General features: G+C 35.8%; 2 protein-coding genes across 9 annotated transcripts in view; both read right to left on the bottom strand.

The window, feature by feature from the left end:
• The window catches only part of LOC113769582 (S-type anion channel SLAH3-like), a 5,981-nt gene extending 3,460 nt beyond the window's left edge, over positions 1-2,521 (bottom strand). For 3 of the 8 annotated variants that reach the window (XM_027314072.1, XM_027314080.1, XM_027314076.1), the window contains exons 1-2: positions 2,235-2,521; positions 1-89 (exon numbers count right to left, since the gene is read on the bottom strand). The exon at positions 1-89 is cut by the window's left edge and continues 104 nt beyond it. In XM_027314072.1, coding sequence (XP_027169873.1) covers positions 1-73 — 73 coding nt within the window. In that variant the 5' untranslated portion in view covers positions 74-89; positions 2,235-2,521. Of the gene's footprint in view, positions 90-1,199; positions 1,996-2,234 lie in introns of those variants that run through there. The other 5 variants (XM_027314073.1, XM_027314074.1, XM_027314075.1 and 2 more) reach the window with 5 other exon arrangements.
• A 23,362-nt stretch (positions 2,522-25,883) lies between these two features.
• LOC113769276 lies at positions 25,884-50,986 on the bottom strand. Its single transcript, XM_027313739.1, has 11 exons — positions 50,400-50,986; positions 50,141-50,219; positions 49,392-49,445; positions 49,167-49,283; positions 46,937-46,990; positions 46,712-46,828; positions 44,482-44,535; positions 44,257-44,373; positions 26,577-26,852; positions 26,102-26,191; positions 25,884-26,045 (listed from the first exon to the last, which is right to left on the bottom strand). The coding sequence occupies exons 1-11, from the start codon at positions 50,984-50,986 to the stop codon at positions 25,884-25,886; spliced, it is 1,707 nt and encodes a 568-aa protein (XP_027169540.1).
• Positions 50,987-72,089: the final 21,103 nt, after the last annotated feature.

Below are 72,089 nucleotides of genomic sequence, written 5' to 3'. Positions count from 1 at the left end.
TATGTTCAATCAGTGAAGGAAGTCTTTCTGAAGAATCTCTCTCCGTGAGGTTAATTCCTTCGCTCTTATCCATGTCAAAGAAGCAGCACCTATATGGTAAATAATCAGGTCAGGCAGCTCTTAACATAAGGAAGTAGAAAGTTACAATATTGGGAGTCCCATATATTGGCCTTTGGGGAGAACCAGAGATGGGTGCCTATTTACTAGAGTAAGGTAGCTGCCTGCCATATTTCCTGAGATTTAACTATTGTTATACTCCTAACTTCAAGTAGAAGCCTTGAAATTAAATGGCAGTCCCTTCAACTATACTGCGAAACTGAATTTGGACATAAATACCCTATTGCCTTAAAACATCAGAAAGAACGTTGAATTACAGAGATATGCAGCAAAGGAAAAAAAAAGATATCTATTGTCTGACGCAAGTATATCAAAGAAACAATCGTTCAGTAGTCAACAAATAAGAACGATAAAGTTGTATACAGTAAAAAATATAATTTTTTTTCGAAAACGATAATTATTGTATAATTTAATCTATCTTACACTAAAAAGAAGGGACGGACCTAAGAAGGTCCAGACATAATTCAAAGATGACTGAACCATCATCGGACTAGATAGATACACTTCGTATCATCCTAAATTTTTTTTTTTGAAGTCAAGCCATTTTAAATGTGACATTTCATCCCATTAAGCCTTAGTTACCAGGTGATGGCCACCGACCCAAAGGCCGGTGGTTTCAGTAATAAATATATTCGCTTCTGGCACTTTAAGACAAGCACAGGAGATGGGACCAAATGTTTCCTGTTTTTTATGCCATAGAATACGGAGGAGATGAAGCCAAAGGAAGAGAGAGAAGTACAAGTTCCCTAACAGATAGTATACATGGCTGTCATTCAAGAATTGACAAGTAATGTTTAGTCAAATCAATTTTTAGGACAATAGAAATTTTCGGCCAAATCAAAATCAATGTGGATAACTATTGCACTTGTTCGGCAATTCTTGGATTCTACGGCTTCATTAGTAGACCGGCCCAATGGTTCCGGACACTTCTCGACAAAAAAAAAAATCAGTAAATCGGGTGGTCCAAAATCTACTACATTAAAGAAGTTGATCCTAAAAAATCCACAACCCTTTCCTCTTTCAATCCAAAAAATGTCAAGGGGAAAACAACTAGAAAAGTCTTAGGATATTTATGAACGCACTAGTTAAATTCATCATTCACATAATCATGAAATTCTTTCATCTCATGGTGGGCTGTAAACTTGGGAGTGGGACGGGATTAGTGCCGAGAAGTCTTGATGCTAAAGCTCAAAATAAACAAACTGTTGGCCTGCTGCTCGGATCCATCCATGTGATGAGGAAACAACAAACAATCAAGATGACGATGTTGTGCATGTGCTAATTAGAAGCTTCTTTCCACTTGTGGACATTACCGCACCATCTGCCTGGATCTGTTCACTGAAATGCAGCAGTAGGTGCCGATTTTGGAAAAAGAGAGAGGAAAAGGAACGACCGTCGATATGGGGAGTGGGGGAGAAGGAGTGACAAGGAAGTGTGATAATGGTGGTGGTGGAAACCGATTTACTGAGGTCTTGAGGATGGCGGAGTGGAGCCAATAAATGTAAGGATAAGACTGATCTGCTGTTGAGGGATCATTTTGAACTAAAAAATTAACTTCAGTGCTGTGGCATATTTTCCACCTCTCGGTCTACATGTAAATCTGGGTCTACCCGTCCTAAACTTTTCCTAGTGGTTTCTGAGTCAATTTCACTGGGAAGGACTAACCAGAAGCCATCATGCTTAAATCAACTGCCTCGTATTTCCCAGGTCTATTTCTACCATAACTTAGAGAAGCAAATAGATTTGCAGATGCATTGGCCAAGCAAGGAGGAAACTGCAGCAACCAATCCCAGTCTTTTGATTCATGCCCTGATTTTGTATTCCCCTATGTTTTGGATGATTTCAGGGGAGTTGCACTTCCCAGGATGACTGTATTAAACTAAGTACTTGAACCTACTATCTTTTACTTTTATTTCAATGCATCAAAAAAAAAAAAAAAAACTGTCTCGGATTTCTTGGATATGAAGAGTTCAGATATATATGGACTAAATGTAAACAAAAATCCGCGCTTAAGCCGTGGCTTGTCAAAGAAGAAGATGTATCCTAAAAGTGCAATACAACATCAAACAGCAAAATTTTCGTCATAATGTTAACAAAATGCAAACTCAAAGTCTAACCTTCAGATATGCACTTTTGAAAAATGACAACTATGCAAAAAAACTCTTGACCTTCAATGTGGAAAGCAGTCAACCCACCAAAAAGCTCTAGCAATGAACGCAGCGAAGGTCTAAATCCAACCAAAGCTGGTAAAGTAGCTCTTTTTCCTGTGGTAGTAGCTGTGGAGGAAAATCCCAAGCAGACTTATTATTCTGGGAAACAAATCTTGGTCTGCAGAAGGGGAACTGGAACATGTTTTTCAGCCACCGAAAGCAGTATAAATGGGATCAAGCATGCAAGGTTCTTCAAAAAAGTACGTGATTGTAACATATTCTTAAGAGATACAGCTGTTTTCTATGATGACATATCCTTTACCAAGCTCGGGAGCCATCAAATTTAGGGATAATTTTAGAAACCTCCCCTAAGGTTTCTAATAGTTTCATTTGGCACCTTCAAACTTTGAAAAATCTCACTTGGCTCTCCTACTTTAAACTTTTTTATAACATTTGAAACACCTTTTAAAATATAATATTAAAAACTCATTTTGAAAGAGAGAATACAATTTCATTCCAAATTTACCCTTTTCTAGCGATTTCTTAATTATCATAATACACTAAATTCATCTCTTAATTTTTGGTTAATTGATCGATATAGTTTTTTTAATGAAAATTTAAAAGTTGATAATAAGATTGAAAAAACTCTTTAATAGTTTTTGTGTCATTAGTTCAAACAAGAAATGTTAGATAAAAAAAAGAAAGGAATGTTAAATAACTTAAAATTACGATTGACTTACAATAATCAAATAACTTGCAATAATTTACAACCATGAGAATACCTTTTTGCATGAGATTGAAAACAATACAAACAAGTTTATGTATAATTTTTAGCATGTTGTATCATTTTACTTTCAAGCCATCTATTTGGAAAAAAATTGGAAAACTCAAAAATATGTAAAAGATTTATAAGAATTATTAAATTAACTCAAAACACTTTACAGTAAAGAAAATATTATCTTTGTAACTTACAAAAAACATTCATACTTTTTGTTTTTGCTTTTCATTTGTTATTAATATACTCAACATTTTGGTAATAAAAAGTAAGACAACAATAGGGAAAATTTAGAATGAGGTTATATTTACTCTCTCAAAATGAATTTTTTAATATTATATTTTAAAATTGGTTATAAATGATACAAAAAATCCAAAATAAGGGAAGCAAGTGAGATTTTTTAAAGTTTGAGAGGGTCAAGTGAAGCTGTCCAAAACCTCAAGGGAGGTTTTCCGAAATTATCCCTTAAATTTAACTATTAAATGGGTTGGTGAGAAAAGCAGCTACTGGCTGGAATTTTTAGTCGTTGCCATTAGCTTTGTTCAGTTTGTACACTTACACTTCAAGTCAAATAAGTAGGTTTGACAATCAATAGCAGACAACTAATAAGCACGACAACATATCTGGACGGTATTTTATTACGGATAATGAGGACAAATCTCATATTAGAATCCAGATTCTCCCCCCCACCTTGTTTGGATTGTGTTTTTTCATAAAAAAAAATTTACCTTTTTTTAAATAATTTTTTAATTATTATTTTATTTTTCGTATATCAAATCGTTATAACATTTTTTTTATAAAATTCTAAAAATAACAATCAAGATAGGGTAATTGCAAAAAAAAGAGAGCTAATACGTCCCTCAAAATGCCGATATTTCATTGAAAATCAGATGACAAACTCTAGTGTTTCGGCTGAGATGGAATTTTGTCATTCAAACAAAAAGACACATATGATTGAACTCTTTCACACATTAAAGTTAAATTCCAAGTTAATAATCAAAGCTGTAAATTGCACTTCAAATCTGGCAGAAAGGAGTATTGAGGAATCATTCCATGTGTTTGGTAATATTCCACCAATCACCTTAATTAAATAAAACGGTAGAGGTTCTGGACAAATATTTGTTATTCTTCCAGAGTTTCAGCATACAACTGTGCTTAGAACACACGAGTAATAAACAACCAAGAGTCAAACCATTGCAACTTGTATAATACAAGTACACGGTTTAGGAAGCTGCCAACAAACACAGGGCTGGGGACAATTTCAATTCCAGGTGTTCCAAAGCTGTAGATTAAGAAAACTCATATAAAGAAAGAAACTCCACCACGCAATTCAAGTCCAAAATGTATAAAAATTGAAGGATATGTCTTCAGCATTACCTCAGACAAAATACTGAAATAGACAGGCTATGGAGAGGACCCCCCCCCCCCCCCCCAAAAAAAAAAAGCAGTAAACACGATAACGAAAAGAACCACAACTCTGACTCAAGTTCATTGCATATAAATATGTAATTCGATACACATTTATGCTACTGCCTGCATGGTGAAGTTCTGTGAGTCCTCTCTTAGATCGAGTGAGACTGTCTTTGGTGTGGCCTGAATGTAATTTAACTTTTCCCTTATAAATGCCTATCGTCGAAAAAAAAAGATACACATTTATGCTATGCAAAGATTAGATGAATACAGCGAAGAAGAGGGCCCTCATGGACAGCGAATATTAAATTTCATAACACAGCAGCAAGAGGGTCCCTGAATGCGCAATTTCTTTGACATAACAAAACCGATTGTCTGGGGATCCAAAACTGACCAGAAAAATCAGCATCTGGGATAACCAAAAAAAAAAAAGAAAAGAAAAAGGTACCACCATAATTCCCTGCAACTTTGCCATTGTCTGGTTAAGCAGCTGAGGTGAAATCCTATCTTATGTAGTGGAATTTTGTGGGAGGGATTAAAGTTGAATGAACGTTGAACAGGTTAAATACAGTAATCCCAAGAAATTAAACACGTCAATTTAGCCAAGACTATCTCACTTATCCAAATTAATTAATAAAGATCTTGAGTCTCTCAACTCATTGCAAATTGATTTGGAAAAGAAAACTCATCTTCTTTTAACCTTTAATCATAGGTAATCAATCAATCAATACGTGATTTTAATTCCCGTGCTTTCATACACCGGAGATCAATTGATTTTGAGAAGAAAGTCCATTTTTTTAAAACTTTTTAGTCATGCCAATCTACACATGATTCGGACTCTTTGCTTCCACTGGAAGCTCACATTCTTTAATAAGTGGTAACAACTAGCGTGCAAGCGCACCAGATGCTGCTGCATTAAATCATAAACTATTTTTACCACAAAAAAATAAATAATAGAAAAATAAAAACTATTAAATAGTTTGCCCGAGTTGTTATACACTCTGAGTCTATCTCAGAGTGCCCGAGTTGTTACAGTTGTTGTAGGTTGCCTAGTATATGAACACAAAATATTAGTACTGCGTACGCAATTAGATCTCAGCCGCTAATTAGATCTCAGCCGCTAATTGCTTAATTAAGCAGCAAATGCTCTCAGTGACGCGATAGAAACTAGTTTATTATTATTACTGTCGTTGTTAATTGAGTTTGTATTGTATTAAGATTATCTAGAAAAATGTTTTGGAATATGTCTGTAACAATTTTTGTAATGTAATGTGTGTGAAATAAAAAAATATAATTTTAAAAAATAAAAAAGAAAGAATTGATAAACATATTTATATTGCAAGGCCATCTCATTGATCCAAATTAATTAATAAAGATATTTAATCTCTCCACTCATTATAAATTGATTTCAAGAAGAAAACTCATCTTCTTTCAACCTTTAGTCGTAGCCAATCAATCTTCCCGCTCCGTGTTTGTCTATGCTCGTGGCCAATTAAGGCCTTATTTGGTAAGCAAGTTTTTGACCCAATTTGTCTGATACAAGTTTTTAAATAACTTTAATTATAGTAACATTAAAAAACTTCTCAAAAATTTTGAACTATACACTTCATAATATCCAAAAATTTATACACTTTAAATTTTTTTTTATAACTTCTACAATAAACTACAGTAAATTTTAGATAAATATTCAAAAAATTCACTTGTCAAACGGAGCCTAATTTTGAGAAGAAAGCCCATAATTTTTTTTCTCAACGTTTAGTCATTGCCAAGCCACACATCATTTGGAATCTTTGCTTCCACTGGAAGCTTGAATTCTTTAATAAGCGGTAACACCTAGGGTGCAAATGCATCAGTTGCTGCTGCATTAAATCATAAACTACTTTTACAACAAAAAAAATAGAAAAATAAAAAATAAAAAGTAAATAGTTTGCCTAAGTTGTAAATGGGAATTCCACTGTCCTCTGTTTGGCTGCTCTCTGTTTGGCTGCTGCTGAGGACTTCCAAGTTAGGACACTTGCCGCTAGTGTGCACACAGTTACAGTAGGTGTGTTTTCTTGATGTGAAAAAAAAAGGTACCTTCTGCCTCATACACAATCCTCTATCCGGACATACACCTTTGTCCATGTGAACACAAAATTCAGCCATCTAAGAGATGGGTTCGAACCTCCCACTAACACTATTTAAAAAAAAAAAAAAAAAACTAAGCAGCAAAGGCGTTTAGGGATAAAGTTGAAGCTAGTTTATTATTGTTACAGTTATCATTTGACTATGTTTAGATACATGATTATTTGGAAAAATATTTTGAGATAAATCTGTAACTTTTTTTGCGATGTAATATATATGACACAAAAAATATGATTAGGAAAACAAAAAAAAAAGTGGTTTATACACATGTTAGGAGTGTAAGCAAAAATTTGTTTGCAAAAGATAAGATATTTAAATAAAGAGAAAATCAGCAAAATGGTCCCTCACATTTACTAAAAGTTCTTTTTTGATTCCTGACATATGAAAAGATAGAAATGATTCCTCACATTTGCATAAAGTCTTGTTTAGTCCCTCACATTATCAGTATTTGTTACAAATATATTTTATTAAATCTTTAGATACATAATTTTATTTTAAATAATCAAATCATATTTATGACGTTATTGTTACATCATCTGGTTCGTCAATTTTTAGACCCTGGCTCAACTAGTAAAACCTATTGTTGCCTAATGCATGATTTTAGTCGAGTTACCGTCCAGTCTGAGTTTCAAAATGCAATTTGGATTCAAAATTGGATTTTGTTTGAGGAAAGAGGTATAAGTGTAGGCATGTGACATTTTATTTGGAGCAAAATGATGTGTTGTTCCTATATTACCACTAAAATTTTTTGATACATAGTTAAAGTATGCGTTATTTAGATGACAAACTAACCAGAGATGATGTAATTAATGACATAATAAATATTTCTTAATTATGTAAAATCATATATATAATTAAATTTTATTCAAAGTATATTCATTTTGAATTCTAATAATGTGGGGGACCAAAGGAGGACTTTTTTGCAAATGTGAGGTCTCATTTTTCATCTTTTCGTATATGAAGGACCAAAAATGGACTATTTGCATGTGTGAGGGACTAAAAAATGACTTTTTATAAATATGAGGGATCATTTTACATATTTTAGACCAAAAAAAACTTTTTTCAAATGTGAGGGACCATTTCGATGATTTTCCATTAAATAAATTTAATTTGGATAATAATAGAACAAAAACTAGTTTCGTGTTCATCAATCTGGTATTCGCATATGAGGTAAATTTGGAGAGAACTCTTACTGTCTCATTCAAGGTTTGATACTTTCTATCCTTTAAAGATCCCTCAAAAATATCCTTCAAAGATCAAAAAGACTGTTTTAGACCACTGAGATGAAACTCCTAAATTCAACATTTCTGGCCATAGTCCAAGCTAGTCTAACCTACAAGTGCACAATTAATGTATAATAATATCTACATATAAATCGTGAGCGGGATTTGATATTATAAAAAAAAAATGTCATTTTTGGATTGCTAATTTTACCCATATCATTAAGGGTAAAATGGTCACAATCGAGTTACAATTAAAAACTTTTTTTGTTTGTTACAAGTTACAATTAAAAACTTGAAACCATATTTTGTATAATGATACACGAAAAGCATGTGTAAGTCAACTATGATGATGCAAATAAATTAATGTATAATTGGATAGACCACAACGTTTACAAGTGGTACGATGAACGAAGTCTACACCAATGTTTTTCGCAACTCTATTATCCTATTAGAAGTCTACACTAATGTTTTTCCCAACTCTGTTATCCTATTAATAATTAATAAACCTATCATATCCATCGTATTCTTTAATATGACTTGCGAGAGTTGAAACTTTAGGTCGTCAGCCGGACAAATCGGCTTGACTTCGTTGGTTTTCCAAATTTTTTCCCCTTATCCAAATCGCTTGATTATTTGCTCTTGTTTGGTTCAAGCCACATTTAAACAGAGTCGTTAAAAGAGAAAATCACCTATATAGTCCCTCAACATTTTTTAAAGCCAAACTAATTATTCAACTTTATTTTTAATCAACTTAGTCCTTCAAGTATTTTGTTGTACCAATTAGGTCCTTATTTTGCGAAACCATCCAAATAGTAAAATTTATCCACTAATAACTAGTCAAATAGGAAAATCGTCCATAACAGTTCTTAAAATTGACAACCAGATTTAGTCCAGCCAAATTGCAAAGAAATTGGAAATGATCAAAAGCTAAAATTGGGGGGGGGGGGTGCTTTTAGTATTTTTTTTAAATAAAAATGCCAATTTTATACTGTTGGCTTGGGTTAGATGATGAATTTTTTGAGTATTTGTATAAAAATTTTACTATAACATACTGTAAAATTTGTCAAAAAAAAAAATTACTAAGAAATTGAAAAAAAATTTATTTTTATTTTTCTTTTCTTTGTTTTTGCCCTTTCTTTCCTCTTTTTCTTCTTCCTCCCCTCCACCACTCCTACTCCAACCACCACTAGCTGGCACTTGTCCCCAGTATTGGTCTCTCTCTCTCTCTTCTCCCGCTACCCCATCTGCTCCGCCCCTCCCTCCCCTTTTCCTTTCCCATCTTTCGCGACCCACCTCTCCTACTAGATCTGATCAAAATGGGGGTCATGAAGAATGGACTAGGGAAAGGGAGAGGGAGGTGAGGAGGAAAACAAGGGGAGAAGAAAGGGTGGCAGGGAAAGGAGGAAGAGAGAAGAAGAGAGGAAGAGGGAAAGAGGAAGGAGGTAGAGAGAGAGACATTTTTGACAACATGAACAGATATAGTCAGACAATTGATGGCCATAGATGTATCACAGGAGCGGTCATGCAGAAACATACCAAAATTTGGTAACTGGTCAGCCGTCGATCAATTGCCTTGGCACTGTCTTTCGACCACAACACTCGACTGATATGGAGATAGTTGTTTGCTCCCATGCCTTGATGGCCCCTTTGTCGTACCACCTGTTATCCCAAGTCTTTCAACCACATTGTTGGATAGTGTTGTAACTAATAGGTGTATTTCAAAAGACTTTGTCCCACATTGAAAAACTAAAGGGATTTCTCAACATTTATAATGCTTAATCTTTTATTGGGCTTGTCTTAAGTTAGTAATAAGTGTGAGCTCGGACGCATGAGAGGGAAGTTGAGTTGGGCCGTTTCAGTACAAATTGACAGATTTACCTCTCTGCGCGTGGGATAAACACGACCCAAGTTGGTTTTGCTGCGAGTAAGAAATAAGAAATAAATTTTACTTTTACATTTTACAAATCAAAGTTTGACTCTTTTCCGAGAAAATAAATTTTTATCTCATCGGTTACGAAAGTCAAGGTATGTTCTCAACGTTCTCTTATTAACGTTATTTTCTGTTACACAAAAAAATAGGCACGTTTCTTTTATGTTACCAGATGTTAGTTTTTCCTCTCCAACGTACACTTTCTGATGTCTATAAATAGCAACTATTCCCACTTTAGAATGTACACCAAAAAGATGATAGTAGAGACCTTCCTGCCAACTTTCTTCTTGTTCTACTGCTATCTTCATCTTCTTCTTCCTCTTTCACTCTCTGCTAGATTTACGCAACATTTGGTAGTTCTGATCCTTCTTGTTTATAACAAGAAGAAAGCTTGTTTAATCTTGGGGAAACATTTCAACCTCTTGAAATAGTTTCTTAAGACAATGCTATTAAGCATGACTCAAGCTACATTTTAATCAGCTGTAGTTAACGTTGTTTATTGGTTATTTTTACAACAATCTAAGAAACTATGGCCTCCAGCAATGTTAACACCTTAGAACCTGCATCCGTATCAGTTGTAGTCGCACTATCTTTGGTTAAACCTTTTCCGGGCATCTCCAAAATTGAAGTTTTTGTTAATGAAAACTTCAAAAGGTGGCAAGAACACGTACACTCTCTGCTCGATATTCATGGAGTGGCCTATGCACTGACAGAAGCACAACTAACTGCAACTATGGATATCAAGACGCAAGAATCCTAACAATATGCCAATAAGGCATATCGGCATACTATTTTACAAATACTTTCAAATGAACTATTTAACGTGTACTGTAGCTGCAAGAAAGCTAAGACAATTTGAGAAACCTTGATAACAAAATTTACCGCCAAAACACCACTAAACAAAACTTCATCGTGGAAAAGTACAACTAATAGCAGATAACAAAAGATAAAGAAATGAAAGTACAAATCACAAAGTACCAAATGCTATTTGAAGATCTCAAAAATGAAGACATAAATTTGCTCGAAAAATTTGCTGCTGGCATGCTAATTGAAAAGCTGCCTGAATCATGGACTGACTACAATAATAATCTAAAGCACAAGCAAAAAAATTACACCATTGATGAGCTCATAAAACATCTTTTGATTAAAGACTCCAACAGGAAAGAGTTAAGGACTATCAAAACTAAGGAAATGGCTCTGAAAGCTAACCTAGTTCAAAACAATAATAAAAGGTGCACCAATAAATCTTAGAATTACAAACCCAATAATCCCAACTTTAAAAAGAAGAAAGGCATTTGCCATGTTTGTGAAAAGTCAGGACACCATGTTGCTCAATGCAGGCACAAAAAGAAAGGTGACAAAGCAAATGACAATCCTCCTAAAGTTAATTTAGCCGAAAGGGATGATATAATTGCTGCAATCATCTCTCAAGTCAACATTGCAGCCAATGTAAGAGAGTGAGTAGTAGAGCCTGGGTCTACTCGGCACATATGTGTGCATCAAGAAGCATTTTCCTCATATACTCTAATAGGGGATGATGAAAAGGTGATCTATCTTGGAGACTCACGAACTGCTAAAGTTTTGGGTAAGGGCAAAGTTCTTTTGAAACTCATTTCAGGAAAAACTTTGGCCCTCAATGATGTGCTGCATGTGCTGAATATTCGGGCAAATTTGGTTTATGTAGCATTGCTAGGAAAAGTTAGGGTGAAAGTGTCATTCGAATCTGACAAGATTGTAATGGCCAAAAATAATGTATTTGTGGGTAAGGGCTTGTGAGATCTCGAAATTTTACTTGTTTTTATAACTCTTATTTGAACTTACTTGCCTTAGATTCTTCGTTGAATGTGAGCCAAGGGAGTGAATTTTGTTAAGAAAAGTTTCATAATCTCAAGTTGTTAGAAAATCTAGAAATTTTCGCAGGAGGCTCTGCGCAGCTTTGGAAAATTGACTATAACTTCGTATAGGAAAGTCGGAATTGAGTTCCGTTTGTTGCGTTTGAAACTAGACTCATAGGATTCCTAGGGTGAAAAATTTAGAGTTTGATTCAATCTCTATAAATTCCAGAAAATTGGCAAAGTTGACTGAAAATTCTGCCCTGCACAAGTAAACATAGGAATGTTATAGTAGCTTATGGCTCAATTTGGACTAACTTATGAACTGAATCTCTTTGAGGTGTCTTCTAAAGATTATTAGTATTTGAAGTCTAGTTTTTAACAGGCCAAGTTGTATGAATTTTTGATATCTATAACTCAAGTTATGATTTTTCTAAAGGAAGGGCATAAGTTAGGGTTTTTTGTGCATACTAGGGTTTTTTGTGTGTTTTTGGTGCATTTTGGTAGTGTGATCACTTTGTGAGGTGTGTATACTAAATTTGGTGGATAAGAATGAGTATTAGGTAAGAAAAAGTATGTGATTAGAAGTGTTAATAATAAGTGAGTGAACCATAAGTTAAAATACTAGTACGCTCGAGTTAAGGAAAAACGGCTTGAACCGACGTGCACCGTTTGTTACCGATCAAGTACCCCACTTGACCCCTACTTTCTTACCCTAATCTCTTTGTTTTTATTTCATTTAATTTCTCCTATATTACCCTTAAGTCAGCCACCATTTTTTACTAAAGAAAAGGAAGAAAAGAAAAAAAATAAGAAACCATCTTATTGTGATAAGTATCGCCCATCCAAAGGATGTTGACCAAGCTTATTTCTTTCCTTCTTATCTTCCATTTTGGCTCATTTTCTTCTTCCTTTCTTCATGCTTGGCCGAAACTCTTGGAAAGAAAACATAAGAGAGGAGAAACCTTCCATTTCATTCTTGATTAACCTTGTTTGAGTTGAAATCTCAAAACTAAACCGATTAAACTTCTCTTTTGGTTGTTGGAAAGCTTTGTATGGTAAAAGTTTTGGAAGAAAGGGGTGTGATTTTCACTTAAAAGCAATTATTGGAAGGTTTCATGATTTCCTTTCCTTTTCCCTTCCTTAATCTTGTTTGAATTTTGATAGAAGCTTATGTTCTTGGCTTATTATGGTTAATGATTCAGTTTTGGATGATATAATGGAAGGGTTAGCTAGGGTTTACATTTTCAGCCTTGATTATGGTTTTCTATCTAGTAATTGATGGTATTGAGCAGTAATTGATGGTTTTGATGATATAGTACTTGATAGTAATGAGCTAGAAGATGAATTTTTAGAGTGGAAGTGAATTTTCAGCTTTGATGGTGAATCTGCCCTGTTTCTGACCTGCATATTCGTTCATGATAGAGGCTGAATCAGGTCTTGCTCAAAACATAAAAGTTGTAGGGAATGGTGTTAACTATCAGCCTGTAAATTTTCAGCTCAATCGAGCACTGTAGCATGTGAAATAACTAAAATACCCCTGACTGCCAAAAACCCTATTTCACAGGCAACTTTCTGTTTTCTCTGAGATTTCACATTTTAACCTTGAAAATGCACGAACTGGGTGTTGATATCTTCATAAGAAATGTAGCTCTCTGTCTTAGCTTCGAAACGCCATAAAGTGTACCCCAATCCGATAAGCTTAGCTTCAACTGTGACCAAAACTCCAGAAGGTGTCAAACCTGTTACTTAGTTATTCTTCTTTAATACTAGTTTCCAACTTTGATTTTATGGTTGCATTGCTAGAATTGCCTTGTATTTGGATGACATTGAGCCTAGTTGAGGGGCTATTGTGTTAAGATTGCTTATGTGTGAATTTGGGCTGAGTTGAGGAAAATAATGAAGCTATATATGGCTGAAAAATAGCAAAATACAAAGGGCATGCTTCCCAAATTTCTATTACTTGCTTTTATGAATATTAGTGAGATGTAAGGTTTGAGTTTAGGGTTAGTTGGATCTTAAGTTACATATGTATCCTTGAATGCATTTCAATATTAGTATATGAGTTGTTTTGACCAAGATTTGACATCAACTAAGACGAAAAGTGTTTGTTTTCTCTCGAAAACTTTGAATTACCTTTGCTCACTTCAATTTGGGATTGGTTATTCTCAGGGTTTGTCGGTGATCAAGTGCATAATCTGGAAGGAAACTTTTGACGTTATTTGCTTAAATTGGTGAGTGTTCTTTGTAGGTTATGCTTCAAATGACTATGTGGATTGTTGTGAATGTTGGATTAAATGTTAAATGTTTTCAATGATTGCTAAAATGAATTTTTGCTAGGTGAGTGTATACTTTATCACACTCGACCTAAATGAACATGAAATTTTCAATGATTAAATGCTACTTGTGCATGAATGTAAGCCTTTTGGCTGAACTGGACCCTTGTCCTTCATTGCTAGTCGACTCGAGCCAGAAGCGGACTCGATCGGGCGACTGGTGACCCTGGGATAATATTTGGTATACTTGAGTATGACCACGAAGATTGGTGGAAACTGGCCAGTGAATTGGCTAGTGGCGGGAAATGAAATGAATGAATGAATATCAAGAACATTGGAGGAGTTTTCACTTGCAAATGTTTTCTAATATTGGAGGAATAAGGAAAACAGTTGGCGAACGAATGAACGAATGGTTCCACGTGAGCATGTATCCTTTTAATGAGTGGGTTATTATTGCTTTTATATGTTAAATGTTTTCTAGATTATTTGCTATTAAATGATTAATGTCCTGGATTTAATTGCTCGATTATATGTATGGAACCTCACTAGGTTTTTAACTCATTCCTTTAGTTTTGTTTTCCTTACAGGGGATACGAGCGAGACGTGAGACTTGTACAGGCTAGCGTAGTCTAGTTTTTTTAAATTTTGCAATTGTACTCGCGCTAGTGCTCGACTAGGATTGGTTGCACTTGGATTGTAAACACCTTGATATATTTGGGTGTGTATAAGCCTTGTAACTGGATTTGAGCATCAATGTATATGTTAAGCTTGGAATCGTTGTTTTATTTCTTTTCTATGGTTGTAAGTTCTTTTCTCGAGTTAAATGTGAGTGAGTCCTGGCGAGAGTTGGGCAGGCAACTCGCTAAACTCTAGGATACGCCCTACGGGGAGGTGGGGTCGTCACAGGGCTACTGTAATCAGGGACTCTTTGTACTCAATATTTTAAATGTGATCAATGAAAATGCATCTTCTTCTGCTTATATTGTTGATTTGATTTCTTTATGGCATGCTAGATTAGGACATGTTAATGTTAGCTACATAAAGAAAATGCAATCACTTGAATTATTTTCTAGTGTTAATAATAATAACATGAAAAAATGTGAAATATGTGCAGAAACTAAAATAACAAAGAAAAGTTGTATAACTGTCCAAAAAAAATTGAATTATTAAATCTAATTTACACAGATTTAGGTGACTTAAAACAAACTATGACTAGAGGAGAAAAACATATTATGTTACTTTTACAGATGATTATTCTAGATATACTAAACTTTATTTACTTAGAAATAAAGATGATACTCATAATGCCTTTTTATCTTATAAGTATGAGGTGTAAAATCAACTTAGTAAGAAGATAAAAAGAATTAGATCAGATAGAGGAGGTGAATATTTAGCTTTAGATAAGTTTTGTGAACATGATGACATAATATATGAAATAACACCTCCTTACTCACCAGAATCTAATGGAGTAATTGAAAAAAAAATATGACACTAAAAGAAATGATATGTTAGTTAGTTCTCATACTCCAGATAACTTATGGGGAGAATGTGACAGCCCCACCTTCTCTTAGGGCGTACCCCAAAGGTTAGCGAACTGTCTGCCCAATTCTCGTCAAAACTAACTAATCCAAAAGTACCACAGGTACTAAAATGTACAACACCACTTAAAAATATCGCAACCCAAAGTCATATATACAATTCAAGTTTAAAGTACAAGTCAAAGGATTCAAACTTATATAAATACATATAAGGTTAACTAATACATAGGAGTTTAAACAAAAAAAAAGATCTACAGTCTAGAACTAGCTCAACCTTCCCAAACTCACGCTCCCAAAACATCGTCCTCTGTAAAGAAAACAAAGGTGACAGAGTGAGCTTTCGCCCAATGAGGTACCATAAGGTCACGCAATCAAAGAATCACATAATTCAAACTTTAAACAATTAAATATAAGTATCAAATAAAGAAATAAGTAAACACCACAATTAACACAGGGTGCTTCAAGTAAAAGGATACAGATGGCTCTCATGAGCCAAATTCACAGTCGCATTAGCTTGATCCAAGCTCGTTGACACTCCGTTAACGTTTAAAGAAACAAAAATATTGACCGTAGATCCCCGCTTTACACTAGTTTCCATCCACCAAATATACCCTTTACAGGGCCCGAACACCAAACAGAAACAGTGGTGGTAATACTCGAGTATACCAAATATCAGAAGGATTCAGTATTCCGTGAATCAGTATCAATTTTCTTATGGTTCGTCAATCTATCTCGACCAAACCCTTGCTGGCTTGATCCGATTGACTACCAATGAGGTTTGAACTCAAATTCACAATATGGTCGTCGGAAATTAAGCTCCAAACGACATCAAATTCATGCACAAATAACAGATTTCAAATAAACTGTAGGCCAGTCAAACAGTCAAGTGGAATCGAGTGTGATAATGTATACACCCTTTCAGTCCAGATTAAACCAAATCACAATCATATATTTCCAGTCACAGGTAGTTCATTTGAACAACTAGTCATGCGAGTGGTACACTCACCTTTTTAAAGTAGAGTAACACTAAACGTTCGATTCAGGGTTGTGCTCGTTTCCACCGTCAAATCCTAAAAGTAACCAAGACAAGATGTCATGGTCCGGCCGTTCAAAACTAAAGTTAATGAAGTGCTTACATTAGACTCAATTATGAGTCATACGCCTATCTAAGTTCGGCCTCTCAAAATACAAAATTCATAGACAAACTTGAAAGCCAATCGAAAAATATCCAAGTGCCTTCTAGGTTATGGTTCAAGTAGGTTATTAGTGTGAAAAGTAAAACACTTAGACTCACAAGATGTAAGAAACCAAAAGAGAAAAATTATATATGTATAACTCATGAAGCTTAGCAAGACATACGTAAGAGATAAGCACCTGCTATTAGAAGAAAACAATCAACCGCGAGTCTAAAGTTGGGCAAAGGAAACTAAAGAGCATGATAAAGGAAGCCATTACTTTTCCTCTTGCTTTACACATGATTTTTGACAAAATTTCAGCTTACACGCTACCACCAAAGTGAACTCAAGCAATCATATGTAACCTAAGTGCAAACCAACCCAGAATCACCACTCTAACATCACTTATATCACAAGAAAGGAAGTAACAAAAATTTCACCAGTACTTCCCCTTATTTTCTTAACGTTTCCAACCAAACTCAACACCTATATTCATAGCAATCCAACCTCAATTACAACCACAAGTTATATGCTATAAAGTATACTTGTTTAAGGCCACAAAACCGTCCAAAATAGTCAATTATCTAGCTCAAAATCAACCATAATAAAGCTGGAAATTTGTAACCCTAAGCTGAAATTTACAACTACAAGCTGAAATTTTCTATAATCAAGCAAAATAATATACAAAAGTTAGAAAATTCATATGGCAAAACTACTAGATCATGGCCAAGCTCAAATCATCATATCAAAACAGAAAATTCTCATTCAAAGCTGAAATTTTTCAACCACCACACAAATCATGAAATTTCCCATGAAAACTACCAAAATCAAGCCTTAAATCTACCCATATGCAAGTAATAAAAGAGAAGATGGTTTCTTCATATAGTTACCTTGAAACCCTAAAAAGAAATGGAAACCAAGAGCTTCTTTCTCTCAAATCTTTCCACCAAAATCTTTAATCCTTCTTAAAGGTCACCTTTTATGGAGCAAATTGCAAGTTTATGGTGAAAACTAGGGGTGGGCACGGGTCGGGTACCCACCCCGAACGTCAAATGGCTGACCCGACCCTAACATGTCGGGTCACTACTTTTTTGACCCTAATCCGCTCCGCTTGCCCTCGGGTACCCGATCCTTGGATACCCGAAAAATAGGGGCGGGTCATAGGGTACCCGCCCCTATTAAAGAATGCAAATTCCTGTATGAATGCAAAGACAAAGACAATAGCAAAGACAAACGAATTTGCAATTTCATCTTAGAAGATGAACCTGCCGTACTTCCAGCCCAAGATAGAGACAAAGACAATTGCAGTATTCAAACTAGACAAAGACAAACAATATTCAATTCTCAAAAGTGATCAGTAGTAGACTAGCAGTAGTACTAGTTCCACACCAAGCCATAAAGTTAGAAATACAATAAAATTTCCCAATTCCAGCTACAATCACCTTAACCTTCTACAACACATTAAAGAGCACAATCTTCAAGAATCATCAATCTTCAATATTAATAATAGAATGCTCCTCTGTCAAACCTAAAAAAAAAATTTCAAAAATAAAAACAACCAAGAAACATATTAGCACAAGTTGAAGCTCAAATGAATAAGAAAATTTTGAATGCAATGATAACAAGATATGAATAGTATTACCCGATTCCATTTCCTCAAGCTCAGTTATACTTTCTTCCAAATCAATTGGTTGAATACCCTTGCGAAGCCAATCTTGGCCACAAATTATAGCCTCCACCATTCTTGGAGTTAAAGAGCTTCGAAAAGAATCCAACACACGGCCTCCCGTACTAAAAGCAGACTCCGAGGCAACAGTAGACACCGGAATAGCTAATACATCTCTAGCAATTGCAGCAAGAACTTGGAACCTATGAGCATTATCTCTCCACCAATCCAATATATGAAAGTTTGGACAGTGAAAACCTTCCTTCATTTCCATCAAATAGATGTCCAATTCCGTTTTATTGTGAGTGCTATCCAATGTATCAGCTTTTTGAGAATATTTTGCATGCATGTAATCTGATGCCCCTTTAACTGTAATTGTATCAACATCCATTTTATCCATTTCCCTAAACTGATTTTGACTTATCACTTCCCTATGAGGTGATTTTTCAGCAGAATAAAAGTCAAATAGGGAATGTAACACCTTTTCCACCTTAACTTTTAAAATTTCAGCATTCTTAGGATCATATGCCTCATCAATAGCCCATTGAACATAACTTAGTTTATGCTGGGGATCAAGAACAACAGCAATCAGAATCAATATGTTAATCCTTTCAACATTACCCCAATATTTGTCATATTTTTTCTTCATATTTCCAGCCATAGTTGACAAACCAAAGTCATCACTTTCTTGAAATGAATTGAGAAGACCACCAATGCCAAAAATTTCATTCATATATACATTTCCTGTCACATATCGTGAGCCCGACATTTTCACAGTAGAATCATAAAAAATTTGAAGAAAAGGCAACAAATTTTTTGCATACTCCCAATCCATCTCAGTTGGCACACCCCTCATCTTAGAACTCTTACGAGTATCATTCTCACTTTGGGGAGTCAACTCTTCGACATATTTGCTATCCACAGTTTCTAGCAACTCAAATGCCTTTTGAAATTTTAGAGCAGCCTCTAACATTAAAAATATGGAATTCCACCTAGTTTCAACATCAATGCATACAAGGCTTTTACTTTCGATTCTTTTTTTTTCTATGCAAGATTTGAATCTTTGAGCTCTAGCAGGTGAAGACCTAACATATCTCACAGCTGATCGAATCCTAACAATAGAGTCTTCCAAGTCTTTCAATCCCTCCCTAACCGTCAAATTCAAAACATGGGCAGCACATCTCATATGCAAGTATTCTCCATTTAAGACAGTACCTTTCCAATGAATAAGCCTTCTTCTCAAATATTGCAAACAAGTGTCATTTGAGCTAGCATTGTCTACCGTAACAGTCAAAACTTTACTAATTTTCCAATCAAGCAAGCATTTTTCTACTGTCCGACCAATAACTTCACCCGCATGACTTGTAATAGGACAGAAACTTAAAATCTTTTTGTGCAATTTCCATTTATCATCAATGAAGTGAGCTGTCAAACACAAATAATTCAGATTTTGAATAGATGTCCAAGTATCAGTGGTGAGACAAATGCGGGAGGATAAAGTTTCAAAGTATGCCTTCAAACTTTTCTTCTCATCTAAAAAAAGCTTATGGCAGTCTCTAGTTATAGTTCTACGTGATGGCATTTCAAACCGTGGCTGCATAACTAGACAAAAATCCAGAAATCCCTCCCTTTCCACAAATTTAAATGGCAGTTCATCTATAATCACCATCCTAGCCAACATTCTCCTACATGATTCTTGATCAAACATATGGGTTGTTAATGCTTTTCCCCCTCCCTCTTTTGGTTTAAACTCCAGCGTCTTTTGCCTCTTATCCGTGTTATTATACGGATATTTTTTACACCTATGAAGGTGATTACTCAAAGAAGTAGTACCATTTTTGCTTGCACAGGCAATTAGTTGTTCACAATATTTACAAGTAGCTTTCTTGTCCTTTGTTTCCATACCTGTAACAACTATGTAATGCTCCCAAACCCAAGATCTATTGCTCTTGCTAGACACTTTTGTCTCGGATGTTGGAAGAGGTGGTACTTGACATGTATCAGTTTCATAGGCTTTAGCAACAATTTTGGATCTGATGATGAATGATCAACACTTGGGCTTGCAGCTGTAGTAGCTGTATTATCCCCTGTACTTGACATCTGAAAAATTCAAGAAAAGCAAGCAGAAGTCAAAGTCTCAAATAATGGCTTGAGAAGCTAAAGCAAGATTGGTCAATGCCATGCATCCACCCCTGATTCTTGAACTAAAATTGCAAGCCCATATTTTTAAAGCAAATTAAAAGCAATCCAATCAAATCCCAACTAAAAAGATTTTCTAGTGAGTTGCAGAGCTATGCATAATAATAATACTCCTACATTTGTTTAGTGCATATCAGCACTGATGCTCCATCAAATTGTAGCCATTCAACGCAAAAACCAATTCCAATTCGGCACTAGGTTGATTCTTAAGCGTACAAAAACTAAAACATGAATTGAGCTGAATATCCTTTTCCCTCCATTATTTTATTTTTATTTTTTTCCACAAGGACACAACTACCAATTGATTCCCGGCATACCAAATGGAACTGGACGCATACCTTCAATGTATAATAATAGTACTCATCATCATACTAATAATGCTAGTTAATTTTTTTTAAAAAAAAAAAAAGAGAAGAGGAATAAAATCAAACCAAAACCCAAAAAGAAAAAAATATGGAGGAGACGATAGTATAAAATAAAGATTGGAAAAAATAAAGACAAAATCAGAAGGTCGGCGTATGGATATCTCACTACAAACAAGTGAGATACTCTCAAAGAAAACTTTTACCAAGTTGGAAGGACCGGTAAAAGAAAACATTTTATCCATCACAGCTACTATGAAAGAGTCATGAGCAGCAAAAGAATCATGCATTATATTCCCAACCCCCCCAACCAGCAATACTGTGAGATATCCATACTTCCAACTAGTGAGATATCTAATACTTTCATGAACAAATTTAACATATGTTTCTAATGTTATTGGTAAGATCAATTATTGTACTTGCTGTTGCATGAGTGCATCTGGGTTCATCAAATCATCGACACAAAAAAACTAATTTGGGACTGAGAAATTACCTTTGTATGATGGTCGGCGTTGGCGTTGCACTTGTACAACTTGAGTGTTTGGGACTTGAGAAATTGAAGGTCCAGAAGCCCAGAACTAGGACTGAAGAGCGAAGTCTGAACTGAAGGTGAAGAAGTTGCGGCGACGCTGAAGTGAAGACTGAAGGCTGGAGTGTCGACTGAGATATGTTAGGAACTTAGGGTTAATAACTCTAAAATATTATAAATTTGCCCCTATATTTTTTAATATTTGTAAAATATACCCCCGGGTCGGGTACCCGCGGGTTTTAGATTTTGTGATCCGTATCCGTATCCGAATTTTATGGGTACCCGACCCTATCTGCTCTGCTGATAAAAATAGGGTCGGATACCCTAATTTTAGGGGTGGGTCGGAGCGGGTCGATCGGGTTTTCGGGTTTTCGGATTTTTTTGCCCACCCCTAGTGAAAACTCAAGGATTTAAGCAAGAATTGGTGGTTAAATATGAAGTTTTTCTCTCTTCTTTTCTCTCAAGAGGGTCGCCCAAAGGAAAGGGAAAAATGATGGTTTTTTGGTCAAATTTTTTGTAAATTAAAGGTTAAGAAAGGTCTTAGTCAAAGTCAAAACTCTATGGCTTTGGTGACACTTGGCTTTCTAAGGTTAATTCTCATCCTATTGTCTTCCAAATACTAAAATATCTAGTTAACCTCTAATTATCCCTTAACACCTTATAAAATAATATCCCTTTGCACAAAACTCCTTCTAATTTTCAAAAATTTATCGCACACACCACACTAGTGGGTCCCACTTCTATAATGTACTACGAACTTAATATGTACTAACTTAGAAAAGAAAAATGATTTAAAAACTTGATTCACTTATAAAAATATCTAAAAATTTAAGGCAATAAAGTAAAGTAAAGAAAATATATTTGAAAAAATAAAATAAAGAAATTTTTCGGGTCCTCACAGAGAAGCTATATTATCTGCATGTCATCTACAAAATAAAATTTCACATAAAAAATCTAACAAAGCACCTTATGAGTTATGAAAAAATAATAAATCAAATTTAAAATATTTAAAAATACGGGGTGTCTTGCTAAAGTGTTATTACCTAAACCTAAGAAAAGAAAATTAGATTCTAAAACTTCTAATTGTATGTTCATTGGATATGCTGAACATAGTACTGCATATAGGTTTCTTGTTTTAAGAAGTGATATACTTAATTGTAATACAATTATTGAGACATAGAATGCTGAGTTTTTTGAACATATTTTTCCACTGTCCAATAAAATTTCTCATGCACCTGTTGAAAAGAATAAAGAAATAACCTGTAATGAGGAATTGAGAAGGAATAAAAGGCCGAGAAAAGAATTTTCCTATGGAAATGATTTTCGAACCTTTCTTGTTGACAATGATCCTTTAACTTATTCTGATGCAATTTCTTCTTTTGATTGCAAGTTTTGGAAAGAAACAATTAAATCTAAAATTGATTCTATTTTGAAAAATAAAACGAGACCTTTGGTAGACTTACCCCCTAGTGCAAAACCTATTGGTTATAAATAAATTTTTAAAAGAAAATATAATTTTGATGGTTCTATAGAAAAATAAAAAACTCGTTTAGTAGCAAAAGGATTTTCTCAAAAATAAAATATTGACTATTTTGACACATTTGCACTAGTAACAAGAATTTCTTCTATTTGTATTTTATTTGCCTTAGCTTCTAACCATAAACTTGTTGTTCATCAAATGGATGTCAAAACAGCTTTTCAAATGGTGATTTAGAGGAAGAAATTTATATGTTTCAACTTGAAAGATGTGTTGTATCTAGATAAAAAATAAAGTGTGTAAATTAATTAAATCTCTTTATGGCCTAAAACAAGTTCCTAAACAATGTTATGAGAAATTTGATCAAGTATTGATAAAAGATGAATTTTCGTTTGTAGAAGTGAATAAATATGTATATACTAAAGTTGTGAATGATCAATATGTGATAATTAGTTTATATGAGGATGACATGCTTATATTTGGTACAAATATAGATATTGTTAATATTACTAAATATTTCTTATCTTTTAAGTTTGATATGAAAGATTTGGGTGAAACTAAAATGATATTAGGTGTTAAAATCATAAGGAAAGATGATGGTATAATATTGTCATAAGAACATTATTAAGAAAGACTTCTTAGGAAGTTTGAAAATTATGATGTGATACCTGTAAGTACTCTTTATGATGCTAACACTCAATTAAAGAAAAATAATGGTGACCCAGTTGCTCAATCTAAATATGCTCAGATTATTTGGAGTCTGATGCATTTGATGAATTTCACAAGATCTGACATAGTTTATGCTGTGTGTAGACTGAGTAGATATACTCACAATCCTAATAGTAAGCATTGGTTTGCATTAGTCAAACTAATGAAATATTTGAGAGGTGCCATGAATTATGGTATCTTATATTGTGAATTTTTCACTGTATTAGAAGGGTACAGTGATGCTAATTAGATTTCGGATTCAAATGAGACAAAATCTACTAGTGGTTATGTATTCACCCTTAGTGGTGGTGCAGTAGCATGGAAGTCAGCTAGACAGACAATTATTGCTAGGTCAACTATGGAATCAGAGTTTATAACTCTGGAATTGATTGGTTCTGAGGCTGATTGGTTAAGAAACTTCTTAGCCAATATTCCTCCGACTAAGGATCTGTTGCCTCCTGTATTTATACACTGTGATTGTCAAGCGGCAATTGCTATTGCTAAAAATAAATCATATAATTGTAAAAGCCGACACATGAAATGAAGACATAATGTTGTAAAGCAACTGCTTAGAAATGGAATTATTTCCATTGATTTTGTGAAGTCAAAGTTGAACTTGACCGATTCTCTGACTAAATCTGAAGGAAGAAAATTTATTCTTCAAACTACAAGGGAAATGGGACTGAGGCCAATAAGTTGTTAATAGAGACACTAACCCAACCTATGTGATTGGTGATCCCATGAAATAGGTTAATATGGGTAATAACAAGTCAATATTGACCGTAAAACACTTTAAATTTAAGTCTCTTCGGAGATAAGTGCTTTGATTGCTAGTAATTGTGAGGGTGAGTTAAAACTCTTAATAAATTCATATCCCTTTAGGGAGGTGTATTTAAAGCAGTATACAGTTGATGAATTCACCTATATGAGAGTAGAGTGGGGCCACTCTTATAAGATTTATTGGTCGAATCTTTAGAACTCTCATGAATAACCAGGTAGGCGCACAGCTTAAAAGCGCAAAACCGCGTTAACAGCAAATTATGGGTTGCAATGTGATTGATAAAATCTCTATCATACATCAAGAGTTACTGATTGATAAAAATTCATATCTCACCAATAATTCTGTAGGTCATGTTTTGTTAATCTAACTTTGGTTCATAGTCCAAAGCCACCAAACTAATTACATTTCACCCAAATAAATCTAGCAGATTACTTTCTTATCTTTTGTCCAAAATCTTTTGAAATAGGAAGGAGATTGTTGTAAATAATAGGTGTATTTCAAAAAATTTTGTCCCACATTAAAAAACTAAAGGGACTTCTCAACATTTATAATGTTTAGTCTTTTATTGAGTTTGTGTTAAGTTGGTAATAAGTGTGGGCTCGCGCGCATGAGAGGGAAGTTGAGTTGGGTAATTTCAGTACAAATTGACGGATTTGCCCCCCCTGCACGTGGGTTAAACACGGCCCAAGTTGATTTTACTGCGAGCAAGAATAAATTTTACTTTTACATTTTACAAATTAAAGTTTGACTCTTTCCCGAAAAGCTAAATTCTTATCTCATCGGTTACAAAAATCAGGGCACGTTCACAACGTTCTCTTATTAACGTTATTTTCTGTTACATGAAAAAATAGGCACGTTTCTTTTATGTTATCAGATGTTAGCTCTTCCTCTCTAACGTATACTTTCAGATGTCTATAAATAGCGGCTATTCCCACTTTAGAAAGTATACCAAAAAGCTGACAGTAGAGACCTTCTTGCCAATTTTCTTCTTGTTCTACTGCTATCTTCATCTTCTTCTTCCTCTTTCACTCTCTGCTGGATTTATGCAACATTGTTAGTTTTGATCTTTCTTGTTTATAACAAGAAGAAGGCTTATTTAATCCTGGGGAAACATTTCAACCTCTTAAAATAGTTTCTTAGGACAGTGTTATTAAGCATGACTCAAGCTACATTTTAATTAGCTGTAGTTAACGTTGTTTTTTGGCTATTTTTACAACAGATAGTACAGAAAGGATTATTAAATTGCTAGATAGTACAGAAAGGATTATTAAATTGCTAGGACATGGTTCTTCTTCATGATAGCCAACATTTGTAAGGTTAAGCTTCAGTGCCTTGTTACACGTTGCTTCGGATGGTGCCAGTTCACCTGTGTGTGCCTTAAATGGTGAGGTGATAGCATCATCATAGTCGCCCAATTTTGCATCCTTAAATTGATCCATATCTGGCTCCTTGGTGGGTGTTCTCGATTTAAAACCCTTCCTTATCCCTCCCAATCGGGCAAAGGGTTGCCTCTCCTTACTTGTTGCTGCAATGGCATCCTCCATTCCTTTCCCCCACACCAGTATGCTTGGTTTTTCGTTTCTTTCCAATATTTTCTCTCCAAACTTATAATCATCGCTTCATCATCTGAAATATGTTAGCATTAAGTTCCTTTAATGTTCCACCTATGAGTGTCTGTCCTGAACAGTTGTATTCAACTGCTCCCATTTTCACTTCTGAGTCTTCGTCTTCTATCACCAATTCAACTTGCAATGTCGATTCATGCACCAACCACTATCAAAAACTATTCTTTACAATCCAAGTTCTTTACAATCCTTTATTTCATTTACCTCATATCCATTGAAAATGCTTGTGCATTCCAAAGCCACCACCCTCAGAACAAATTCAGTTTTATCCCATTTGTGATCCGAGATGACAACCTAAAGCATATAGGAACAAATGGCCCCCTTTTGAGCTACACGTGCTATAGGAAATGAATGTACAACGATATAAACCCATCAAGTATGGTTTAGATTGCAAATCCTAATGATATTTTTCCTCATTTTTTACCATCAAGAAAAGGACGCACTATCCTATTTTGCTTCTTTGATCCATTGACCACTCATGCACTGCCCTAATTGATCCGTCCACAACAAATTTGGCCCAATTAATCTTGCTCAGGTCTTAATATCTTGGGATCAGTGACCTATGTACCCTACTTGTTGTTACTAGGCTAAGAAAAATGCCAATTAAAAAAAGCGCAAGTTTGATTGTAAACTCCTTCCCTCAACTATCCAGACTCTTTAGGCTCCTTACTAGCTATGCCATTCTGATAGGACCTCTAATAACATCTACATTTAGTTGTCTTTCAATGTTTCTATCCATCGTTCCTACATCTTCCACCAGCTCAATTCCTTCATTTTTCAGCCCTAGTGCAAACTCTACATCTTTTGCTTTGACTTTAAGCCTATGTCTGTGGATGCTAAGTGCACTTTCTACTGCGTCAAACTTTTCCACCAGCCGTGAAACTAGCTCTATCTTCATATCGAAATCTTTCATTTTCAGCATGTACTCAAAACCCACTTGTTCCACTTCTATTAGCTGTTTAATTTTCAGATTACCCAAGACCTCGCAAACTATTTTGGGTAAACAACTAAACGAATACCTTGCCTGTTGCGTGGTATCATTTAGCCTCTCGTATGTAGTGCGAAAGTGTTTGTAATACTCTTATTTTGAACCTTAACCCACATATTACCTATTTAGTGCCACTGATGCCATTTGGTCCTCTATAATTTCCTACATTTTGGCTTCTTCCTCCACTAAAAGGTGTTGGATATTTTAATAAAAATATCTTATTATTATTTTGAATTCATTCATATACTTATTTTGAATTCAATTGCAATAAGTTACAAAATTCTTTAATGAATTTTTAGCTACAAAATCAACCATTCAAAAGTGTAACTTATGTGTTTTATGTCTTGTATTTGTAACATATGTAATGATTAGGTTTTATGAATTCATTCAGTGAATTTTTTTCCACTATACAATGAACCTAAACCTTTTTCATTTTGTAGCTGAAAATATGAGATATTTATTCCACTTAATGGTGGTATTTTAATACTCATAAAGTTTTAGCCAAGAAATAGAGGCTTGTATTAACCAAGTTTTATATTCATTCTTGTTATCTCTAAACAATATTCCTCTCACTTCTATTGGGCTTTAGTTAGGTGTTGATAAAAACTTTAACTTCTCTAAATTGGGTAGGTTTAGTAGAAGTAACAATAAAGGCTGGGTTGTTCTATTCTAGAGGCGACTTGTCATCAACTTTCTACACCGGGTATAATCCCGAGAAGGTGCAAATCGTCTTAAGAGAATGATCTAATCTGCATCTCACATAGTCAAAATACTTTATTTCTCTTTCTTTAACCTTTGTTTTGCAGGTTGATCGCGCATATCAATTTTTAAAGGAACAACAATTTAAGACGATTCGAGTACCATGGAAGTTGCAAGCAGTGTTGAAAACATTAGCACTATTGGATCCAGTGATCTTAACAAATCATTTCGCTTTAATGGCCAACACTTCAAAAGGTAGGCCAAGAAAGTGATGTTCTATTTGAAGCCAATGAAGGTCGCCTAGGTCTTGACTGCAAAGAATCAAGATAGACACTAGTTCAATGACTGATGAAGAAAGAGAGAATCATACCTAACAACTTTAAAAATGGGAAGATGATAAGGAAGATTGCAGAAATTATATCCTTAATTGTTTGTCTGATGAATTTTATGACTTTCATTCTTCATCTTATACTTTAGCAAAAAGAATTTAGAGAGCATTGCAACAGAAATATGATACCGATGAAGCAAGTTTGAAAAAATATACTTGTAGCCGTTATTTCAAGTTCCAAATGTTGAAGATCAAGCCAGTACTAGAGCAAGTTCATGACTTGCAAATGATTGTCTATGAGATTGAGTCTAAAGGAGTCAAAGTTGATCCACAAATGCAAGTTGCAACCATCATTGATAAACTTCCAGTATCATGGAAAGAATTTTAGAAATGGTTACGTCATACGCAACAAGAATTGACTATAGCAAATTTGATGGCAAGGTTGCGCATTGAAAAAGAAACTAGAAAACAAGATAAAGGTGAAGATTTCAATGGGAGTACTAAGGTAAACTTCTTGACTTCTAGTGAAAATGTCTCTAAGGGTCATCAAGACAAAAATAACGCTTATTTGAAATCTAGAGAAAAGAATATGAAAAACAATTTTTAAAAAGTAATAATTTTAACTAGAAAAAGTCAAATCAAGGATCCCCTTCAAAACAAGTTTCAAATACTACAAATTTTAGAAATAATATGAATAATAGAGCTTATTTGTTTTGTGGAAAATTGGGTCATCGTGAAAAAAATTGTCGTTTTAGAAAATTTGGACCCAATTTTAAGCCACAAGCTAATGTGACTCAGCCAATTGAAGAGACATTTGTAGTTATGATTTCTGAAATCAATTTTGTTGGAAATACTGAAAGGTGGTGGGCTGATTTTGGTGCCTCTAGGCATGTTTGTAATGATAGAACTTGGTTCAAAAATTAATCTCCTGTTGAAAAAGAAACAAAAGTTTTGCTAGGAGATTCACATACAACCAATGTTCTAGGCATGGGTGAAATTGAACTAAAATTTACTTTTGGGCGTGTCTTGACCCTAAGAGATGTTCTTTACGTTCTTGAAATTAGGAAGAACTTAGTTTCTTGCTATCTTCTTAATAAGGCTGGTTTTAAGTAGTCTATAGAGTCTGATCAATATGTGCTTTAAAAAAATGGAACCTTTGTTGGAAAAGGTTATGCTTGTGATGGTATGTTAAAACTTAATGTTGAAATGAATGAAATTTCTACTTCTACTTATATCGTTTCTTGTATAAATATGTGGCATGCACGTCTTTGTCATATAAATAGCAAATACTAAAAAAAATATAAGCCACATAAGATTAATTTCAAAATTGGATAATGAGTTTGAGAAGTATAAATATTGTAGCATGACTAAAATAACTAAACAACTTCATTTGAAAGTTGAAAGAAAAATAGAATTATTAGAATTAATACATTCTAATATTTGTGAATCTTAAAACATATTAACACGTGAAAGTAAAAGATATTTTATCACATTTATAGATAATTTTTCAAAATATTGTTATATCTACCTTATGAAACATAAAAGTGAGGCTTTTGAGAAATTTACTATTTTTATTAAAGAAGTTGAAAATCGTTTTGAAAGGAAAATCAAAAGGTTCAGAACAAATAGAGGAAAAGAATATGATTCTATTGGCCTTATAAATTTTATCAAATCGTTAGGAATAATACATGAGATTACTGCACCTAAAAACTTATGGGGTGAAGCTATTTTAACCATTAACTATACTTTAAATAGAGTACCACGTCAAAAGATTTAATAACTCCTTATGACTTATGAAGAAATAAAAAGCCCAATATTGAATATTTTAGAGTATGGGGTTGTTTAGCGTATGTAAGAATTTTTGAACCAAAAATTCCAAAATAAGGAATAAAAAGAATTAGATGTATATTCATTGGATGTTCTTTAAAGAGTAAGGCATATAGATTTCTAGTCTAGAAAATAATGTAGTAATTGAATCTTTAAATGCTATTTTCCATGAAGATAAATTTTATTCAAATTTAAAAATAATGGGGGTATAAAATTGAATGAATATAGTGAAATATCTGAAGAATTTAGTTCTTCTAACGCTAGAGGTTCAACTAGAGATGAGATCTAGTAAAAGGAAAAGAATACAAAAAGATTTTGGTCCTAATTTTCAAACTTATAATATAGAGAGGGATCTTATAACTATTTTTGAAACTTTATCATCTTCTGATTCTGATTTTTGGAGATAAGCAATTAATAATGAAATGGAATCTTTAATGTCTAATAAAACTTGGAAATTTATTGATTTACCTCCAGATTGTAAAACTATAGGCTATAAATGGATATTAAGGAAAGAACTTAAACCTAATGGTACTATAGATAAATACAAAGTCAGGCTTATTGTAAAAGGTTTTAAGCAAAAAAGAAGAGATAAATTTCTTCGATACTTATTCACCAGTTACAAGAGTGACCTCTATACTACTTTTAATAGCTATAGCAGCAATTCATGAATTAAAAATACATCAAATGGATGTAAAAATAGCTTTTTTAATGGTGATTTAGATGAAGAAATTTATATGGATCAACCCGAAGGATTTATTCAACTCGGTTTAGAAAATAAAGTTTATGAATTGAATAAATCTTTATATGGACTAAAACAAGTACCTAAACAATGGCATGAAAAATTTGATCAATGTGTATTGACTAATGGCTTTAGGTCAAATGAAAATGATAAGTGCATTTATTATAAATCTTTTGGAGACTCTCATGTTTTTTTTTTTGTTTATAAATCTTTGGAGACTCTCATGTGATTATTTGTTTATATGCTGATGATTTATTGATATTTGGTACTACTATGCAAGTAATTGAGTTTACAAAAGCATTACTTAAAAGTAATTTTGAAATGAAAGATTTAGGTGAAACCAATGTCATACTTGGTTTGAAAATTACAAATAATTCAGAAGGAATTTTTATTGATCAATCTCACTATATTGAAAAAATATAATTATTTTGATTGTAAACCAGTATGTACCCCATTTGATCCTCATGTGTGTATATTTCCTACTAAAAATGATTCTGATGTGATAAATCAAAAAGAGTATACTAGTATAGTTGGTAGTTTGAAATATGCAACTGATTGTACTAGACCTGATATTGCATACGCCATTGGTGTACTTAGTAGGTTCACTAGTAAACTCAACTTTACACATTGGAATGTGATTCATGGAATCATCAGATATCTTAAAAGAACTTTAGATTATGGTTTATTTTATAAAAAAAAATATCCTACTATACTTGAAAGTTTTAGTGATACAGATTGGAGTTCACAATCTAGTGATTCTTTGTCCAATACTAGTTATTTCTTTACATTGGGAGGTGGAGCCATTTGTTGGGGATCCAAAACACAACATATAATCGCAAAGTCCACCATGGAAGTTGAGTTAATTGCTCCTGCTTCTGCATGTGAAAAAGGTAAGTTGGTTACGTGATTTATTATCTAAAATCCCAATGTGGAATAAACCTATACCGCCTGTTTTAATACATTATGATAGTACAGCTGCTATTGGCAGAGTTTACAATAAATATTATAATGAAAAATCCAGATCTATAAGGAGAAAGCATAGCACTGTGAGATCATATTTAAACAATGGTATATTAACAACTGATTTTGTGAGATCAGGTGATAATCTTGCTGATCAGCTTACAAAAGTTCTAGCTAGAGAAAAGATCTGGAAAGCATCAAGAGAGAGTGGACTAAAACCCAAAAATGTAAAAGCTACCTATAAGAATACAACCACATAGGGACTGGAGATCCCAAGAACTAGGTTGCAGATATACGAATCATAGAGTCGCTTGTTGTGATACATGCAGTCTAATCATATGATGCTATGCATGTAATTTTGTGACGAATATGAGAGGTTGAGAACTAATCTCTTAATGAGTTCTATAGCCCTTATGGGTGGGATGTTTTAATCACAGAAACTTCTTTGATAGACTCACCTATATGAGTGTAAGGGTTTACCCGCTCTTATGAGAATTTGGGTTAGTTCTCTAGAGCACTCATGAAAATTGTAAAGTACATTGCCATAATGTACTGGATTGAAAAGTTTGTTAAGAACACCTTGAATATTATGTGTGTTAAGTTTTCTACGAATCCTCAAGTAATCATAGTTTAAAGGCTAAATCCACTATGATTCTAATATGGAAAAACTGAAACACTAACTGGAAGTTTAAAGACATTGCCACTTTCATAAGGCATGATGTTCTCACTATATATCCGAGTTATTTTTATTAAAATAAGTGGAGAATTGTTGGATATTTTAATAAAAATATCTTATTATTATTTTGAATTCATTCATATGCTTATTTTGAATTCAATTGCAATAAGTTACAAAATTCTGAAATGAATTTTCAGCTACAAAATCAACCATTCAAAAGTGTAACTTATGAAATTTACGTCTTGTATTTGTAACCTATATAATGATTAGGTTTCATGAATTCATTTAGTGAATTTTTTTCCACTATACAATGAACCTATGACCTTTTCCATTTTGTAGCTGAAAATATGAGATATTTATTCCATTTAATAGTTGTATTTTAATACTCCTAAAGTTTAAGCCTATAAATGGAGGTTTGTATCAACCAAGTTTTACACTCATTCTTGTTATCTTTGAACTATATTCCTCTCACTTCTATTGGGCATTAGTTAAGTGTTGAGAAAAGCTTAACTTCTCTAAATTGTGTGGGTTTAGTAGAAGTAACAGCAAAGGCTGGGCTATTGTGTTTCAGAGACGACATGTCATCAACCTTTTATATCGGGCATTGTGAGAACCCGTAATTTTTCCCATTTTCTAGGTTTTATTCGGGTTACTGGCATGTTTTCTGCATTTTCTTTATTCAAAAAGTTTCTAGATAATTTTTATGAGTAAATATAGTTTTTAGATGATTTTTCTAGTATCGGTTAGGTTTTGAGAAATTAAGAGCGTATACCGGACGTGGGACCTGCTAGTGCGGAAAGTTCGGAAAAATTCGGCCAACTAGGTTAAATTTTGGACACTGGGTTTAAATTATCGGGTGCTAAGAGATAATTAGAGGTTACCCAAGGATTGGTGTGAGAGGAAACAAAGTGATAGCTATGCATTTAATGAAGTGACAAGTGTCACTTAGAGATTGGTTGTACTTTATGACTACTATTCACCTTTTACTATTTGACCAAATAAATCAAAAAAATTACCAAAAATTCACCATTTTCTTCTTCTTCTTGGCCGGCCACTTCAAGCAAAAAGAAAGGGAAAAGCTCTTCAAATACTTGCTCAAATTCAACAAATCAACCATTTGATCTTGCATTTGTTCCATAAAACCCCTTCACTTAGTGATTGTGAGGTGTTTAGTGGAGTTGTTTGGAAGGCTAAGGTGATTAGTTGCTCTCTCTCTTGTATTACTAAGGCGAGTAGTGAAGGACCCCTCTCGTCCATTTAATGATGTTTAATTCATGATTTGTGGTAGCCTAAGAGGGAATTTTGTGAATTATATATTGATTTTGGTTGAATTTGGTGAAGTTTTATAATTATTGATGATTTCTCTGTTTTAATATGATTGTTATAGTGTGGCTATGTATGATGATTGGAAATGATCTAGAATGAAGTTAGAAGGTGTATATGGTGGTTAATTGCAAGAAATTTCTGTTTTGGAAAGAAATTTGGAAAGTTAGGGTTACATTATTTTACATTCTTCCTGGTACAGTATCTGATAGTTAGAGTCCGAATTGTCCTCGGGTTAAAACATAAAAGTTGTAGGGAATGATATTTTAGAGATACCTGCAAAATTTTAGGTCAATCGGAGAAACGTAACTTGTGAAAAGACTGAAATACCCCTGCTGCCCTGGTTCTACCCGAATTTGATAATTGCGTCTGTAATTGGTTCATTTGGTTGGGAATTATTCTGATTTAGTTGTTGGTGCCTTCTGATGAATTGTAGCCTTGTATCTTAGATTTCGGATGGATTTGGAATCACTTGATTTGGACTTAGGTACCCTGACTTATGATGTTTGAACCAGAATACGGTTTGTGAACCTGTTTTTGCGGTTCTGGTTTAGTATCTTGCATTTTTGACCTGGTTACACTCGAAACTGGGCAGAGTAGCCTTCTTCAACATTGTATCCCTATCTCTTAGCTTCGAAACGGTGTATCTTACACCTCCATCCGATAATCGTAGTGCCAATGGTGCCAAAACCGCAAAATGATGTCAAAAACTATTTTTTTTTGGGTTAGAGCTAATTCCATTTCCGGATTTTCCTGGTTTACTCTAGTGCTTATGTATTCTTATGGAGCCCTATTTTGGTGGTATTTGGACTTGGTTAATGACCGGTAATCTAGTCTTATTGTGCTTATTTGAATGTTTTAGGACGTGACGGTGGTCCAAGACGCTTTTAGGCGGAAGTGCATGAAATATCATTTGCTTGATTGGTGAGTGTACTACTCACTTGTTGTTTACAATGTGGCTTTGGTATATGTGAACTTGATGCCTTGAAGGCTTATTTGCTCCTTTGAAATTGATTAAGTGAGGGTGTACTTGATCGCCCTCACCCATTTGGTGTCTTATATGACTGTCTACTGTTTCATTGTAATGATTGAATGATACATGAAATACTGAATTTGGTTCATGAATTTGGTGTCGGTTGGACGAGCATCCAACGACCATTACTGATCCTACTGAGCTCAACCCCATTGGCAGTCGATTGGATCGAGCCGGCGAGGGCTTGGTCGTGAAAATTGACGAGCCATGGGGACTGTTATATGGAATCTTGTAGTATTGAGACTCTTGATTACAGTATACTCGAGTATTACCAAATTTCTACTGTTTGGAGTTCGGGCCCGGTAGGGGTATGTTGGGTGGAAGGAATGGAAGTAAAGTGGAGCCTACGGTTGGTTACTCTTAAACATTGACGGAGGGTTAATGAGATCCGATCAAGAATGCAAACGAGGAAAAGGGCTTTTGAGAGCCGCCCGTATCCTTTTATCACCACTATTGATGTATGCCTTTGCTTACTTTTGTTGTATTGGAATGAAAAGCTTGATGCTTATATGAACTTGGTTGCTTGAGTGGTATTATCTCACTGGGCGTAAGCTCACTCTATTCCTTTTGTTTTCCTTACAGGAAAATAAATACTTTTGGACTGGATTTGATAGTTGGTTGCCGAATTAAGCAAGATGGACATATCTTTTGTATAGCTCATTGATTGAAACCCTAAATGTACTTTTGGGACCGTTTCTCTTTTGATTTGGCAAACCATACATGTATCAACTTTTGAATAACTTTTGTATGCCACTTTGGATTGTATATGCTTAATTTCAAGATGTAAAGGTTTGCTTGATGTTTGGTTGGGTTTTGACGTGTCGGTTACTATTCATGGCCGACTCCATTTTCATTTTTTTTATTTTGAAGTTTTGGCTTGTCTAAGCGCGTTTGTATGTTCCGGAACGTATTAGATCGCTCTAAACTAAACCGTTAGTCCTGGCGAGAGCTGGGCAGGCAGTCCGCTAACCCCTTTGGTTCGCCTTAGGGGAAGGTGGGGCTGTCACAGGTGGTATCAGAGTTGCTTCGCGTGGTCTCTGCGCGGAGTGAGCTTGGGCCAAGTGGTGTTATGGTCCTACTTTCGTGCATGCGTCTAAAGGTATAAGTGCTCTTTTGAGCATAAGCTATGAACCGTGCATGTCATAAGTGTAAAGATCTTTATCATGGGACTTGAGGAAGTTAGGTACGTATGTCGGATAGGAATCTTTAATATGGATGATTTACGCTTGGGACCGGCCGGCTCGAGTTGGGAATTATCTTATTTTAGATTCTTGGACCTGAGTACTAAAGGGTGGAGAGCGCTAGAATGAGAGTCGGTATCTTGATTGAATTTGAGGCAAGTCTTGATGGCAAAGGTCAAGGTACGGAAGGTCTTTACATTTGACCTAGTAATTAGACCGATTGAGAGGATTGGAGATGGAAGTGTTATCATGGACGGATCTCATACTCGTCTGGCTAGGATTTTCTGGAGGAGGACTAGATTGTAGGGTACATGGAGAAATTCACACCTAAGACTTGTTTTCTTTTACTATGACCTCTGCACTCAACTTAGGGAAGCACGTGAGCGCGAGACTAAGCAAGCTCGAAAGGTTAAGGTTCGAGCCGCATCGATCCTAAACCTCTGCGCCGACGTGGTCGAGGGAGTGAGCGACGAGGACTCGTGTGCGGGGCCCGAGACTGGGGTTGGATCCACCCCGTCGGGTGGGTCTACTAGGCCGTCAACGGACTAGGTCGCGACTCCTAGGGTTTTTGGGATAATTCTGTTTTCTGTACATAGGGCGGATAAGGAGAAGAGCCTTAGCTAATCGTTTTGTACGTTTGGGTTAGCTACGTGTATATTTCTTTTGATGGGGCCTTTCCCTCGTGGATTGTCCATGTTTGTACTTGACTTGACTGTACTTGACTTGACTGGTTGTTGATATGTGTGTTGTTTGCCTTGTTTGGAATGTATATATATGTTTGTAAAAGGTTTTGGGTTTTACTTACATGCATTGTTCTTATATTGGTTTAGTACATTTGCCTAGACCAAGTAGAGTTCATGGAAGGTACACGTAGTGGACGGGGACGTGGGCGCGAAAATAGACAACCCACACCGGACAGGGGTACTGGGGAAACCTCATCTGGACCTAATCCTGACCCCAACGTGCAAATAGCTGCCGCTATGCAGCAAATGACCAACTTGCTGGCACAAGTGGTGCAACAACAGGGCCAGAACCCAAACCCTAATCCTGGAAACCCTGGCAACCACGTCGAGAGCGAAGACAGAGCTCTCGAACGATTTCAAAAGTTTGCTCCACCCAAGTTCATTGGGGGGCCCGATCCGGATGTCGCCGAAAGGTGGCTCGAGAAGATGGTCGATATTTTTGCGGCCTTGCACTACACCAAAGAACGGCAGGTGACTTTTGCCGTTTTCCAGTTGGAAGGGGCGGTCCATTCCTGGTGGAACGTAATACGGCAAAAATGGGAACGAGAACAAACGCCCAGGACTTGGGTGAATTTCATAAGGGAATTCAACGTGAAATTCTTCCCTCCTCTAGTTCAGGAGAGGAAGGAAGATGAGTTCATCCGACTCCGCCAAGGGGTTCAATTTGTGGCGGAATACGAGAGTCAATTCACCCGCCTGTCCAAATTTGCGCCTGAACTGATCATGACCGAGCAACGATGGATCAGGCGTTTTATCCAGGGCTTGAATGTCGAAATCCAGAAGGATCTCGCAGTGGCTCAAATCAATGCTTTTAGCGAGGTCGTGGAAAAGGCCCAACGGGTAGAGAGTGCTAGATTGCAAGTCCGGAACTTCCAGGCGAAAAAGCGAGAATTTCCTGAAAGTAGTTCGGGGCAGGGGGATGAGAGTACCCCTTCCAAGTTTGGGCGGGGAACGGGAGGAGAAAGGATGCCGGGAGTGTCACGAGAGGGCCTGTCACGAGGCGGCCAAGTGGGGAGAGGCCAGAGAGGATGCTCGGCTTCTGCAGCACGCGGACCTTACGGGTATTGCGGAAAGTCAAACCACTCGGAGGACAATTGCTAGAAGAAGGAGGGAAAATGTTTGCGCTGTGGAAGTGCAAACCATCAACTCGCTACTTGTCCAGTCCTATCACGAGATGGAAAGGGAAGTCAGCAATCGACGAGGACTACTTCCGAACCCGCCATGGTGGAGGGGACCAAACCTAAGGTAGCGGCTCGAGTGTATTCACTAGAGCCACAACAGGTCCCCGATTTTTCTGAAATTGAGGAAGGTACGATTTCGGTATTTCACCGATTTGCGAAAATCTTAGTAGATCCCGGTGTTACTCATTCATTTGTCAACCCCAATTTTATGTACGGAATAGATACAAAACCTGCTCGTCTACCCTACGACCTGAAAGTAGTACTCCTGTGGGGAAACATTGTTTGAGCACTGGTATGGTTTGTAAGGATTGCCGCGTTTGGGTAGGAGAGAAGGTTTGGGGTGTGTGTTGACGCAAAACCAGAATGTGAAATCTTTTGCCTCTAAGAAATTGAAACCCCACGAACAAAAACTATCCAACCAACGATTTGGAGTTAGTCGCAGTTATTTTCGCTCGGGAAAAGTGGAGAAACCATGGGGTAGAGGAAGCTACCTGGGAAGTGGAAGAAGAAATACGAAAGAAATACCCTGAACTTTTCGTGAGTTAAGGTGAGAAATTTCGAGGGCGAAATTCTTTTAAGGGGGAGAGAGTGTGAGAACCCGTAATTTTTCCCATTTTCTAGGTTTTATTCGGGTTACTGGCATGTTTTCTGCATTTTCTTTATTCAAAAAGTTTCTAGATAATTTTTATGAGTAAATATAGTTTTAAAATGATTTTTCTAGTATCGGTTAGATTTTGAGAAATTAAGAGCGTATACCGGACGTGGGACCCGCTAGTGCGGAAAGTTCGAAAAAATTCGACCAACTAGGTTAAGTTTTGGACACTGGGTTTAAATTATCGGGTGCTAAGAGATAATTAGAGATTACCCAAGTGGATTGGTGTGAGAGGAAACAAAGTGATAGCTATGCATTTAATGAAGTGACAAGTGTCACTTAGAGATTGGTTGTACTTTATGACTACTATTCACCTTTTACCATTTGACCAAATAAATCAAAAAAATTACCAAAAATTCACCATTTTCTTCTTCTTCTTGGCCGGCCACTTCAAGCAAAAAGAAAGGGAAAAGCTCTTCAAATACTTGCTCAAATTCAACAAATCAACCATTTGATCTTGCATTTGTTCCATAAAACCCCTTCACTTAGTGATTGTGAGGTGTTTAGTGGAGTTGTTTGGAAGGCTAAGGTGATTAGTTGCTCTCTCTCTTGTATTACTAAGGCGAGTAGTGAAGGACCCCTCTCCTCCATCTAATGATGTTTAATTCATGATTTGTGGTAGCCTAAGAGGGAATTTTGTGAATTATATATTGATTTTGGTTGAATTTGGTAAAGTTTTATAATTATTGATGATTTTTCTGTTTTAATATGATTGTTATAGTGTGGCTATGTATGATGATTGAAAATGATCTAGAATGAAGCTAGAAGGTGTATATGGTGGTTAATTGCAAGAAATTTCTGTTTTGGAAAGAAATTTGGAAAGTTAGGGTTTCATTATTTTACATTCTGCCTGGTACAGTATCTCATAGTTAGAGTCCGAATTGGCCTTGGGTTAAAACATAAAAGTTGTAGGAAATTTTACTTTAGAGATATCTGCAAAATTTCAGGTCAATCGGAGCAACGTAACTTGTGAAAAGACTGAAATACCCCTGCTGCCCCGGTTCTACCCGAATTTGATAATTGCGTCTGTAATTGGTTAATTTGGTTGGGAATTATTCTGATTTGGTTGTTGGTGCCTTCTGATGAATTGTAGCCTTGTATCTTAGCTTTCAGATGGCTTTGGAATCATTTGATTTGGACTTAGGTAGCCTGACTTATGATGTTTGAACCAGAATGCGGTTCTGGTTTAGTATCTTGCAGTTTTGACCTGGTTACACTCGAAACTGGGCAGAGTAGCCTTCTTTAACATTGTAGCCCTATCTCTTAGCTTTGAAACGGTGTATCTTTCACCTCCATCCGATAATCGTAGTGCCAATGGTGCCAAAACCTCAAAATGATGTCAAAAACTATTTTTTTTTTGTTAGAGCTAATTCCATTTCTTGATTTTCCTGGTTTACTCTAGTGCTTATGTATTCTTATGGAGCCCTATTTTGGTGGTATTTGGACTTGGTTAATGACCGGTAATCGAGTCTTATTGTGCTTATTTGAATGTTTTAGGACGTGACGGTGGTCCAAGACGCTCTTAGGCGGAAGTGCATGAAATATCATTTGCTTGATTGGTGAGTGTACTACTCACTTGTTGTTTACAATGTGGCTTTGGTATATGTGAACTTGATGCCTTGAAGGCTTATTTGCTCCGTTGAAATTGATTAAGTGAGGGTGTACTTGATCGTCCTCACCCATTTGGTGTCTTATATGACTGTCTACTGTTTCACTGTAATGATGGAATGATACATGAAATACTGAATTTGGTTCATGAATTTGGTGTCGGTTGGACGAGCATCCAGCGACCATTACTGATCCTACTGAGCTCAACCCCATTGGCAGTCGATTGGATCGAGCCGGCGAGGGCTTGGTCTTGAAAATTGACGAGCCATGGGGACTGTTATATGGAATCTTGTAGTAGTGAGACTTTTGATTCCGGTATACTCGAGTATTACCAAATTTCTACTGTTTGGAGTTCGGGCCCGGTAGGGGTATGTTGGGTGGAAGGAATGGAAGTAAAGTGGAGCCTACGGTTGGTTACTCTTAAACATTGACGGAGGGTCAATGAGATCCGATCAAGAATGCAAACGAGGAAAAGGGCTCTTGAGGGCCGCCCGTATCCTTTTATCACCACTATTGATGTGTGCCTTTGCTTACTTTTGGTGTATTGGAATGAAAAACTTGATACTTATATGAACTTGGTTGCTTGAGTGGTATTATCTCACTGGGCGTAAGCTCACTCTATTCCTTTTGTTTTCCTTACAGAAAAATAAATACTTTTGGACTGGATTTGATAGTTGGTTGCCGAATTAACTTAGATGGACATATCTTTTGTATAGCTCATTGATTGAAACCCTAAATGTACTTTTGGGACCGTTTCTCTTTTGATTTGGCAAACCATACATGTATCAACTTTTGAATAACTTTTGTATGCCACTTTGGATTGTATATGCTTAATTTCAAGATGTAAAGGTTTGCTTGATGTTTGGTTGGGTTTTGACGTGTCGGTTACTATTCATGGCCGACTCCATTTTCGTTTTTTTTTATTTTGAAGTTTTGGCTTGTCTAAGCGCGTTTGTGTGTTCCGGAACTTATTAGATCGCTCTAAACTGAACCGTTAGTCCTGGCGAGAGCTGGGCAGGCAGTCCGCTAACCCCTTTGGTTCGCCTTAGGGGAAGGTGGGGCTGTCACAGGCATAATCCCAAAAGGTGCGAATTATTTTAAGAGAGCGACCTAGTCTCCACCTCACTTAGTCAAAATTACTGTATTTCTCTTTCTTGAACCTTTGTTTTGCAGGTTGATCATGCATATCAAATTTTAAAGGAACAGCAAAAGGTCCAACTGAACATCTTCCTTCCTCTATCAGCCTACCACAGTTGTACCGTCCTTCTATATACCCCACTTACTCATCCTGTGTCCTCCAATACTAGCGCCATTTTGTGTTTAATGACAATGGTTTATCCTCGATTAATGATATGCTATCACCGCTATCCTGATATTTATTTTACTCACTTGCCCCTAGTTGTCATTAATGTTTTCATATTTGTATTTTCCACAAATAAATTCAACATCCCTTACCATGAGATCCCCATACCCATTTTCCTTATTATTATTATTTTTTGTCTAATATCCTCATGCACCTGATTTTTTGTGTCAAGGGAAGCTAAAACCCTCCTTGAACTTTCAATGCTCAAGAACAAACTCATCATTTCGCTCATGGCAGGGCCACTCGGATTGAGATTTAAATTTGTTTACCAATTTTTGGGGGTTTCCCTTTATCGATCTACGTTGATTATTCCTAATAACTTCTTCATTGTTTTCCCATTGGGTCGATTTGCTATTAGACTTCTGTTTCCCAATCTTTTTCATGCCCTTCATGTTGAAGATTCCCAACAATTATGGCTTGATTGTGTTGAAGATTACCAAAAATTATGACTTGATTGTCCCAAAAATTATGGCTTAATCGTAGTCTATTATTGCTCCTTACCTTGTACAATTGTATTTTATATCTAGCTAGAGTTGTAGCTTAGTCCATAGCTCTAGTTTAGGCAAGTTTTGTATTATAAATTCATTCTCAATCATTGTGCAGTTTTCATGGAAATCATAATACAAGAAAATTTTCTTAAGTTTACATGGTATCAGAGCAGGTCTGATACTAATCTTTTCTAAGGTTTCCCTCATCATGTCAATAGAAAGTTGCTCCAGTCGGGGAACCCTCTCGACAATGAACCTTTTTCAAGATCCAACATCACCATATTTTCTCACATCAGTTGATTACACTAATTCTTCCCTTGTGGCCGTGCTGCTTGATGGAGATAACGATGAGAGATGGAGAAGGGCGATGTTGAACGTGTTTCGGGCTAAAAACAAGCTCGAATTCATAAATGGAGTTTTAAAGAAACCAACAAACAACCCCCAAGAAGCACTCGCTTGGAGCAAGTGCGATGGTTTGGTAATTTCTTGGTTGACTAACTCTATCCATCCTGTTTTGTATGATTCTATTGTCTACCATGAAGTTGCTCTTGATCTATGGAAAGATTTGCGACAATGACCCAAGAAGCAACCAGCATGTCATCTTTTTTTACCCGTCTAAAAGGTGCATGGGATGAACTTAATTCTCATATGACAATTTCGAAGTGTACCTGTGATGCAACAATGGCATGGCAGGCTGAGAGGGACAAAGAAAAAGTTTATCAATTCCTTATGGGTTTGAACGACAGTTTCAAAACACTTCGTTCTTAGATCATGGCTATAGAGCCTCTCCCCATCTTGAATAGAATCTATTCAATGGTTGTAATGGAAGAGAAACAGTTGAGTATCATTTAGCCTCAAGAGATGGAATTAGCTGGTGCCTTGACTGTTCAAAATCAACCCAATGTTATTGCTGGTCATTTTCAACCCAATGCTCCTGCCAACCATAGCAAAGGAAGTCGACCAAGGCCCTGATGCGATCATTGTCATAAAAATGGACACACAATAGATCGTTGTTGGGAACTGATTGGTGTAAGGATCGAAGACAACCTAAGAGAGGGGTGAATTAGGTGGTTAAAAATACTAGCCAAGATGTGAGTCACTTTTTGTGAACTTGTCCTCTTTTTCTAAAAGACCACCCAATGGAGCAATTGATGAGGAAGAACAAGTGCTTGTGAGTAGAAGAAATAAGCAGTTTATATTGCAAGACAGTAAGTAAAAAAGATAGAATAGTAAACCAAGTTTCAAACTCCACTTGAGTTTGAACAACACTTTATATAGGAAGCTTTTTCAAGTTGATCAACTTACAACCAGTCTCTTGTGTACAAAGGAAGGATCACTTCCTCCTTGCCCCAAGCCTCACTTGGTCAAGCAAGGAAGTTTTACAATCTCTTGGACAACCCTCACAAAGCTACACTATTGAAGAAAATAAAACACACTTAAAAAGCTTATCGAAAATTACACAACTAAGAGTACAAATCTTCTTTTTGGAGTAATCTCACACTCGAATCACTCAAGATCTGATGTAGTCTCAATAGGCAAAAGTTATTTTGAAGTGGTTGACTTTGCTCTATTTATAAGAGACCAAAAAATACTTCAATTAATGCGGCTAACGGATAGAAGGTAGATGAAGAGTCAACTAGCCGTTGGTGGTGTCGGACGTCCGATAGGCTGGTTTTTCGCGTCCGATCGCAGGCAGTGAGTTCAAGAAGATTTCTTGAAAAGTTTAGGACGCCCGGTGCTTCAATGCTTTGCGTCCGAAGTGTCGCAACGTTTGTCGGACGTCCGGTACTCAGGTGTTGTACGTCCAAACGAAGTCAGTGAGTTTAGAGAACTCGGCTTATTATCTTCGGACGTCCGAGAGTGAGTTCCTTATGCGTCCGAAGTTATTCGAAGGTTATCGGACGGCCGATGCAGACTTTTTGTGCGTCCGACTCATGCTTCAGCATATGTTAGCCTGTTTTGCTCCAAATCTGAAAACATCTATTTAGGGAATATATTAGTAACATCCATTTGTTTTGTAATCATCAAAAGATACGGACTGAGATGAACAATCTCCCCCTTTTTGATGATGACAAAACAATGGATGGAGCAAAAAATTTAAGTACAGCTCCCCTTTACTTAATGCAACTCCCCTCTTTGCTTAAGTACAAAATTTAAGTACAACTTCCCTTCAAAATAATGTTCACCCATGTTTACTCAGAAAAAGATGACAAAGATGACTCCCCCTCACATAGAGACCTCACATAGAGAATTCATATCCAATCCATTTCTCTCCCTTTTTGTCATCATTAAATCAACCATGATCATATTACCAATAATATCGTCCAGCAACAAACAATATCAGACATTAAGTGCCAAACATTCATCCAAAAAATCATAGGAATAACAAACCACGAGTTCAAGACACATAAAATATCCAAATATTCTTACAGACCAACAGTGAAAGAGAAAGTAGAAATCTTAATACAAAACACATAAAGTTTGAAACGCAAGGGATGCCAAGAGCCTATTATGAACTACCATGAGGTGCATGTGCTTAGGGGTGCCTAAAATGTGATTTTGGAGGATACAAGCCTTCTTCTAGCCAGACGAAACTGAGCAGGGTCTTCTTCCTCAGTGTCCTCATCCCCATCATCATCATCCTCCTCTTCAGTTTCTTTTTCAGTTGCCGGAGCTTTTCCCTTGTCCTGTGGTTAAGAACTGGAGGCACGGTACTCTGGGGTAGCCTTAGTGGTTGGCTCAATTCTAGGCTCCTTTCGGTATGCATTTTCATTTTCTGGAGAAATGGGAGGTACGAGCAGATTCCTTTTGGCAACGAAGGTGGCTTGTTGATCAGAAGTCATGGTCATCTTCAAGAAGCAGGATATATTGTTTGAAGTCTTCAAGCAGAGTGATGACCTCAATGTTAGATGAAGGAAATTTAGAGGCTGATTTTCTGGGATGAATGGTGAAGGGTGTCACATACATTGACTGGTCACGAAGAGTCTTAGGAGTGACAGGGGTTTCATGAAGATTTTTCCTCCTAGACTCAGAGACAGTTTCTTTATAGCACCAATCTTTTTTTACCCGTCTAAAAGGTGCATGGGATGAACTTAATTCTCATATGACAATTTCGAAGTGTACCTGTGATGCAACAATGGCATGGCAGGCTGAGAGGGACAAAGAAAAAGTTTATCAATTCCTTATGGGTTTGAACGACAGTTTCAAAACACTTCGTTCTTAGATCATGGCTATAGAGCCTCTCCCCATCTTGAATAGAATCTATTCAATGGTTGTAATGGAAGAGAAACAGTTGAGTATCATTTAGCCTCAAGAGATGGAATTAGCTGGTGCCTTGACTGTTCAAAATCAACCCAATGTTATTGCTGGTCGTTTTCAACCCAATGCTCCTGCCAACCATAGCAAAGGAAGTCGACCAAGGCCCTGATGCGATCATTGTCATAAAAATGGACACACAATAGATCGTTGTTGGGAACTGATTGGTGTAAGGATCGAAGACAACCTAAGAGAGGGGTGAATTAGGTGGTTAAAAATACTAGCCAAGATGTGAGTCACTTTTTGTGAACTTGTCCTCTTTTTCTAAAAGACCACCCAATGGAGCAATTGATGAGGAAGAACAAGTGCTTGTGAGTAGAAGAAATAAGCAGTTTATATTGCAAGACAGTAAGTAAAAAAGATAGAATAGTAAACCAAGTTTCAAACTCCACTTGAGTTTGAACAACACTTTATATAGGAAGCTTTTTCAAGTTGATCAACTTACAACCAGTCTCTTGTGTACAAAGGAAGGATCACTTCCTCCTTGCCCCAAGCCTCACTTGGTCAAGCAAGGAAGTTTTACAATCTCTTGGACAACCCTCACAAAGCTACACTATTGAAGAAAATAAAACACACTTAAAAAGCTTATCGAAAATTACACAACTAAGAGTACAAATCTTCTTTTTGGAGTAATCTCACACTCGAATCACTCAAGATCTGATGTAGTCTCAATAGGCAAAAGTTATTTTGAAGTGGTTGACTTTGCTCTATTTATAAGAGACCAAAAAATACTTCAATTAATGCGGCTAACGGATAGAAGGTAGATGAAGAGTCAACTAGCCGTTGGTGGTGTCGGACGTCCGATAGGCTGGTTTTTCGCGTCCGATCGCAGGCAGTGAGTTCAAGAAGATTTCTTGAAAAGTTTAGGACGCCCGGTGCTTCAATGCTTTGCGTCCGAAGTGTCGCAACGTTTGTCGGACGTCCGGTACTCAGGTGTTGTACGTCCAAACGAAGTCAGTGAGTTTAGAGAACTCGGCTTATTATCTTCGGACGTCCGAGAGTGAGTTCCTTATGCGTCCGAAGTTATTCGAAGGTTATCGGACGGCCGATGCAGACTTTTTGTGCGTCCGACTCATGCTTCAGCATATGTTAGCCTGTTTTGCTCCAAATCTGAAAACATCTATTTAGGGAATATATTAGTAACATCCATTTGTTTTGTAATCATCAAAAGATACGGACTGAGATGAACAATCTCCCCCTTTTTGATGATGACAAAACAATGGATGGAGCAAAAAATTTAAGTACAGCTCCCCTTTACTTAATGCAACTCCCCTCTTTGCTTAAGTACAAAATTTAAGTACAACTTCCCTTCAAAATAATGTTCACCCATGTTTACTCAGAAAAAGATGACAAAGATGACTCCCCCTCACATAGAGACCTCACATAGAGAATTCATATCCAATCCATTTCTCTCCCTTTTTGTCATCATTAAATCAACCATGATCATATTACCAATAATATCGTCCAGCAACAAACAATATCAGACATTAAGTGCCAAACATTCATCCAAAAAATCATAGGAATAACAAACCACGAGTTCAAGACACATAAAATATCCAAATATTCTTACAGACCAACAGTGAAAGAGAAAGTAGAAATCTTAATACAAAACACATAAAGTTTGAAACGCAAGGGATGCCAAGAGCCTATTATGAACTACCATGAGGTGCATGTGCTTAGGGGTGCCTAAAATGTGATTTTGGAGGATACAAGCCTTCTTCTAGCCAGACGAAACTGAGCAGGGTCTTCTTCCTCAGTGTCCTCATCCCCATCATCATCATCCTCCTCTTCAGTTTCTTTTTCAGTTGCCGGAGCTTTTCCCTTGTCCTGTGGTTAAGAACTGGAGGCACGGTACTCTGGGGTAGCCTTAGTGGTTGGCTCAATTCTAGGCTCCTTTCGGTATGCATTTTCATTTTCTGGAGAAATGGGAGGTACGAGCAGATTCCTTTTGGCAACGAAGGTGGCTTGTTGATCAGAAGTCATGGTCATCTTCAAGAAGCAGGATATATTGTTTGAAGTCTTCAAGCAGAGTGATGACCTCAATGTTAGATGAAGGAAATTTAGAGGCTGATTTTCTGGGATGAATGGTGAAGGGTGTCACATACATTGACTGGTCACGAAGAGTCTTAGGAGTGACAGGGGTTTCATGAAGATTTTTCCTCCTAGACTCAGAGACAGTTTCTTTATAGCACCAATCTTTTTTTACCCGTCTAAAAGGTGCATGGGATGAACTTAATTCTCATATGACAATTTCGAAGTGTACCTGTGATGCAACAATGGCATGGCAGGCTGAGAGGGACAAAGAAAAAGTTTATCAATTCCTTATGGGTTTGAACGACAGTTTCAAAACACTTCGTTCTTAGATCATGGCTATAGAGCCTCTCCCCATCTTGAATAGAATCTATTCAATGGTTGTAATGGAAGAGAAACAGTTGAGTATCATTTAGCCTCAAGAGATGGAATTAGCTGGTGCCTTGACTGTTCAAAATCAACCCAATGTTATTGCTGGTCGTTTTCAACCCAATGCTCCTGCCAACCATAGCAAAGGAAGTCGACCAAGGCCCTGATGCGATCATTGTCATAAAAATGGACACACAATAGATCGTTGTTGGGAACTGATTGGTGTAAGGATCGAAGACAACCTAAGAGAGGGGTGAATTAGGTGGTTAAAAATACTAGCCAAGATGTGAGTCACTTTTTGTGAACTTGTCCTCTTTTTCTAAAAGACCACCCAATGGAGCAATTGATGAGGAAGAACAAGTGCTTGTGAGTAGAAGAAATAAGCAGTTTATATTGCAAGACAGTAAGTAAAAAAGATAGAATAGTAAACCAAGTTTCAAACTCCACTTGAGTTTGAACAACACTTTATATAGGAAGCTTTTTCAAGTTGATCAACTTACAACCAGTCTCTTGTGTACAAAGGAAGGATCACTTCCTCCTTGCCCCAAGCCTCACTTGGTCAAGCAAGGAAGTTTTACAATCTCTTGGACAACCCTCACAAAGCTACACTATTGAAGAAAATAAAACACACTTAAAAAGCTTATCGAAAATTACACAACTAAGAGTACAAATCTTCTTTTTGGAGTAATCTCACACTCGAATCACTCAAGATCTGATGTAGTCTCAATAGGCAAAAGTTATTTTGAAGTGGTTGACTTTGCTCTATTTATAAGAGACCAAAAAATACTTCAATTAATGCGGCTAACGGATAGAAGGTAGATGAAGAGTCAACTAGCCGTTGGTGGTGTCGGACGTCCGATAGGCTGGTTTTTCGCGTCCGATCGCAGGCAGTGAGTTCAAGAAGATTTCTTGAAAAGTTTAGGACGCCCGGTGCTTCAATGCTTTGCGTCCGAAGTGTCGCAACGTTTGTCGGACGTCCGGTACTCAGGTGTTGTACGTCCAAACGAAGTCAGTGAGTTTAGAGAACTCGGCTTATTATCTTCGGACGTCCGAGAGTGAGTTCCTTATGCGTCCGAAGTTATTCGAAGGTTATCGGACGGCCGATGCAGACTTTTTGTGCGTCCGACTCATGCTTCAGCATATGTTAGCCTGTTTTGCTCCAAATCTGAAAACATCTATTTAGGGAATATATTAGTAACATCCATTTGTTTTGTAATCATCAAAAGATACGGACTGAGATGAACAATCTCCCCCTTTTTGATGATGACAAAACAATGGATGGAGCAAAAAATTTAAGTACAGCTCCCCTTTACTTAATGCAACTCCCCTCTTTGCTTAAGTACAAAATTTAAGTACAACTTCCCTTCAAAATAATGTTCACCCATGTTTACTCAGAAAAAGATGACAAAGATGACTCCCCCTCACATAGAGACCTCACATAGAGAATTCATATCCAATCCATTTCTCTCCCTTTTTGTCATCATTAAATCAACCATGATCATATTACCAATAATATCGTCCAGCAACAAACAATATCAGACATTAAGTGCCAAACATTCATCCAAAAAATCATAGGAATAACAAACCACGAGTTCAAGACACATAAAATATCCAAATATTCTTACAGACCAACAGTGAAAGAGAAAGTAGAAATCTTAATACAAAACACATAAAGTTTGAAACGCAAGGAATGCCAAGAGCCTATTATGAACTACCATGAGGTGCATGTGCTTAGGGGTGCCTAAAATGTGATTTTGGAGGATACAAGCCTTCTTCTAGCCAGACGAAACTGAGCAGGGTCTTCTTCCTCAGTGTCCTCATCCCCATCATCATCATCCTCCTCTTCAGTTTCTTTTTCAGTTGCCGGAGCTTTTCCCTTGTCCTGTGGTTAAGAACTGGAGGCACGGTACTCTGGGGTAGCCTTAGTGGTTGGCTCAATTCTAGGCTCCTTTCGGTGTGCATTTTCATTTTCTGGAGAAATGGGAGGTACGAGCAGATTCCTTTTGGCAACGAAGGTGGCTTGTTGATCAGAAGTCATGGTCATCTTCAAGAAGCAGGATATATTGTTTGAAGTCTTCAAGCAGAGTGATGACCTCAATGTTAGATGAAGGAAATTTAGAGGCTGATTTTCTGGGATGAATGGTGAAGGGTGTCACATACATTGACTGGTCACGAAGAGTCTTAGGAGTGACAGGGGTTTCATGAAGATTTTTCCTCCTAGACTCAGAGACAGTTTCTTTATAGCACCAATGACTCTAAAAAAATTTCAAATTTTTTCTTTCAAAATAAGTCTTTGAAAACACAGTTGATGCACTCTCTTTTGGAGATTTTGCCAGTGAAAGAAATTTTAAAATGATTAAAAATAGGAGTCAGAAATTTTTCATAGGACAGTTTCCTACGGCTGTCGGTACCGATTTTTTGCAGAAATTTGCACATGACAAAACCGAAATCAATTCGAATTTTTTCAAGAAAACAGTAGAACAGATAAAGTTTCATTTTATTTGCATCAGTTCTGTGACCATTAGTGGGTACTAACAGATTTGAAATGATGGTAAAAATGATCAGATTTTGAGAACTAAGATCTTTCAATCTTGCCTCAACAGGAGTATTAAAGTGAAACTGAAAATAGGTCATCAATTTTGCAACATGAAAGTGATGGTATGCAGAGAAAAATTCTTCGTAAGAAAAGAAATTTACAATTTTGCCTTTAAAATCACTTTCAATTTTGGTTTCCAAAACAGAGTTAACAATGTCAGGGTTCAGTTCAATATTAACAGAGTTGACACGAGAAATGAGATCAGTATGTGATTCGCCTTTCCTAAGATTAGCAAAAAACTGATGGAGCATGTCAGGATAGAATGTGTTTGGAATGGTTAAAAGATGGGTCCATTTTTAGAATTCAAACAGGTTGAGAACAGGTTCAAGATCAAGCTTACGGAATTCGTAGGGGATAATGGTCCTCTAGGTGATGAAACCCTTCTGCGAGATCCATTCAAACCTTTCTCCGGCTTCATCGTCGATGAACTTGGGTAGAGGCGTGGGTTCAGTAGCAGTGTGGGTCTCAGGCTGCTCGGGACGCTTTCTTTTTCCACTGCGCTGAGTAGTTTGCACAGCACTCTGGACACCAGACCTTGTCCTTGGTGATCTCCTGGTAGATGATTTCTCAGTTTGCTGTTCTTCAACAGTTTTTTCTGCATTCTGCTGATCCCCGGAAGGATCAACAGTTTGCATTTCCTTGGGTTGAGCAATGCTCTTCCTTTTGGCAGTCCTTTTTCCTTTCTTGGGTGATTTGGTTACTGTTACATCTACATTGGTGGGCTGCACTGGTTCCTCTTCATTGTCACTCACTAGATGCCCTTCAGATTGCTGTTCCTCCATCTGCTCATCAGATGGTTCAGCAGATGGCTCTCTAGTTTGCACATACTGCTTTTTTCTTGCAGATTGTTTCGTTTTTCCACCTCGATTTTCAGTTTTCCTCTTGGGTGATTTGATGGAGGGTTCAATAACTTTAACATCTTCATCCTCTTCGTCACGCAGCCTGAAAGTGCGTCCGGCACTCACGGATCCCCCTCTAATCCTCACCATGATTGAAGTGCAGTGTGGTTTGTGTTGTGTGATGTGATGCAAATGAGTATCAAACGGTGAAAAGTTCAGTATGAACTACAATGGATGCACAAACAGTCCACAGAGAGTGAGTTTTTGTGATTAGGGTTTCGGGTAGTAATTGGGATTTATAGTGTAGTTGGCGGTTGAGGGAAGTTACGAAGTGCAATAAACCCGCAATAGGTGTGAGAAGGTGACGGTCAGAGTGATTTCTTGGTACTTGCTCCAGGGAGAGACGAATTTGAATTTTGAACTTTGAGAGAATGTGAAGAGTTGCGTCCAAGATAAAAGGGTAAGAATGAACTGAATGACGTAGAGAATTTCTTTATAAGACGCGATTTTTGAGTGTCAGACGGCCGAACGAAGTGAAGCGTCAGACACAACCGTCCAAACCAAAACTTTTCTGGAAAAGGGATGAAGAACACTGTCGAACATTCGTTCTAACCCATTGGACGTCCGATAAAGAATGACCAGAAAAAAGATCTTAGAATATTTTTTCTGAAACGCCCAGTTTTGTTCTCAGATACACAAATTGATCCAGTGGAAGGGCTTTTGTGAGGATATCAGCAATTTGATCTTTAGAACAAATATATTGAACACAAATTTTATCCTTGTGAACAAGATCGCGAATGAAATGATACTTTATGTCTATGTGTTTAGTCCTAGAATGTTAAATGGAATTTTTTGTCAAATTGATGGCACTAGTGTTATCACAATACATAGGCACACAATCATACACTAAACCAAAATCATTCAATGTATTTTTCATCCACAACAATTGAGCACAACAAGCACGAGTAGCAACATATTCAGCTTCAGTTGTAGACAGTGAAATAGCATTTTATTTTTTGCTAAACCAAGACACTAAACAATTTTTAAGAAAGTTACATATACCTGTTGTACTTTTTCTATCTATCCTACAACCACCAAAATCAGCATCAGAGAATCCACACAGAGGAAGTTCATGACACTTAGGATACCAAAGGCCAAAACTCAAGGTTCCTTTTAGATATCTAAGGATTCTTTTTACCGCATTCAAATGTGATTCCTTTGGACAAGACTAAAAACGAGCACATAGGCACACCACAAATATAATATCAGGTCTACTAGCAGTTAAGTAAAGCAAACTACCAATCATACATCTGTACTTCTTTTCATCAACTTTTGTACCTTCTTCATCCTTGTCAAGCTTGGTGGATGTGCACATAGGTGTTCCAACTTACTTTGAATCCTCCATTCCAAATCTTTTTAGCAGCTCCCTGGTGTATTTGGTTTGATTGATGAATGTTCCATCTCGGGTTTGAACCATTTGGAGTCCAAGGAAGAAATTTAATTCTCCCATCATGCTCATTTCAAACTCTTTTTGCATGATATTGAAAAAATCCTTGCACAAACTCTCATTAGTAGCACCAAATATAATATCATCCACATATATTTGCACAATTAAAAGATCACATGAACTTTGTTTAGTAAAAAGAGTAGTATCCACAATGCCTCTTTTAAAATCATTTTCAATCAAAAAATCACTCAAATATTCATATCATACTTTTAGAACTTGTTTTAATCCATACAAGGCTTTTGAGAGTTTAAAAACATGATTTGGATAAATTTCATTTTCAAAACCAGCAAGTTGATCAACATAAACTTCTTGATTAATAAATCCATTTAAGAAAGCACTTTAAACATCCATTTGAAATAACTTAAAGTTCTTAAAACATGCGAAGGTAAAAAACATTCTAATTGATTCTAGCCTAGTTACGGGTGCAAATGATTCATCAAAATCTATTCTTTCTTCTTGAGTGTATCCCTTATTTACCAGTCTGGCCTTATTTCTTACTACCTCACATTTGTCATTCATTTTGTTTCTAAAAATCCACTTGGTGCCAATGATAGGATGATCTTGTGGTCTAGCAACTAATGTTCAAATCTTGTTTCTTTCAAATTGATTTAACTCCTCTTCCATAGCTAAAATCCAGTTCTCATCTTTCAATGCATCAACAACATTTTTGGGTTCAAAGTATGAGACCAATGCAAAATTATCTATTAGTTGTCTAGAGGAGGAACGTGCTCTGACCTTTTCGAATGGATCACCAATGATGAATCCCTTAGGATGGTTTTGGACAAATTTTTAGACTCTTGGAAGATCATTAGGAGTGGTAGTGTCTCTGTCGTTGTTTTCCCTAGCTGGACTATCTTGAGTTTCATCTTCCATTGAATCATTTTCTGGTGAAGCAGTGCCTTGGTCACTGATTGTTAGCTTCTTTAGTTCTTCTTGAATACCTGCATCATCATCTTCACCACAACTCACGGAAATGTCACCATTAGATTCATCAAAAGTAATGTGTATAGCTTTCTCTATAACCAGAGTCCTATGATTATAGACTTTAAAACCTCTCTTATTCTCACAATATTCCAAAAAAATTCCCTCATCAGATTTTTATCAAATTTTCTAAGATGTTCCTTGATGTTTAGAATGAAGCATCTGCAACCAAAAACTTTAAAATATCCAACAACAGGCTTTTTATCAAGCATTAGCTCGTAGGAAGTTTTGTTCAAAATTGATCTTAAAAGTACTCTGTTCATGGTATAGCAGGCTATGTTTATAGTTTCAGCCCAAAAATACTTTGGTAAATTACATTCACTAAGCATGGTTCTAGCAGCCTCTTGAAGAGTTCTATTTTTTCTTTCAACAACCCCATTTTGTTGGGGGACTCTTGCAATGGAAAATTCATGTGTAATACCATTGTTATCACAAAATTTTGGAATATCACATAAACGAAATTTTGAGCCATTGTCACTCCTTATTTTGATGATTTTCAAACCAATCAGATTCTGAACTTTTGCAAATAGTGAAACAAAGTTTTTGAAAGCATCATCTTTGTGTTCAAGAAACATCACCCAAGTATATTTAGAATAATCATCAACAACAACAAAATAAAATCTTTTGCCACATAGGCTTGTGGTTTGAATAGGACCAAATAGATCAAAATGTAAAAGTTCTAGAGGCTTTGTAGTAGAAACAGATTTCTTGGATTTAAAAGATACCTTGACTTGTTTTTCAAATTGACAAGCATCACAGATTCGGTTTTTTTTTAATTTAATTTTTGGAAGCCCTCTAACAAGTTTCTTTTTGGAAATTTCTTTTAACAAATCCATATTGAAATGACAGAACCTTCTATGCCACAGTCAGGAGTCCTCATTTGCTGCTTTGAGACAACTAAGGCTAGAGGAATTAACTTTTTCAAGGATAACTACATAAATGTCATTTACTCTTTTTCCTTTGAAAATAGTGTTGAATTTTGAGTCAAGAACAAGGCATTCATATTTTTTAAATAACACAAACAGATTCCTATCACACAATTGACTAACACTTAACAAGTTGTAACTCAAATTGTCAACTAAAAGAACATTGTGAACAAATGTTTGATCATTCTTATCAACATCACCAATTCCAACAGTTTTGGTTTTGTTGTCATCTCCAAAAGTTACCTTTTCGCTTGCTTTTGGCTTGAGCTTGATGAACTGTGATGTATCACCAATCATATGTCTTGAGCATCCACTATCTATGAACCACTTCGATTCCTTAACAATGATCACCAGGTTCACTTACACAGAGATCCACAGGACAATATTTGGTACCCTTTACTTTTTGGATCCTTAAGAGTTAGCATTATGTCTAACCATCCACATGCATCTCATGTCATTTCTCATATTTTTTTCTAACATAACAATTGCTTTTTATGTGGCCAGATTGACAACAGAAGCTACACTCAGTTAAAGAATTATTCAAATGAACAGATTTAATAAATCTGACTTGCCTTTTCTTATGGATAGCAAACTCATTTGCATTGTGATTCAGCCTTTTCTGATGAGTACCAAAATGAGATTTTGCGTCATTCCTTTGGAAACAGATTTGTTTCTTATGTTGAAGCATCTGACTAAGATCATCCATTCTTCTTTTCAAGTTACTTTGTTCATTTTTGAGCATGTTACAGAAGATTGTTTTTCTATCAAGTTCAGCATGCAAATCATTTTCAATCCTTTTCAGGTTCTCATTTTCATTTCTCAGATATTTGTTTTGTCGAAAAACATTTGCATTGTCTTGTATCAAAAAGTTAATTTTCTGTTTTAGTTCTTTGTTTCTAACATAGGATTCTTTCAAATTGTTGTACATTTTTTCCAAAAACAAATTAACATCATCATCATATTCACTATCACTATCAGTTTAAGAGTTACATGTGGTTACCTCTTCATCACCAATGGCCATGAAAACCACTTAGGCAGATTTCTCTTCTTCTTCGACTTCACCTTCTGAATTGCAGTCATTCCAAGTTATCTGAAAATTGTTAAATTTTGGTTTTCGATCAACCCTGCTCGCCTTCTTTTTCTTCATTGGACACTCATTTGCATAGTGTCTAGGTTGGCTGCATTCAAAGCACTTATCAATTTGTTTTTTATTGAACTGTAGCTTCCCTTTGTTTCTCAAGTTGTTGGACTGATTCGAAAAGGAATTGCTAGGTCCACATTTTCTGAATCTTCTCTTGTTGAATATTCTTTTGAAATCTCGTGTGATGAGTGCAATATCACTGTCATCACCTTCCATGTCATCTCCATCCAGGGAGGCTGTATCATCTTTATCTTGTGAAGCCTTCAGAGCAATATTCTTTCTCACCTTTATGTCTTTTTCTTCCTGCATATTGGACTTGAGTTTTAACTCATAAGAAGTCAGTGAATTAATAAGAGATTCAATAGGTAAGGTATTTAGATCTTTGGCTTCCTCAATGGCAGTCACTTTACTCTCCCAATCCTTCGATAAAGCGTTCAAAATTTTTTTATTTTTCTCACCTAGAGAGTAATCCATTTCAAGCACTTCTAAATCTTTAATAAGATCATTGAATCTACAATACATCTTGTCAATGTTTTCATGAGGTTCCATCTTAAAAGATTCATACTTAGTGACCAGAATGGATTTCTTCTGTTCTCTCACATTCTCACTTCCTTCATGGATTTCTCTAAGTTTATCCCAAATTTCTTTTGCAGATTTGCAACCCTTGACTCTAAGAGACTCATTTGAATCTAAAGTACTGTATAGTACATTCATTGCCTTGGCATTTAGAGTGAGATGTGTTCTATCTTCAGCAGTCAGCTCACTTCTTATTTTTTGTCTCGGCCTATTAGTATCTTCATCAATAATAGAGGTATCATATGGACCTTCATTGACAATAAATCACAGCTCAATATCAATAGATTGTAAGAAAATAATCATCATCTCCTTCCAACTCATATAATTTGATCCATTGAACATTGGAGGTCTAGTGACTGATTGTCCCTCAAAGAACATGACATTGTTGGTTGTCATTTTTACTCTCAAATCGATTGAGTTTAATCTCAAGAAGGCCAAACATTGATACCAATTGTAAGGATCGAAGACAACCTAAGAGGGGGGTGAATTAGGTGGTTAAAAAAATTAGCCAAGATGTGAGTCACTTTTTGTGAACTTGCCCTCTTTTTCTAAAAACCACCCAATGGAGCAATTGATGACGAAGAACAAGTACTTGTGAGTAGAAGAAATAAGCAGTTTATATTGCAAGACAGTAAGTAAAAAGATAGAATAGCAAACCAAGTTTCAAACTCCACTTGAGTTTGAACAACACTTTATATAGGAAACTTCTTCAAATTGATCAACTTACAACCAGTCTCTTGTGTACAAAGGAAAGATCACTTCCTCCTTGCCCCAAGCCTCACTTGGTCAAGCAAGGAAGTTTCACAATCTCTCGGATAACCCTCACAAAGCTACACTATTGAAGAAATTGAAACACACTTGAAAAGCTTATCGAAAATTACACAACTAAGAGTATAAATCTTCTTTTTGGAGTAATCTCACACTTGAATCACTTAAGATCTGATGTAGTCTCAATGTGCAAAAGTTATTTTGAAGTGGTTGATTTTGCTCTATTTATAAGAGACCAAAAAATACTTCAATTAATGCTGCTAACGGATAGAAGGCAGTTGAAGAGTCAACTAGCCGTTGATGGTGTCGGACGTCCGATAGGCTGGTTTTTTGCTTCCGATCTCAGGCAGTGAGTTCAAGAAGATTTCTTGAAATGTTTAGGATGTCCGGTGCTTCAATGCTTTGCGTCCGAAGTGTCGCAACGTTTGTCGAACGTCCGGTACTCAGGTGTTGTACGTCCGAATGAAGTTAGTGAGTTTAGAGAACTCGGCTTATTATCTTCGGATGTCCAAGAGTGAGTTCCTTATGCGTTTGAAGTTACTCGAAGGTTGTCGGACGGCCGATGCAGACTTTTTGTGCGTCCGACTCATGCTTCAGCATATGTTAGCCTGTTTTGCTCCAAATCTGAAAACATCTATTTAGGGAATATTAGTAACATCCATTTGTTTTATAATCATCAAAAGATACGGATTGAGATGAACAATTGGGTATCCAACCAATTGGCAGTTGAAAGGGAAGACTAAGACTAATCCCACTACTGCCAACCTTTGTCGAGGGGAAACTTCCTTTGACTATAAGCAGCAAGGACTCAACGAAGTGCCATCGCAGCCACCAGTTTTCACCCCAGAGCAATATCAGCAGATTTTGAATCTTTTGAGTCAAGAAAAGAATCCTGGTTTGGCTAATTTTGCAGGTAGTACGCACTCCTCTCTTAATTGTGTTGAAACATCCTCTTGGCTTTTAGATTCAGGTGCAACTAACCATTTTTCCAATCAGAAAAGTTCCTTGCAAGATCTCCATCCAATACCCAATAAACCTATTTACCTTGCTGATGGAACCATAAGAAATATTAATGAAGAAGGAGCCTATAGTTTTTCAGATCAACTTAAAATTTCTAAAGTACTATTTGCTCTAGATTTTCATTGTAACCTCATTTCTGTTAACAAACTGACTCGAGAACATAATTGTTCTATTTCCTTTTTCCCTGACTTTTGCCTTATGCAGGACCTTTTCTCGAAGAAACTGATTGGAGCTGGTAGGCAACGAGGTGGACTGTATTATCTTCAAAAGGGTAATCATCAACTTGCGACGTGTGCAGCTGCAAGTTTAATGGAATTGTGGCATCAACGTCTTGGTGATCCCTCTCAGGATCATTTTTTAAACATTCCCAGTTGATCCCATTTACAATTTAACAATTTAAGAATGATTGTCTTATTTGCCCAAGAGTGAAAGGCTCAAGACATCTCTTTGGTCCTAGTAATAAAAGATCTGCATTTGTTTTTTATTTGGTGCATATAGATATATGGGGTTCATATCACACACTATCTTCAAGTGGTGCACATTACTTTCTTACAATTGTCGATAATTTTTCTAGATCTGTGTGGATTTTTTTAATGAAACATAAAAGTGATGTTTCACAAATTTTTATGATTTTTTATAATTTTGTTTTGACCCAATTTGGTACTAAAACAAAAGGTGTTCAAAGTGACAATGCTTATGAATTAGTTGAAGGGACTTTAAAATCCTTTTACAGTGAAAAAAGAATTTTTAATCAAACTTCTTGTGTCGGTACTCCATAACAGAATGGCATTGTGGAGAGAAAACATAGAGATATTTTAAATATTGCTCGAGCACTATGCTTCCAGGCCTATTTGCCCTTAAAGTTTTGGGGAGAATGTGTTCTTACAGCAACATATCTTATTAATCGACTTCCCACTAGAGTTTTAGGTGGTATATCCCTCATGAGCTTTTGTTTAATAAAACACCATTCTATGATCACTTGCGTGTTTTTGATTGTCTTTGTTTTGCCATCAATCCAATGCATTCAAAGGATAAATTTCAACCTAAAACTCGTACTTGTGTGTTTGTTGGGTATCCTTCAGGACAAAAGGGGTACAAAGTTCATGACTTGGAAACTCAAAAGTTTTTTGTATTCCGTGATGTAAATTTTTATGAAAATATTTTTCCTTTCCAAGAACCTTCATCTGAGTTTTTTAAGAAAAAACCTTTGCCTCAAACAACTCAATTTCCTGAGTCAGATGAGCTTTTTCATGAATTACCTGTTGAGTCTTTTAATTCCCCTAGTAATCCTAACGATTCTCCTGAACTGCCTAGTTCTACACCAAGTATAGAAAATGACCAACTCCATGGAACTTCGCGGAATCGCCATCCACCAGCCTACTTGAAGGACTATCATTACAATCTTCCTGGTCGGCCAACTCACTCCAACTCTGTTTCCTCGACCTAACAATACCCTATCTCTTCATACATTAGTGATCTTGCCTTTTCACCACAGCATCAAACCTTTCTTGTAGCAATATTAGCCGATCAGGAGCCTTTATCTTACTCAGAGGCTCAAAATAATGCAAAATGGGTATCTGCTATGAAGGAAGAATTAGCTGGTCTAAAGGCAAATCCTACATGGGACCTTCAACCTTTACCAGATAAGAAACGACCTATTGGATGTCATTGGGTCTATAAGGTGAAGTATAAATCTAATGGATCAGTAGAATGTTACAAAGCTAGGCTTGTAGCCAAGGGCTATACGCAAATTGAAGGGTTAGACTACAAAGAAACTTTTTCTCCAGTTGCAAAATTAACCACTATTCGATGTTTACTTGCTATTGCAGCATCTAAGCAGTGGGAATTACATCAGTTGGATGTCCATAGTGCCTTTCTCCATGGTGACCTCCATGAGGAGATCTATATGCTTCCACCACCCGGATACCTTCAACTAGGGGATACTCGCGTTTGTCGTCTCAATAAATCTCTGTATGGGTTCAAACAAGCTTCAAGAGAATGGTTTTCTAAATTATCATCAGCTCTTAAGACCTACAGCTTTGTACAATCCCGAGCCGATTCATCCTTATTTATTTGGCAGTCTAACAGTATGTTTCTTGCTGTCCTAATATATGTTGATGACATGGTTATTATTGCAGGGAATGACTCAGCTCAGTGTAGCCGTCTGAAACAATTTCTGGCAACCCAATTCCATCTCTTGGACATCTCAAGTATTTTCTTGGTCTTGAAGTAGCTCACAGTCCAAAGGGCATTTTTCTTAGTCAACGAAAGTATGCTCTGGATATTCTTGCTGATGCAAGGTTGTTAGATGCCAAACTGAGCACAACGCCTATGGAACAGCAGCACCATTTGGGAACATCTACCAGTTCCTCACTTCATGATCCTACTCCTTTCCGACGTCTAATTGGTTGATTGCTCTATCTAACAATTACTCGACCTGACATCACCTGTGCAGTTAATTTCTTGAGTTAATTCATGCAGTCGCCCACTACAGAGCACCAACGAGCTGCTTTTCGAATCCTGCGGTACATTAAGGGTGCCCTAGGCCAAGGGTTATTCTTTCCTCGGGAGAATAGTTTCCAGTTACGAGGGTATTGTGATGCAGATTGGGGAGCCTGCCCTATCACTCGAAGGTCAACCACAAGATACTTTATGACATTTGGTGATGCGCCTATTTCTTGGAAAACCAAGAAGCAGCCCACCGTGAGTCGATCTTGTGACGGCCCCACCTCTCCCTAAGGCGAACCAAAGGGTTCGGCGGGTTGCCTGCCCAACTCTCGCCAGGGCTCACTCACTCATAATTCAAGAAAAATAACGTACATTCATAGAAAATAAATAACACATCCACTTCAACTTAATATATACATTGATGCTCAAATTCAGATACAAAGATTCTACACACCAAAATACTTCAAAGTGATTACAATTCGAGTACAATCAACCCTAATCGGGTACTAGCGTGAGTACAAATTCAAAATTCAAAACAACTAGACTACGCTAGTCCGTACACGTCTCACGCCTCGCTCGTACCCCCTGTAAGGAAAACAAATGACGTGGAATAAGTTAAAAGCCCAGTGAGGTTCCAAACAGCAAGTTGACCATTATTTAAACGTGCAAGTATCACGTAGCAAAGTACCGAGTATGAAAGTTCATAAAAGTGAGCAATAACACTTCAAATAGTAAAACTCAACATGAGCGAGTGTAAAGTTTTCTTTTAAAACAAAACAATAACACGAAAAGTACTAATCATTCCAAAGTATAAGAATACAGATGGCTCTCAGGAGCCAACTTCCCATTGCATCACCAGAGCTTGATCAAGTAATAGTTGACATTCCGTCAACTTTCAAGTAAGTAACTAATCCAGTAGAGCACCACTTAAACTACTCTTCGTCCACCATTCAAGCCCCCTACTGGGCCCAAAATCCTCAATAAACACTGGTGGTAATACTCGAGTATACCGGTTAGTCGAGAAGATATCACTCCACTCGACAAAACAAAAGACCCAGGGTTCGTTACCCAATCGACCAAGCCCCTTGCCGGCTCGACTCGAGTAACTTGCCACAAGGTTTCTGGAATTCCAGGAAATGTGCACCATATACACAAATATATCAAATCCATTGCAACAATAAACAAGTATATCTCATATTAGGGCAAGTGCGATAAAGTACACTCTTGCCCGATCAAACAAATGACATATCATTAAATCACATTGGTCAAGTGTTGAAAACAAGTGTCTAGTTCAATCAGGTATTTGGAAGCACTCACCAAAGGTCTAGTGCCTTTCAAAAGTCACGTTCAGTTCCAACTCCTTGGTTGGAGTCCAAATCTGCGATAAAATATCATTTGCGAATGTAAAACTCTTTAGAATTCAAAACATAGGAGTTTCGCTTCAAGAAAATCAAGTAAATGCAATGCGCTTAAGTAGTATTCACGATACTTATCAAATTCCGAAAAATTCATGCTCGCGCGTAAACCTTTGAAACTTTGAAGCAATTACACTTGAAATACCATTTGAGTCGAGGAAATGGAGAAAACGTATTTCTATTAGTCATAAATTTCATTTTTTCAAGGGTACAAGGTCAACCAAGTTCTAACTTATATACCTCGGTAAAAGAAGACGCAAATATCTTAGATGGTTCAAGTGGTATTCGTTCTCAAATCCTTACGCAAGTCGCGAGTATATCTACCTAGCCCTCGAGCATAAATTTGGGCAGCACGCCCTTTGTATTTACCTATTTTTCAGCCATTTATGGCTTCATTATTTTCCTCAATCAGTCCCAAAATCACACACAAAATAATCTCATTTCAATAGCCGTTCAATAGGCTCAAAGTCATACAAGTACAAAATCAAACTAGGAAAATATCCGGAAATGAAGTTTAAGTCATAAAACAAAAGACAGATTTGCCGTCGTTTAGCGTAACGGGCACAATCAAAGCTACGTTTATCAAATTGGGGTGAAATTTATACCGTTTCGAAGCTAAGATAAAGGCCTACAACTTTGATGAAGACCACTCAGTCCAGTTCGTAGTGTATCCAGGTTAAAATTTCAAATTACAGAACCAGAATCTCACATTCGGGCTAGTTAACCGTACTATACGTAAATGACAATAACTCAGGCTACCGAAGTCCGATTGAGGCGTTTTTAGGGGAGTTAGAAAGCTAAGACACAGCACTACAATTTCTGTGTTTTGGAAAAAGGCTAATTCAGTACAGATCAGGGTGAACAGATGCGGTCAGATTGGTGAAAGGTCAACGCTGTCCACAGGGCTCTACCTATGTCAGTCAGGGGTAGTTTTGTCTTTTCACAAGATAAGGTGCTCGGATTGAGCTGAAAATTTGTAGAAAACTATAAAACATCATTTTCTAAAACTTTCATGTTTTAGGCTAAGCCTAATTCGGCCTCTAACATGGTAAACTAGAACTGGGCAGAACAGGGTATACCTTAACTTCAATTCTGGAAATTTGCTACAATCAAGGTATAAGTCCCATTTCTAGTTTAAAACCATCACTACCACCTCATATACCAACTTATATACACCAAGTACCATTCAACCAACAAGAATTATAAGTGAATCAATCAAAACCCTAACTCAAAATTCATCACCCTAATCATCAAAACCACTTGAATAAGGCATCACAAGCAAAATTACAAGCTACTACACAACTCAAACATGATTAAGGGAAAAGGAAAGGTTAGTCAGCCATTATACCTCAAGACAAGAGCTTTCAAGAGTTATCCTTCACTTTCCTTTGCAAACTGTAGCTCCCTAAGCTTCCCAAGCTCTCAAGTTGTAAGCTAATCGGTTTAGTTTCTTGTTTTCGCTCAAACAAGGCTTGATTTAAGATGAAATTGAAGTTTCTTTCTCTCGCTTTTCTCTCTCTCTCTCTCTCGGCTGGTATGGTGCAAAATGAAGAGCATTTTGAGTAGTTTTTAGTGATAAAGATGGTGGAAATTAGTTGGTCAATCAAGCCATGGATGACCGCCACTTGTCACAACCAATTTGCATTTCAATTTTTTTTTCTTTTCTCTCCTTTTTGAGTCAATAATTTCGGCTGCCATAAGGGATATTTTGGGGCTGATATTAATCACTTAATAGCAAGGAGATTAAGGTAATAAAGTAGTGTTCAAGTGGTGCACTCATTTGGTAACAAACGGTACCCCTCGGTTCAACCCGTTTTTGCTTAAATCGCGTATACTAGGGTTTTAACTTATAATTCACTAACTTATTATTATCACATCTATTCACACACTTAATATCATCTAAACTCACTCTTAATTACCAAATTTGATCCCCATTCTGTACCGGATAATCACACTACGGATAGCCGTAAAAACCCTAATTCGCACTAACTTGAAAACGAAAAGGGTGAACCCTTAATTCTATATTCATTTGCACTTATTGTGGGGTGATTGGGTAGTAAGGCTATTATAAAGTAATAATTTCAAAATAAAAGGGGATTTTAAGAAAAATATAAGAGATTTTACAAGTTCTCACAGATCTTCAGTAGAAGCAGAGTATCGAGCCATGGCTTCTGCTGCCAGTGAACTTATCTAGTTACGTACTTTGTTACGTGACTTTACAGTTGATCATTCTCAACCGATGCAGCTGTTCTGTGATAATCAAGCTGCTATGCATATTGCTTCTAATCCGATTTATCATGAAAGAACAAAACATATTGCAATTGATTGTTATTTTGTCCGAGAACACATTGAATCAAAGGCAATTGAGACAACCTACATTCCTTCGATGATTCAACCAGCAGATATCTTTACTAAAGCCTTGAGTGATGATCAATTCCATCGATTACTATCCAAGTTGGGTGTTTCATCCTTACACACTCCAACTTGAGGGGGGCTGTTGAAGATTCCCAACAATTATGGCTTGATTGTCCCAAAAATTATGGCTTAATCGTAGTCTATTATTACCAAAAATTACGACTTGATTACAAAAGATTACCAAAAATTATGACTTGATTGTCCCAAAAATTATGGCTTAATCGTAGTCTATTATTGCTCCTTACCTTGTACAATTGTATTTTGTATCTAGCTAGAATTGTAGTTTAGTCCATAGCTCTAGTTTAGGCAAGTTTTGAATTATTAGAGCAGGTTTGATACTAATCTTTTCCGAGGTTTCCCTCATCATGTCAATATCAAGTTGCTCCAATCAGGGAACTCTCTCGACAATGAACCTTTTTCAAAATCCAACATCACCATATTTTCTCACATCGGCTAATTACACTAATTCTTTCCTTGTGGCTGTGCTGCTTGATGGAGATAACTATCAGAGATGGAGAAGGGCGATGTTGAACGTGCTTCAGGCTAAAAACAAGCTCGGATTCATAAATGGAGTTTTGAAGAAACCAACAGACAACCCTCAAGAAGCACTTGCTTGGAGCAAGTGCGATGGTTTGGTAATTTCTTGGTTGACTAACTCTATCAATCCTATTTTGTATGATTCTATTGTCTACCATGAAAATTGCACAATTATGGCTTAATCGTAGTCTATTATTGTTGCTTACCTTGTACAATTGTATTTTGTATCTAGCTAGAATTGTAGCTTAGTCCATAGCTCTAGTTTAGGCAAGTTTTGTTTTATAAATTCATTCTCAATCATTGTGTAGTTTTCATGGAAATCATAATACAAGAAAATTTTCTTAAGTCTAATTGTCATCTTTACACTTCAATTGCCCTATCAGCCCATGATTTCTTCCTCAATGTCCTCACAATCCGGCTGCAAAGGGGGGAGGCAGTCACCATCTCCATTGTATGCTTTGCCCTAACTACACCCTCTCTTTAACCAAACATGGCGCCTCACATGACTGTTTTGAGTTCCAACTCCGATGCGTTTCAGCATAGATGCAACTTATCTGTGCATGTGCTAGAAGTTTCGTCAGTCTAATAGTACCATTTTTATGGTAGAAACCACTCTACTATAACAAATACGATCCCTCCATTGTATTTAACTATGAAATAGGTAACAGTTCATAGCATGCTGACAAAGTTGGGCTTAATGTCTCTCTCTCCTCCTCCTCTCTTCTTTCTCTTTAGAAAAACTCTTTAACTAAAACTTTCATCAACTTTCTCATGGAGGAGAGATTAGATTTTTCTGATATTTCTCTATGGGAGGAGTCTTCTCAATAGTTTCTTTTCATTTGTGTGAATAAATTTCTCCTAAAATTTTCTAATAAGAGTTTCTTCTCTCTTCAGGGTTATCTAGTGAAAGTTTTCTTCTCTTTTAAAATTGTTAGTGAGAGTTTTATTCTCTCATAAGGATTTCTAGTGAGAGTTTTTGATAATTTTTTCATTTTTTTTATTAGATCTAAGCTTCTTTTTTTTTCAGATTTGGATTATCAAATTTGGAATTTCTTCCATCTATTTGGTAGATCTTATCATAATATCTGGACTTAAAACAGTTAATCAGTAGATCTGCCAATTAGAAGCATGTACAATGCCCATGTAGTTATAATTATTTTATCTCATGTTTAAATTTGAAATTTTATAATATAATTTTTTATTTCTTTTCAAATCTGTTCTTTAATATCTATGTATGTTTGATGATGTAATTTTTATTATTAGTGTAGATTTTAATAAAATTATGATATTTTATCAAAAAGCTATCAAATAGGTAGGTTAGGAAAGTAGCTACCGGCTGCAATGTTAGTCATTGCCATTAGCTTTGCTTAGTTTGGGTCGCTTTTACGGTGGAAAGTCAGATGAAATTCCCATCATGGGCAGAACCACTACAATCAACAACTCAGTGTGGGACCATTCTCAAAACATGAATCCATCGGCAACAATATTCCAATTTTGATAATATCATCATTGTAGGAAATTCTTCCAAGTTCTTTTCTAAAACCAAAAAGAAACTTTGCTTACGATGGCCAGCTCTGTTGCTGAACCATGCAAATTAAATTAACCGTTTGTAATTGGTATCACTATCATTATTATTTATTAGTTAATAGTAATGGGGTTTTTTGTTGAAACAAATAGTGTTTTGTAACTAAAAATATAGATATAGGTTTACATTTTTTTCTTTTTCCTTCTCTTTTTTTTTCCTAAATTTTCTTCACTCTCTCAATTTCTTCTAGTATTTGTTAACTTTTTTTATATTTAATTAAAAATATCAGTTACATTTTGTGAGTATTCCCTATTAAAATAATAGTTAATCACAAAATGAGCCCATGATATCCGTTGACTCAATTTGATTAACCTTAATCAAAGGATGAGTATCACTATAAGTAATTTTGAAAGTCATTCCTCAAAGGACCAACTTAACGAATGCCTTCTAAGTACATCAAAAAAATTGACTTTATACTTGACTGATGGTACAATTTGTGTAGATAAATTTTTTTGTGAAAATTCATGAAATATGCAATGCAATTCCCAAACGATGAGTAATTTTTTTAAACTTAATGTTTTAAGAGCATGCAAAATGAATCAATGATAAATTGTAAGTACAGAAAAACAAAAGTCAATGAATGATTGGTACTTAATATTATATTAGTGCATAAGACACATTCTAGGTGTGTACAAATAATCAAAATTATGGTCCTTTGTAAAAATATTATTCATGAAAATTAGTTTTTTGTAAAGGATATTTATGTGTGGTGGTTAGTTATTTGGTAATTAATTTCGATTGGCTAATTACTAATATAATTTAAGTTCTTAAAATAGTAGTGTAATTAATTAATTGACAAAAGTACCCTTGAAATCACAATTTTTTATTTGAGGAAAAATTAAATACTCTTAATAATAAGGGTATAAATGAAATTTTAGAAAATATTAAAAGTGTGTAAACATTACATAGTAATGCTCCTAATTTTTGACTTTATATATTGTATAGATAGTATAGAAAAGGTTTAATATGTTCTTTATTGAAAGTAGATATATTAGTCTTATGAATGCATGTCACATGTATAAAATTTCAAAGTAATTTCAATTTTGAATTATTTGTTATACACTGTTACTTATACTTAGTTATTTAGCGAGTTTTGAGTTGATGGTTTTCATTTAAATCAAAATGCATATTGAAACTCAATTAATCATCGAAGCTAAGTGAAAAGTAAATCCTATATACACTAACAGTATGTACAATATCATTGTTGGATCTATGACATACATGTAAAAGCTGAATTTCAAATTTAAAATTTGTATAGTTGTTATTCATAAAAAACTGACGGTGTATATAATATCAGTATATAGAATATTAATCCTTAAGTGAATCCACAAACTTTTATTTTACTTTTTTGTCATTTTTTCTTTCTCCTTATTCTTAAAATTTAGCAAACTTTTCAATTGTTACCTAACTAATTCTCATGTTCATACCTAAATCTTTTTTTTAATTCCAGTAATATTTCATTAGTTGACACTTGTCACAATCACCATTTGTGTCATGGTACAAATTTTCTTTGGTTCTTTTCATTTTATTTTTATTTGGATGAAAAATTTATTTACTAATGTAATACATTTTAATTTTTATTACAATAAAATATTATTAATTATGTTTAAATAGTGTGCAAGGACTTCAACTACTGCATGCGCATATGCAAAAATCTAATTTTCATCCAATTTCTAATTACATTTTTGTTCACAATACTAATATTTACTACTTTCGTTAATTGCTATATATTTTAATAACAGCTAAATTGCTAATTCTTCCATTTATCTTTACACTCCACTTAATTAACTTATTTTTCTACAACACTTATGGGTCATTATTTCTTTTTCCATTTCAAGTACAAAATTGCAGCACTATTTTTGAAAAGTCCACTATTTTCTTTCTTCCCGCTTTTCTTTTTCTAGAGCTGGCAAAAAAGCCCAAAACCCAACAACGCGCCCATTAATTTTAAAGGATGGGTTGGATCACTTGGGTTATGGGTTTTATTGGTTTGGGTAAGAACAACCCAACATATTCATTGGGCGGGTTGGGTTTTTTATTTGGGTACCCAATACCCAACTTGTTTAAAAGTAATTCAAAATAATAAATACAAGATTTAATACACATATGCCCAACTATTTACATTTGGACATGTGTTACTAATTCATTAATTAATTTGTATTCAAAATTCTCATATATATATTTTCAATCATTTTTTTTATTTTTATTTAAAATAAAAAAGAAATTTGAAATAAAAACTCATGCTTATTTTACTTTTATAACAGTAGTTAAACTTGCTCAACTTCTATAATAATTTATTATGCTTTTTAAGAGTATATTGTTTTCCTCCTTTTTTTTTCTTTTTTTTTGTGGTAAAAATGTCAGAATAGTTCATGAATTCTCCTCTCATTTATTTCTTAAAAAGTTTGGGATTTTCCTTAATAATTTTTTGGGGACCAATACTAGTACTTTTTACAAGCATATAATATTTTTTGCTTTATATTAGAGCTGTGGTAATTCTAAAAGATTAATATGACCATAGCATCAAGTATAATCCTAGATGATTCTAATTAATTAGGTGATGAATTATCTACCTGTATCAAATCAATAAAAAAATACCATCTAATATATATTATATGTATATAGATCATGATATTAACTTCGAATCAATATAGTTGACTTGCAGATTCTATTTTGTTTTGATTAATTATGGCAACTTGGGCATGGCTAGTCCAACGATTTCATTTCGTTTGAAGCAAATACCTCCAATCTTCAACTTCATGAGAAGCTTACAATCAGCAAGACAATTAATTTTCCCTCGTAATTAGCGAGTCCAAGAACCAAAATGTAGTAATGTCTCCAGTCATTTAATGGAAGAAAGCAATTTGCATATTATCCCCAGAATCTAGTTCTAATGCATGGACCTTTCACAACAGTTTGCAAAATTTCTAGAGTCATGAATCATAAAATTTTTGAGAATATAAGGACTAAAGTACAAACTTATTTTCTATAATTTCAAAATTATTATACAACAAATTATATGTCTCTTACTTACATTTTCAAGTATAATATAATCTAGCATTCAATAATTTATATACATAGAATATTACAATTTACAATAAAACAGATATGAATAGTAAAAGTGTTAATAAGTTGTGACAAAAATAAGTTTCAATCAATTAGTAGTATTAAAAAAGTACAAAGTAAACAAATTTTTAAGCTAATCTATTTAAATGTATAATTTATTATCTAAAATTTACAATACAAGCAATATAAAATATTATTCTATTTATGATGTGTTTCCAAGGAACTTAAGAAGTGAGTGTGTGTTTGTGTGTGTGAAAATACATTTATGTATGTGAAAATATGTTTATATGTGAAAAAAATCTTTTTTGTGTGTTAAAATGTATGTGAAAAAGTTTATATATTAAAATGCATTAATTAATTTGTTGGGTCATATTTGGGTCATGGGTTTGAGATAACCCAATATGACTCAACCCAAAATCAACCAAATGTAAAGTTGGATGGGTTGGGTATAACCCATTTAAGTGAAAACCCAATATTAACCCGTCCAAACCCTCCCAACTCGCTCAATTGCCAGGTATATCTTTTTCTTTCATGTTTCTTTGGCGGCATTCACTTTTTTTATTTTCATTTTTGTTGGGGATCCTATATCTTGAGAGTTTCCAAAATATCTCCAATTACCAGACCATCTTATGATGACCAAATTTACAGAAAGGGACTTCCCCTATAATTTCAAAAGTTTTTTTTTTTTTAACTTGACACATCAATTACATTCTTATTGATTTGTTCCACAAGCAACTGGCCTTACCCGTTCATGGCACAACTTTAGGCTGCCTTCCACTACCCGACCAGACCAAGTACTATTGGCCTTCTCACATTGGTTCTCCCCACAGTGAGCAGAAATGCTCACTTTCCACCGTAGCCAAAAACCATTTACTTTGTATAGTTCGAGTCAAATAAGCAGGATTGACAATCCATACTAGTATTTAATTATGGAGAATGAGCACAAATCTCATGTCAGAATCCAAATTGTCCTCCACACTCTAGGATGCACTGCAGAAAAAGAGAGTTTATACTTTAACCCCCCTCAAGATGCCGATTTGTCATTGAAAATCTGATTAAAAAAAAAACTCGAGTGTACCAGTTGAGATGGAATTTTGTCATTAAACAAAAGGGTACATATGATTGAACTCTTTAACACCTTAAAGTTAAATTCCACGTTAATCGCCTGATTAAAGCTGTAAATTGCACTTCAAATTTGGCAGGAGTATTGAGGAATCGTTCCATGTGATTGGTAATATTCCATCAATCACCTTAATTAAATAGAACGGTTGAGGTTCTGGACAAATATTATTCTTCCAGAGTTTCAGCATACAACCGTGCTTAGAACACGCGAGTAATATACAACCAAGAGTCAAACCATTGCAAGTTGTATAACACAAATACACGGTTTAGGGACCTGCCAACAAACACATGGCTGGGGCCTGGGAACAATTTCAATTCCAGATAATCCAAAGCTTTAGATTAAAAAAGGAGTAAATTATAAATAACCCACTATGATTTTATTTATTATCACATGACACCTCTAATGTTTCAAAATGTCTACTTCTCCCCTTATGGTTTTATGTAAAGTGGAAGATTAATGGAAAATGCCATATGCAACGTCATTAGTTAAAGTATCAATTGTATCCTTACTTAAATATTAAATCAAATGATGCTTCAACTATCTTGTATAAAACCATAGGGGATTACATAAAAAATATAACAACTATAGGGGTAAAATGAATATTTATACAAATCACAAGGGAGTTAAACAGATATAATTGTCCCCACTGATTGTACATGCAATTTATTTTTCATTTCATATAAAATCATAGGGGGTTTATATGACTATGTTAAAACTTTAGAAGGGTCATCTAACATTATGCAAAACTACAGGGCGATAATATGTAATTATCCTTAAAAAATCATATAGAGCAAGAAATTCGACCACGGAATTCAAATCCAAAATGTATAAAAATTGAAGGATATGCCTTCAGCGTTACCTCAGACAAACGACTGAAATAGACAGGCTACGAGGGAGACCCTAAACGCAATATATCCGAAAATGCAAGGAACCACCATCTGACTCACATTCATTGCATATAAATGTGTAATTCGATACACATTTATACTTTGCAAAGATCAGGCAAATACAGCAAAGAAGAAGGCCCTCACACACAGCGAAGATAAACAAATCCGTACATCGACTAAAATATTGTTTTCATTGAATATTAAATTGCATAACACACCAGCAAGATGGTCCCTGACTGCGCAGTTTCTTTGACATTGTCTGGGAATCCAAAACTGACCAGAAAAATCAGCTTCTGGGATAAAAAAAATACCACCTTAATTTCCTACAACTTTGCCATTGTCTGGTTAAGCAGCTGAGGTGGAATCCTATACTATGTAGTAGAATTTTGTGGGAGGGGATTAAAGTTGAATGAACGTGGAACAGGTTAAACACAGTAATCCCAAGAAATTAAACACGTCAATTTAGCCAAGACTATCTCACTTATCCAAATTAATTAATAAAAATTTTGAGTCTTTCAACTCATTGCAAATTGATTTCAAAAAGAAAACTCATCTTCTTTTAACCTTTAGTCATAACTAATCAATCAATCAACACGTGATTTGAACTCCGTACTTCTATACACTCACTCGCGATCAATTGATTTTGAGAAGAAAGATCAACATTTTCTTTCTTTCTTTCTTTTTTTGAACTTGTAGTGATTGGAATCCACACATGATTCAGACTCTTTGTTTCCACTGGAAGCTCAAATTCTTTAATAAGTGGTAGCACCTTGAAACTTGAAACCACGTTTTGTGTAACGATACTTGTAAGAACTAAGAAAAGTATGTGCGCGTCATCTATGATGATGCAAATAAATT

The sequence above is a fragment of the Coffea eugenioides genome, chromosome 4, assembly GCF_003713205.1.
Source record: "Coffea eugenioides isolate CCC68of chromosome 4, Ceug_1.0, whole genome shotgun sequence".
Taxonomy (NCBI): Eukaryota; Viridiplantae; Streptophyta; class Magnoliopsida; order Gentianales; family Rubiaceae; genus Coffea; species Coffea eugenioides.
The sequence above is the reverse complement of the archived record's forward strand: the minus strand, read 5'-3'. Positions and strand labels throughout refer to the sequence as shown.

Bases quoted from the DNA above. Each gene is read 5' to 3' on its own strand.
- LOC113769276 (XM_027313739.1), bottom strand. From the start codon at position 50,986: ATGGTGAGGATTAGAGGGGGATCCGTGAGTGCCGGACGCACTTTCAGG. The intron at 44,536-46,711 runs GTATCCTCCAAA...TGCTTCTTGAAG, and splicing joins GTCTGGCTAGAAGAAGGCTT to ATGACCATGACTTCTGATCA. The intron at 44,374-44,481 runs GTACCTCCCATT...TCTTAACCACAG, and splicing joins TTGCCAAAAGGAATCTGCTC to GACAAGGGAAAAGCTCCGGC.